This window comes from Camelus bactrianus, chromosome 25 (genome assembly GCF_048773025.1).
Source record: "Camelus bactrianus isolate YW-2024 breed Bactrian camel chromosome 25, ASM4877302v1, whole genome shotgun sequence".
Lineage (NCBI taxonomy): Eukaryota > Metazoa > Chordata > Mammalia > Artiodactyla > Camelidae > Camelus > Camelus bactrianus.
Window position 1 is genome coordinate 16,625,064 of NC_133563.1, and position 72,089 is coordinate 16,697,152.

Genomic DNA, 72,089 nt, shown 5'->3' on the forward strand with positions numbered 1-72,089 from the left:
TTGAGAACTCTGTTCAACAGACTTATTTCTTACATATTACTATTATTTTGAATATAAATTAAGAAAGTAAACTCATTTTAGACTGGAGATAAAATGTATTAAAATATCATAAATATCGAAGTACTAATTCAGCATCTTGTCCAGGAACTTGTGTGCTTTTGAGGCTCAGTTCATAATTTACCAAATGAAAGCTGTAGAATTCATGATTTGTAGTGCCTTTCTAAATCTCAGTTTTCTCAATTCTCTTCCTATTGAGTGAAAGTACTGTGAAAGAAAAGTGTTGCCTACTGTGTCAGTAGACAAAGGATGTTGGAGCCATTAACCACTACTCCCCCAGGTCCCCATGGTGAGCCCTGAGGGAACTCAGAATGGAGGCAAATGGACTGCCTGCTGCCAAGCCCTCAGCCACTGTAGCCAATCCCACCAGTGCACCCCGAGAGGGCAGAGAATGTGAAAGAACAGGATACTGGCCCTAGATAGCTAACATATCAAAGGGATGATTTCAATGAACTCAAATTCCTGCATCTTCCCAGACATAGAAAAGTGCTAAATTCATTAACTTGAGATGTCTGATTTTCTTTATTTGACAGCAATCTTTTGATGTTCTGACTACCTGGTCTTCATTGCAAAAACCCCTGTGTATCCCAGCTCCTCTCTTACCTCTTTGGAGCAATCCCTCATCTATTCTGAGAGGCTGCCCCTCAGGCTTGAAGTCCTCAGAAAGCTGCCAAATAAAGCATAATTCTAAACTTTTAGACTGTGCAATTCTTTTCAGTCAACAGTAATATTTAAATAACAGTCTAATTTTTTTGTATATATTAAATATCTTTATAATACATGCTAGATATACAGTTTTCTGAAGAGAAAGATTAACAGCCTGATCTGTGAACCTCTCATAAAATGTTAGCAAGAAGAACTAATTCTTTTTTTTTTTTTTTTTTGGAGGGGAGGTAATTAGATTTAGTTAATTTTTTGGAGGAGGTACTGGGGATTGAACACAGGACCTTGTGCATGCTAAGCATGCGCTCTACCTCTTGAGCTATGCCCTCCCCCTGAACTAATTCTTTAAGAGCCTATGCCAGAGATAAAACTTTCGGGGGAATATCTTTCCCTGTTTCATGGTCAATGACTGTTCCTTTATTCTGCGTAAGCATGTGCCAGCAGCTCTCAGGCAAGCCCCCAGCCTTCAGCTTTTCAGGCTTCATTGGAGGAGGAGGATGAGACTGTCTACTGCAACAGGAGCTGGGTGCATGTAGGCCAATTGCCCTGTGTTTGCACCCACTAACCATGAGTTGCCAAGAATGACTATTGGAGTTGACCTTGCTCTCTCTCTTCTCTCTGTGAGTAAAACATTGTCTATTCACTCAGTGCTTGACTATGTTGTATTTTCCTTGGCAACTTCGTTACCAAGACACAGTGGGCAGAAGTGCTTGAACTTCTTTTCCTGGTGGCTGGCAATATGGTGATCTTTGTCCTCCTCCAGGTAGTTGAAGTCCTCCCTTAGCATTGGTGACCAGTCTGTGGTGTTCTGTTCAACAACAGTAATACTCAGACACAGCAAAAAGAAAAGAAATAAATATAAATATAATGAGAGCAGAAAACAGTGTGCAACATTGCAATATTGTTTTGAGCACAAGCTCAGCAGGGGGGCCAAATTAGCCCTATTAAAAAGGCTAGTATATACTTGCTAAGATATTATCTTAAAACCAAACTTCAAAATAATCAAACATTTCCAAGTAACTTTACTGTATACTAACTAGAGCACAGTAATATTTGAAGTTATGCAAGAAAATCTAGCACCCCAACTATGAAATTCTCAATGTATGGCATTTGTTAAAAAATTATAAGACTTTTAAACAAGCAGAAAAATATGACCCATAACCAAGACTTTGTCAGGCAGTTAGATAGAAATGAGCACCTGGCAGGGTGAGAGGAAGGGGAAGGGAGCAACCCAGAAAATAACAGTACACCTGCACTAAAGGGGCTCCAAAAACTTTTACTTTCTCTAAATGAAGGCAAAGAAGCTGTCTAGGCTCCAACGCTGCAGCTGTGCAATAGAGAGAAGGACCCGGCTTAACTTGACCCAATGCTCATTATAATGTAATTAACATTGCACTTTGAGTCCTTTCCCACAGATCTCTCTGCATGCATCATGGGTAGGGTATACCTGAGCACAAGGAACTGAGCTGTAAATCAATCAATCACAAAAATGCCCCCTAAGCAGGATATAAGACAGGAGAAACAAGAAGCAGTGCCATTTTTCCTTTCTTGAATTGGCCCACTCCCAGTTTTGGGAGTGGGCCAATTCACTAATAAAATTCACTTTTTACTTCACTAATAAAATCTTGTTTATATCATGCTTTCTGTCTCTTGTTAAAAACTCTTTTTTTTTTTTTGGATGACTAAGAACCAAGGCGACTTTTATTCCCCTTTTCCTGGTAACAAATTCTGGTACTAGAAACAAGTAGAAGAATACATTAGTGTGAGTAAAAAAATGGAAGATGTATTTAAAATCTCACAAATGAAGTCAAATCTCTAGACATAAAAAATATAGCATCTAAGATGAAAAACACACTTGATAAGAGAAACAGCAGGCCAGATACTGTAAAAGAAAATAATACAGGAAAAATGGAACATGAGACAATGGCCATGTCCCAGGTCTCCGATGAGTTCCTGGGACTCACCCTGTCAACTAAAGGTCCTTGGCTTCGTGCAGGAAAGAATTCAAGAGCGAGCCATAGTTGAGTAAAAGTGATTTATTCAGAGATACATACTCCATAGACAGAGGGTGGGCCCTGTCAAAAGGCAAGAGAAAGGCCAGCCTAGGAGATACACATTCCATAGACAATATGTGGGTCTTCTCGAAAGGCAAGAGAAAGGCCATGGTGGTGTTAGTTTTTATGGGCTCAGTAACTACATATGCTAACAAGTAGGAGGAATATTCCAACTACTTTAGGGAGAGGGCTGGGATTCCCAGGAACTGGGCCATCACCCACTTTTTGACCTTTTATGTTCAGCCTTGAAAACTGTCATGGTGCCTGTAGGAGCAGCAGTTAGCATACTATTGTATTTCAATGAGCATATATTGAAGCTCAAATTCTACTGGAAGTTGAATCTTTCACCATCTTGGTAATAACTGCTATGTCATTCTTGTCATGGTTGTGCCCTGCCCCCTTCCCTCCTGTCGCAAAAAAAGACTATTGTACTTGAGAATATAGAAGTAGGAACTATCCAAATAAAACACAAAGAGGAAAAAAAAGTATAGAATAATACAAAGAGCAGCAATGAACTGTGGGGCAAATTTCACACAGCCTAAAATACATATAATTGAAGTTCAGAAAGAAGAGTGTAGACAGATATTGTTAAAAATCATGGTAAATAATTTGCAAATTTGATTAAAACCTTAATCCAAATATTCAAAAATCTCAACAAACCCAAGAAAAACAATATGAAGGAAACCACATCTAGGCACTAGATAATTCATTTGCTGAAATACAGTGAAAAAGAAACAGTATTAAAAAGTAACTAGAGAATTAAAGGCAAGTTATGCACAGAGGACCAAAGTTAACAGCAAACATCTCAACAGAAATAATGTAAGCCAAAAAAAAAAATTGGAGTAAAATATTTAAAATACTGACAGGAAGGGTAGCTATGGAGCAAAATTGTCAACCAAAAACTGTATAACTAAAAAAAAAAAAGAAAAATCTATCAAAAATTAAGGTGAAACAAATACTTTTGCAAATGTAAAAATGACGACAGACTTAATCACCAATAGATGAGTACTGCAGGAAATACTAAAGGAAGCTCTTCTGATAGGAGAAAAATAATACTAGATAATTTCTGTTTGAAAGCATGAAGGGTACCAAAAGTGGTAATTGGGTATATAAATATAAAATAAATCTTAATCCTCCTTAAAAGATGGCAAAACAAATTCAAGCAAATGTGCAATTTATAACGTTTATAAAAGTGATATACAACAAAAAATGCAACACAAAGAGTCGAAAGGGAAAAATAGAAACATACTGTTACAGTGTTTTTGTATGTGGAATACAATTACATTTGAAAGTGCACTAAAGTGACTTAAAGATGTACACAATGAATTAAAACATCAATATATAATATCCAGTAGAACATGAGTTAACAATGAAGTCTGCTTACAGTGAAATTAAAAACCAGCTTTGATTGTATAAAGGAGTTTACCATTTAAAATTCATCTCTGATTTCGAGAAAAAAAGGGAAAGAATCCTTAATATATAACTTTCAGTAAGTCCATAATAGGTTTATGCAGTCGATGCATTTTTCTACAATTTCATTTTTTATTAGATTTTACAGCAGTTTTAAGTTCACAGCAAAATTGAGGGGAAAGAACATAGTTTCCATATATACCCTCCGTCCCCACATACATGCACGCCCTCCTCACCTTTTGTTATAGTTGATGATCCACAAGGACATATCATTATCACCCAGAGTCCATAATGTACATTGAGATTCAGTCTTTGTTTTGTACATTCTATGAGTTTGAACAATTATATACTGGCATATACCCACCATTATAGTATCATACAGAGTAGTTTCACTACCCAAAAAATTCTCTGCACTTTGCCTATTCATCCCTCACCCCAACCCCTTTTGGGAAGGGCATATGGTTGGAATTCTATAATATGTACCCTTTACAGATTGGCTTATTTCACTTAATAGCACACATTTAAGTTTCCTCCATATCTTTTCATGACTTAATATCTCATTTCTTTTTAGTACTGAATAACATTCCATTGTCTGAATGCACCATATTTTACTTATTTTTCCCCTTCTGAAGGATATCTTGGTTGCTCCCAAGGCTTGACATTTACAAATAAAACTGTTATAAGCATCCATGTGCAGGTTTTTGTGTGGAAATAAATTTTTAACTCCTTTGCATAAATACCAAGGAGTGTAATTGCTCATATGCTCAGAGTATAGTCATTTTTGTAAGAAAGTGTCAAACTGTCTTCAAAAGCAGCTATGTTATTTTGTATTCTTTATGCAGGGAAACAGATGTAGGGTGTGAGGAAGGCCTTGTCCCAGGTCTCGGTTGAGCCCCTGGGATGTGCCCCGCCAGATGTGGGTCCTTGGCTTCATGCAGGAAAGAATTCAAGTGTGAGCCACAGTTGAGTAAAGGTAGATTTATTTAGGGAGATAGATCGAAAGGCAAGAGAAAGGCCATGAGGTGTGGGGATTGAGTGCTTGGATAAAGTAGGTACACACTCCATAGACTGAATGCAGGCCATCTCCAAATGGGGAGAGAGAGGCTGCCACAAGGCACCATGTTGCTAGTTTTTATGGGCTTGGTGGCTTTATATGCTAATAAGTGGAAGGTCCAGTCTAACTAGCCTGGGGAAGGGGCTGGGATTCCCAGGAAGTTGGCCATTTCCCACTCTTTGACCTTTCATGGCTAGCCTTGAAACTGCCATGGTGCCTGTGGGCATGTTATTCACCATGTTAATATATTGCAATGGGTGTATAATGAAGCTCAAGGTCTGCTAGAAGTCAAATCTCCCACCATCTTGAGCCTCAAGGCCTACAGGGGGTTGAATCTTCCACCATTTTGATGTTAATTGCTGTATTATTCCTTGAATGGCTGTGCCCTACCCTCTTCCTTTCTCATTCCTACCAGCAATGAGTGAAAATGCCTGTTGCTCCACACTCTTGCCATCACTTGAAGTTGTCCATGTTCTGGATGGATTCCAATAGGTGTGTAGTAATATCTCATTGGTGTTTTAATTTGTATTTCCCTGATGGCATATGATGTGGAGCATGTTTTCATATGCTTATTTGCCACCTGCATATCTTTGGTGAGATGTCTTTATCATTAAATAGTATCCTTCTTTATACCTAATAACTTCCCTTGCTCCAAAGTCTGCTCTGTCAGAAATTAGTATAGCTACTCCCACTTTCTTTTAATTAGTGTTAACATGATGTATCTTTCTCCACCCATAATACTTTTAATCTACATGTGCTTTTATAGACAGACATAGTGGGTTTCTTGCAGAGAACGTATAGTTGAGTATTATTTTTCCATTCTGAAAATATGTTTTAGTTAGTACATTCAGAATTATATCAGTTTAATATCTACAATATCTTTTACTGCCCTCTAATTGTTGCCCCTGTTCTTTGTTCCTATTTCTATTGTCCACTTTTCTTTTTCCCTTTAGTGGTTTTAATTGAGGATTTTGTATGATTCAATTTTCTCTCCTTTCTCAGCATACCAGTTACACTTCAGTTTTTACTTTTGGTTGTGGTTGCTCTAGTATTTGCAGTACGCATTTGCAACCAATCCAAATCCACTTTCAAACAACACAATCTAAGTCTACTTTTAAATAACATAAATGCCTTCTCAGGGAGTGCACGTACCTTATGATAACAAAATAATACTAATTCTTCCTCCTGCCCTTTGAGTTTTTGCTGTTCACTTATATATAAGTTCACCTCACTTATATATATATATATTCACCTCACTTATATATAAGTTGAATAAATAGTTGCTGTTATTATTTTGAACAAACTAATATCTATTAGCTCAACTAAAAATAAAAGACAAACAAATGTTTTTCTTCTACCTTGACTAATTCCTTCTTTGGTGCCCTTCCATTCTTTATGTAGATTTAATTTCCAGACCCATACATTTTCCTTCTCTCTAAATAACTTCTTTTAACACTTTTTGCAAGACAGGTCTACTGGCAACAAATTCCTCCAGTTTTTGTTGGTCTGAAAACTTTATTTCTTGTTCACTTTTGAAGGATAATTTTGCAGGTTGGGTTTTTGTTTTTTTTTTTTCTCTCAGCACTTTAGTTACTTCATTCCACTCTCTTCTTGTTTGGGTGGTTTCTGAGAAGTCAGATACAACTCTTATCTTTACTCCTCTATAGATAATTTGTTTTTTCCTCTGGCTTCTTTCAGGATTTTCTTAAATTTTACGTAGTTTGAAAATGATATGTCTAGGTGTATGGTTTTTTTTTTTTTTTTTTTTTAACTTTTATCCTGCTTTGTGTTCTCTGAACTCCTGGATCTGTGGATTGTTATCCAGCATTAATATGGGGAAATTCAACAATAGAAGAAATGATAATTATGTGATATGACAGAGGTGTTATCTAACCCTACAATGGCAATCATATTGCAATATAAATATATTAAATCAATATATTGTACCTCTTAAACTTACACAATGTTATATATCAATTATATCTCAAAAAAAAAAGTGAAAAACGTGGGGAAATTCTCATTTACTATTGTTTCAAAAATTTCTACTGTTCTTTTCTCTCTGCCATTATCCATATATTTCATCTTGTGTAGTTAGAGTTTTCCACAGTTCTTGGAAAGTCTGTTCTGTTTTTTCCAGTCTTTGTTCTCTTTGCTTTTCAGTGTTAGAAGTTCCTACTGAAATATCCTCAGGCTCAGAGCTTCTTTCCTTAGGCATGTCCAGTTTACTAATAGCCCATCAAAGGCATCCTGCATCTGCATCTCTATTAATTTTTAGTCTCTAGCATTTCTTTCTGGTTCTTTCTTATAATCCTCATCTAGTCTTGTACACTGTTTAGTTTGTATTAGAACTCTTCACATATTAATATTATCAAACCCAAGTTCATGTGCCTGTTATACAATGAGGCCAAACAAACCAAAACATGGGAGTTTGGAACAGAGAAAAGTTTAAAGGGCCATGCAAGGAGTACAGGAGGCTCATGCTCTAAAGACTCAAACTCCCTGATAGATTTCAAGAAAGAGTTTTTAAAGGCAAAATATGGGGCCGGGGCGGGCGGGAAGTGGGGAAGGCCTGCACGGTGTGTGACTTTCTTCTGATTGGCTGGTGGTGAGGTAACAGGGGGTGTCCAGGAATCTCATTCATCACATTCTGGTTCTAACCAGTCTGGGATCCTTGTGGTGCTTGTGGTGCTAGTGCTGGGATCCTCTCAGTCTGAAGTTACAATCCACCTGGATGGGGGCTTTAGTTCCTGTAGAAGTCAGAGATATATATGGTTTGTTATGTGTATACCTTGAGTAAGAAGGAAGACTCTGCTTTAGTGCTGCACTATTGTTCCTTGACTGATTTTCCTTTATTTCTCCATTTCTTCACTTAAATGTTCCCTTTGGGACGCAGAAGAGATCTAGGAGGCTGAAGCCTTTTTCCTATAAACAAGAAACTGGGGACAAGGAAGCTTTTGTACCCAGGAAGGTCCTGTAAGGTCCTGCTCAGTTTCATTAATTGTAACTATTTTAAATTTCTGATTTGATTAATCCAGCATCCTTGCCGTATCTGAGTCTGATTCTGATGCTTGCTCTGTTTCCTCAAACTGTGTTTTTTGCCTTTTAGTGTATCATGTAATTTTTTGGTGGGGGATAGCCAGACATGATGAACTAGGTAAAAGGAACTATATAAATAGGCTTTTTATAATATGGTGGTAAGATGTTGGGAGAGAGGAAGCACTCTAGTTCTATGATAAGATTTTAGTCTTTTGAGCCTGTGCTTCTGGACTGTGAACCTCTCTTGTGCTTCTCAATCTCCCTTCCCTTGTAGGGACAAGATAGCTAGAGTGACCTGGTGTTGGGTATTTCCCTTCCTCTGCATGGAAGGCTAAAAACAGCTGAAGTTGGGTATTTCCCTGACCCCAGGTCATTTAGGTTCTGGTAGAACCAAGCAGTTTAGGCTCTGTTTAAATAATTTTTCCTGAGGGCAGACCTTGTTAAGAAGAACAGAAAGCCATAGAATACTTTAAAGAGTTTCTTTTCCCCTCCCACTGCTGGATGCCTAAGATTTTTCTCAGGTATTCACTGTGAGGGCCTGGTAGACCTCCTGGAGGTAAAATTCACAAAAGCATCGGGATTCCCATATTACTGTTCCTTTTGGGTTTTTAATTGTCAGATTTGTCTGTACTGAGTACCCCAGCAATTCATTGACTATGTTTTGCGTTTTCCTACCCTACACTCGTTTCCGCATCGGTTCCAGCTCATGGTAAGTTGTGATTATTTGTACTCACCTGCCTGTGTCTCCACTTTCAGGGGTAGCAGTTTGCCCTGTGACCTCACTTCTCATATGGACCTAGGAAGAGTTAGTTTTGTTCAGCTTCTTACTTGTTAGATAGAGCAATGACTCTCAAGCTTCTTACATACCAGATCAGCAACCACAAAATTTCACTTTGTTAAATGAGTAACTATACATGCTAAGTCCACACCTTGTTCTAGAATTTATGATTGAAAGCTATCAGATTTCCAATTCCTATTTCTCACTTCTAGTCTTTCCAGTAATCAAGATATTTTTTTTTTAACTGTTTGGCATTGAGTAAATAAATCTAATGATTATGTTTAAAAATTAATTTCCTAACTTATAAACAATACTGAAAAAAATACTGACAGTCAATTTTGAAAGTTGAGACTCTGGTTCCTTTGCATGACTCCCCTAATGTACACCTCCTTTCATAGAGATGTTTTATTAAGATTTATTATAGTGAATGGCCATTGATCTCCCTGGTATCTATTCCATTTTATTTATCACCACCCTCATGCTAATAGAAATGGATTTAACATGATGAATATCAGAGATTTTGAGGGACTGTGTGAAAGCTAGCAAATATAATTTTATACTCAGTACTTGATACCTAAATGGCAGTTTGGTGAAATATTGAATTAAACACAACTGGGCTCCATTTTAATATGAAGTAGATGAAGGAAATGTAAAGTTCATGAAGAAGCAGTAGGGAAAGAATATTCCTGACCTAGGAAATTATTGAGTAGGGAAGGGTGAATTAAGGGGACATTGGATCTTGTGTAAAAACATATTTACTCGAGATTTCTATTCAGATTTTCCAACGCATTGCAGAAAACGGGAAAAAAAAAAAAAAGAATCTTTCTTAATTTGTAATTGAATAGGGTTTATTGTAAATACGTTGCTAAGCAACCAACAAATTCTGAGTGACAAACATTTCCAGGTTCTGACAAATGAAATGACAGGTGAAATAATGTAAACAGGTCTCCAAGTGACAAACAACAGACAAGTTATCTCAACTTTGACTATATATACAGTCAAATTACTCAGTTTAACTAAAAATGTGATAATGTATATAGTCCATTGTTCTTCTGAGACATCCATATCCATAACAAAACAACATGACCGATCACATTTTAATCTTGTAGGTATTAGAAGGGAAATGTTTCTGAATAAATAGCTCCACAGAATTCCTTAGGACTCCATAGATTCAAGTGTGAAACCAGGTTTGAGGTTTTTAATCTCATGATTCAATACATTATTATGATTCTGTTTTTGTTTTATCTTTGTTGTTGTTGTTGTTGTTGTTGTTCCTCATTTGGGTTTTTGATAAGATGAAGTGTGATATTGCTTCCCTGGGGTATGATCTCCTTCTGAAGAGACATTGTGATCAGTTTGTTAAAATACAAATTTTAGAGTTATGAAGTACTGGGTTTAGTCCATAACTTTTTTATTTATTGATTTTGTTATTTTGTAACCTTCCTGGAATAATATTTACTTCATGTGGTGTATGGGGGAATTAAACAATGCATGTGAAGGCAGAAAGTAATAGACTGCTTGAGTTATTTTAGCTACATATTACATAGTAGTTATTGAGATTTACTTTGTTATGTTGGTAGCGGAGGTTAAGATTGTAGGAATTGTGAGTATGTGAGAAGATATGACTTTGGTGACATTTTTGACAGGTGGTGTTTTTGTGGCTATATTGCTGAGTCCAAACTTATTCTGCTTGCCGCACGACAGGCAAATAAATCAGGAGACAACTTATTGGGGCAAGGAATAGCGACCTTATTCAGAAAGCCAGCAGACTGAGAGGGTGGCAGACTAACTTCTTGGAGAACCACCCTTCTCTAGTCAGAATACAGGCTCCTTTTATACAAAAAATAAGGGAGGGGGTGTGGTTAATTGTTGTAATCTTCTTGCTGCAGGCAGTCTTTTTTCTTGCAGGCATCCCCATGGGCCAGGTCATTGTGTCCCTGTAAACCTCCAACAAAACAAAGGTTATTCTCTACTGTAGCTATACATACCAAATTGAACTTAGAATAGGGTTCAAGAGAAAGGAAACATAATGTAAACCATTTGTTCTTAAAGTGAATTCTTGGCTCATGTAAGTCTTTGAGCTGTTCTCAGGGGTCTGCAAGGCCAAAATCATTTTATAATAGTTTTTAGGTAATAATACTAATACTTTTCCTTTTTTAGTGTGTTAATTTTTGCACTGCTAGTACAAAAGCAGTGGTGAGTAAAATTGGCAACTACTCAGCACAAATCAAAACACTTCCACTTTGGTGTAACAGTAATCATTGTATTTTAAGCCGTCACGCACTCGCAGGAAAACAAACAAATTTCTCTAAGAATGTTTTGATGAAGCAGTGAAATAATTAACTTTCTGTTATCTTAAACCTTAACTTAATATATTTTTTAATATTCTCTGTGACACATTGGAAAATTAAAAAAAGCCCTTCTCTGAGTAAAATAATTGTATTCAGGGAAAAATATGCGTGTGATTGATTTGCCAGCTGAACTTGCTTATTTCATGAAATACCATTTTCACTTATAAGAAAAACTGATAGAATAATTATGGTATTCAGATTCGGGCAGTTGGCAGGAATAGTCTCAAAAATGCTTGAAGTGAGCATATCACTACAACAGAAAAAGTTCTCTATTTGGTGTCAGTGATATAATTTGAACTTTCAAGCAAAATAAGAATTTTGGAAAACACATCCAAGATGAGGAGCTAAATAGCTTTTCACTACTTAAAAACTTCCTAGTGAGATGAGTGGTAATATTTATGTAATAAATGTAATTATTTTGATTTTGCATCATATAATGTCTCAATTTTTGGAAGCTCTGCAGTATCAGTAATTCAGTCTTTTCCAAATGACCAATTTATGATGTTACAAAATCAAGCTTGGGTAAAATGTACATTAAAAGCCCAAGATAGAACAGTGGATTTTAATTTAACTGAGTATGAAAAGTTTATGGATATGATTTCAGAATTGAACTTGCAACTATCCTTGAAGAAACTCCCATCTTTTTTGAGTTTTGATGTAGTATTAAAGTAGAATAACTATAATCATTTTAAATGAAAAAAAAATTCCTCCTTTTTCAAGCTTCGTTATCTGTGTTAAGCCATATTTTCTCCATATGTTTCAACAAAGCAAAGCATGAGATTATATTAAAAGCAGAAGCTGATGTGGGAATTTATCTGAATTTAATTGAACTGGAAATTAAAGAGATTTTAAAAAAATTAAGTGAATGCTATCCTCATGATTAATGTAGTGTTTTGGAAAATGTTATTTTCACATAATTTTAATTTTATTAACATGTAATCCATTTATTTATGTTGCTTTTAAGTTAATTAGCATGAATATTTTAATTTTCTCAGTTTTAATTTGTTATTTTGAATATTGATAGATACAATCCATAATAAAAAGTTACCTGCGTTCTTCCCAGATAAATGTTCTTACCCAAATAGAGTAAATGTTTCCTGAGACAACAAGTATTAATAATGCAGTTGAAGACAGATTTTTCTAGGCATGTAAATAAGGACATAGTCTCTACCAACTATCTACCCCACTGGAGGAAAAAAAAAAAAGACAGTATCTTTAGGTCTATTGTTAGATTCACTATTGTGCTAAGAGCACAACTGATTCTTAAAAGGGATGTTCTTGGAATCAGTTTACTATTATAGAAAAAATAGGGGTTGGATGTTGAAGCCACTGATAATATTAAAATACATATCTTTTGGAAGAGAAACAACTTTTTATGGGCAGTAATTAAAGTGGTAGCAGTGGTAAGAAAAGGATTAGTTATCAAAAATTCAGAGTATTGGATCCTCATAATTTCTTCTCATAAGATATAAGTACTGTTGTGACATGCAGATTTTTGCAAAAAAATGAAAATAACAGAAATTTAAAAATTTTTAAAATAACAATAATAACATTGATTATTTAATAAACCCTAGGAATAGGGGACAATATTATATTTTTTAACTTTCTGTATATTAGAATGTTTGACATTTTAAAAGCCTTTCTGGCTGGGGAGAGATTGTCCCTTCAGGGATTAGCCAATTCTGAGAAATAGCAAAGGGCTCAGCTAGCATCATGCCTGGGATATACGCAAACTAACCAGTCCAGAGCCATATCTCCTTTATCTGGCCTGTACACCCACACCAGGAGGTAATATTCCTTTCTTAATCACCAAGGGCCAGGTACCAGGCAACTAGAGATCACTCCTGTCACCTATAGGCTGCTGAAAGTATTCAAACTACCCAGTCCTAAACTGTTTACCCTGCCCTGCCTTGCCTTTTTTGTAGATACTTTAACAAAGGCCATGTCCTAGATTCTCCCTTCATCTCTGCCCTTTCTGTCTCCTGACCAGTGGTAATGCTTTTCCATATGGCCCTGCGTGATGTGCTGTGCCTCCTGTTTCTAATATACCTAGATACATTAAAAATGTTACTTTTTTATTCTAATAATGAAAAAATTTTAACATGATATATTGGATATTTTTTTCATTGTATTAGGTAAAAAATAAGAGCCCTATTATCATAGTGATAAAATATTGGACAAATTGCAACTTTGATCCTGACTTTTAGAAATGACATTTATTAAAAACTCTAACTGTGAAAAAGCAAAACAAAAAACAAACAAAAATCACCCTGACTTGATCTAATATAACAACTAATTCATGAACTTTGGCAAAATTAATTTGTAAACCAGAAATAATACACAGAGGATTTTTGATAATATCAAAAAGTATTGTTAATAATATTAAAAATTCAAGAAATTATGTAATTGTATAAATAGGAATAAAAAACAGTCAAATAATAGTTATCAATATTGAAAATAAAGAGGAATGGACCACATTTAGAATATGTAGTATACACTTTTGTTGAGCGAACTCAGTGAATATTGAGTAAAGCAGTTTGCCCTCCATAATGTGGATGGATCTCATTTAGTCAGTCAATGACTTTAACAGAACAAAGACTGACCTCCCCTGAGCAAGAAGAAATTCTTTCAGCAGACTGCCTTTAGGTTCTTTCGACTGCACCTCTTCTCTGGGTCTCCAGCCTGCCAGCCTACACTGTAGATGTGGACTTACACATTCACAATTGTGTGAATCAATTCCTTAAAATAAATATATTTGTTGGTAGAGGTCTATATATAAACATTTATATATATATATTTTTCCTATTCTATTTTTCTGATAATCCCTGACTAATACAGTTAACCTCTTCTCATTTACAACTCCAATAAAGATATCAAATGCATCTCAACAAATTAACAATCTCAACAAGGTAGCAATCAAGACATATATGACTACATTGAGGGCTATGATAGATATTTCAATATGTGGGACAATGTACAGTGTTTCAGGATGAATTGGAACTGTATTCAATATAGCTATAAATATTGTAAATGTTAATAAAAATGTCAACATTATTTCTGAAAATAAAATATTAAAATTTCCTGACATTTTATAATGAAGAGAAATGCTGAAGTCAATATCCCTAGTAAATACATAAATTATATTTTGAAAATACTGGAAGATTAAAATGTTAATTAAACTGTGGCTTTAAATTAGGAAGTAATAGATCAGCGAACAGAAGAAAGTACCCATATAGAGACTATTTTATGATTAAGAATTAAATAAACAGTAATTAATAATATATAATGCTTACTATGCTCCAATGTTCTAAGCCCTTGTGTGGTGTTATGAGGATTATCTGGGTACAACAAGCATAAAGGGAGGTGCAGTTATCATTTCCATTTTATAAATGAGCAAACTGAAGCAGAAATTATAATATTTATAAGTGATATATCCAAACTTGAACCAAAAAGTAAAAAGAAAGAAAAAAGCAAAATGAATTAATGAAGAACACAAACCAAAATTAAAAGGGAATTAAATACAAATTATATTTAAATATTGGTAGGCATATGACAAAGAAGTAACTATCTTAATAATTTAAGCTCATTAAAGCTTTAAAGGATAAAAATAACCAAACGCGACAGGAAACTGCAGTAAAACCTTAGTTTAAACAATTAAAAACAGAAGACAGAAAGGAGAAAGGAAGAGAAGGGAAAGTTTTCAAATATATTTGTCACCAAAATAATTTGCAAAAAAAAGATTTCAATTAGATAACTATTTGTTGATAGGATTTAATATTCTCTCTATAATTATATATATTATATATATAACATATAACCTAGAATCGCCATATTGCCACGTGAGTAAAGATATACACAGATTAATTTCTAATTATACTTTCTGTTTGAAGACAACCTTAGTTAAACACTCTGTTTGAAAGAGTGGTTGGTTGTTGTAATATATTTTAGTTATTAAAATATTAAAATTTTTTGTGAATTTAAATTATTTTGGAATACTTAAACGTATTTCAATATTTTGGTAAAACATTTTAAAGAATGAAAAAATATATTCACTTAGACAACTGTAGAAACATTAGCTATCAAACATTTTTAATTTAGTATCCTAGAAATATTTTCTAATGTAGGTCTTCAATGAAATGATTGAAGAATACATAAACATATCTCTATATTTGAAAATGTAACCTAATATGGGAAAAAATGTCTTTAAAACCAAGTCTTCTCCATATGCCCTTCACAGAGCTGCACTGCATTTTTATTTGGCCTTCATGTCAGTCTGCTCAACTTCAAGCTGTCACTACCACAGCTGCTTATGTATTTTAGTGGGTCTAGTATAAAGCAGCATGCAAAAAGCAGCATAAATTTAAAGAATGGGAATACTACAACCAAATGCTGCATTTTGTTTAAGCCATTCCTCTAGGGCAGTTATGTAGCACTTCTTCCACTGCCAAAGACGTTTATGATTTTTCTAAATAGTTAGTTCTTTTCCATGAGGCCAAAAGATTGAATGCTCTTCACTTTAAACTGCTCTCAAGGAAACTGAAGTATAGAATAGATAAAAGGATGATATAAGGTCATCTCATGAGTGTAGATGAGGCTTTAATAAGAGTGAAGAAAAACCTATTGACAGAAAAATGAAAAAGGCCTTGGTTATAGTATTCTACACAGGATGCCATAAATGGGGAATGCAGCATCATTGACAACCTAAAGAATTTTAAGTAGATAAATAAATTACTTATATATGTATTTTTTCCTTGTAGCTAATTATGTATGAAGGCCTAAGCAAAAAAAATGTCTCTATTGGAAAATGGATACCTTCCATTGAAGATGTCATGGGAACTTGGAAAAGCATCATTTGAACTAACTTAAGGTCCATCTCCACTGAGTTTTAAAGTGCATCTTTTTTCTCTGCTATGGAATATAACTATTAAATCTTTGATGTAGACCCCTGTCCACATTGTGGCACTGCCCCAGTTATTTCCCATAACTGACCATATTACCTCTGCCGATGTGAGTTATGACTTAATGATGTGGCATCTCTTTGGAAAGATGCCCCCTTTTAATTTTATCAAGGAATTAAAACCCATATCCATGTTTTATCTCTAATGCCAAACTGAATTCAAAAACAAAATCTTTAAGGACAAATTGACCCATTAGCAAAAAGAGCTAACCCAGAGATGGGAATAAAGATGCTTCCCTGGATTTCTTTCTCCAGGATGCCAGCGTCTTCACAGTCAGCCTTATAGACTCTTCAGTTGTGTGGAAGCCTGGCAAATGTGCCCTTAAACAACACAACTTTAATACCAATATCACATCTGTTCAGTTCTCATAACACCCACATCCTCAATCACCACTAGTACAATAAAAACAATTCGTTACACCAAATTGTGTCTTTTTGGCAGAAGAATTAATTTAGGCTGATTATTTTTAAGACCCAAAAGATTCAGGAAGAATCTTTGACCTTTGTAATTGCCTAAAAGAATGTAGTAGAGGACCTGCTCCAGGCAGAGAGCTAACTATATGTTATAGATAGATAACTACAGTATGAACTAGGTGTGTAGATCAGGAGGAAACTAGCAAAGTCTGTTTGTTAAAATTCCTCTCTGTGTCCCATGGTCTTTGGATGGCCTTTCTATCTCCATGTTAATTGCCTTCCACTCCTTTGAAGTCCCTTATCACTAGCCTCAGCATCCTCTTTGTCTTCAGTTGAAAACGATATGTAAGGTAAGGGCTTCAGTCATTTTGGGGAATTACTCAGTTTCTTCTGAATCTCTCCCATGTATACATGTTATTAAACTTCTGTTTGATTTTCTCCTCTCAATAATCCATGAATCCACAAATCATATTTTTCCATTTTTATTTATGAGAAAACAAGTCTCAGGAGGTTTACTTATCAAAAATTATGAAACTAGTAATAAAAAGATTAAAAAGTCAAGGATCAACTCAACTTTTTATTAACATCATAGCTTGTGCAAAGTATTTTAATAGAATTTTACATCCAAGCAGAAGGCAATTCCATTTTCACAAAGAGCCATTTTGGTCAGGGATGGGTCATTTTTTTCTCCACTGAAAGAAAAGCACATAAAGTAAGAGTTGTGGGTTTTAGTTTTATTTGAGGAACTTACTGAGGGCTATACCCCAGGAAACAGCCTCTCAGTAGCTCTGGGGACTGCTCCAAAGGGGAAGGGGAAGAAGCCAGTAAAAATATGATTTTGGCTAGGGAATATGTTCATTAAGCATACATCTTTGTGAAAGGTTACTGCTAAGTCAACAAGGAACAGATATCTCAATTAATGGTTTAATGCTTTTCTATGTAGGGGAGGATGCAAGAATCTGGGTTCATTAAGATTCTTTCTGAGATATACATCCTAACTATCTAAGGAGACTGTTTTTCCAACAGAGAGTGCCTCATCCTGGTTTTTGTCATGAATTCCTTTCAAGGTATACTGTTGGTCAACATGACTTAATCGTCATACAACCATATGGTGAGCAACGTTCTTCGTTTTACAGTAGTGAGGAGAACTATGTGGAGAAGAGCAAGTTTGATTCCCTTGGCTGTATAAAAATCTGAACCCTCTCCATTGCTTTTCAAGCTTGTCTTCTCGTTTGAAATCACCTACATGGTTAGAGGGTGGAAGAGAGAGAGGAAAAGGGATATATACATAACAGTAAATGTATTTTATATATTAACACACATATATATACACATATATGTATATACACATGTACATATATGAATGCACACACATATATTCATATACATATGCATACATACATGTATGTTATACATTTATGCTTTAGATAAATATTTATTCAGAAATGCTTTCTCTCTAAAGTAAAAAGCAAGACTGAAAGGTCATCAGTCATGTTTATATATCTAAGGAAAAGAGCAGAGCAGACATTGATAAATGGTGAGGTAAACTGAATAAATTGAATGTATATTTTGCCAAGGTTGAGATAAATGTTCTCTGTTATTTGCCAACTATGCTGATTATTCTGTTCCATTAACAGTTTGTTGTCAAGGACCTGATAAATGTCTAAATCACTAAGAATTACTCAGTTGCTTAGCAATACACTCACAGTAAATCCAACCACATTACAAATCCTTAATACATTCTTATTTTAATTCTTCTCTTCCCATTGACCTCTGGAATACTTTCTGAAATATTTTGAAAATTCTGGGAAGAGCCTCAGGTAGATGTATTACTATGCCAGTCTCAAGCTCGCTTTTATTACATCTCTTACTCACTAATGCCCCAGGCCAGGGATGTTTATTCCCACTTCTCCCGCAAGAGCTTTTTGTTCCTTCCACCTGCTTCTTAGTAAACTTATTCTTTTGATTTTAGTTCATTGATTCTTTCATCTGTAACTTATATGCCAGATACTAAGTCAAATCAATTGTTTTTAATTTGCTCACTTATTTTCCTCAGTCTCTCCTATGTATGATATAAAATATGGGGCCCACCACATCTCTTTTAGTGCAGAATTCTGAAGCATGGTAGTAAGGTTCAGATTTTGAACGGCTAAAAATATTGACAAATATTCATTACATGCCAATATTGTGAGCTTATATTCCACAGTGAACTTTCTTCTCTTAACTATGCTTGAAAAACAGTTCTTCATTTCATCATAATGCAAATACTTTGCATAAAAATATAAAAAACAAACAACAAGACACCAACTTCTCCCAAAAGGAATATAGCCCAGGTATTATTGGCTAGTGTAACTGACTCTGATAGAATATCTGTTTGATGCTTATTTAGCCTCTTGATTTCTCATGATCTTATCTAACTTTCTGCATTTTAAAGACTAAATTGTAAAGTTAGATCCACCTAAATAAGATGAGTCAAAGGGAAAGTAATGAAGAAAACATTAGTTTAATTATTTTAAAACATAAAAAGGAAGGAAATAAGATGAAGGCTATAGTCTTCATTTCTACAGTGTCAAAGGAATTTGTACATAACGTTTGTGACTATTCTTATTATTCAACTTAAGCACTCTTACCTTCTGCTTCCACCTCTGCTGCTTGAGCTTCTTTTTTCATAGTTAAACCAATTACCTTTGATAGGTCTGATCCTTTGATGTCCCTGAAAAGCCTTCCTTCCACTCTAACTAGTAGACTAGAGAAACTTAAAAATAGTTGCTCCGCAGTAGATTCTGTTGGAACCCTGGTTAGATCTTCTAAACTAGCCAGCGTATCTGTCTCACAAGGACTGTAAATATTACAGGAAATGGCTTGAGGTGTGATGTTCTTGGAGAATTGCCCTTTGTTGATGAGAGCCTCTTTACTAGAAATAACTTGGATGGTATCTTCCCTGACAAGACTGTCTGGCTATTGGCCATCTGTACGTCTTCTTTGGAGAAATGTCTATTACTCTATTTTTTTTTTACCATATACACTTTTCCCTTAATTCTTTATTCTGTAAAATTTTATATTTAGCAGAATTTCCATCTTTGTTCTAATACTTAACCTTTCAGCTAGTATGATTGTAATGCTTTTATTTTTCCCTTATGTTTACCTTAATCTTTTTCAGCTTTAAATTATCTTTGATCCCATGTAGTATATATGCAACAATCATTCATTAAATTTCTTCTATTTTTCCCTTTCTCTTCCCTCTAGCCATTAGTTAGTTGCATTATTGATACTTAGTCCAAAATATACAATTTATATATATTTTTATACCCGTTTCCACCTATGACTTATCTTTAGATCTACAATCAAATATATGTTATGTTCACTAATAGTCATTTTTAAAAACTTTTCCTAGTCCTCTCTTTTTTGGATGAATTTCATTCTCTAGTAGATTCCAAAGGAACAATTTATGAGTATAGTAATCTATGAACACTTTATTTATTACTATAACATTGACACATAAAGAGCAGGTAAACTGGATATAAAATCTTACACAGACACATTTTTCTCCTCAAGTTTGTTGAAAATGTTCTTTTGTTTTGCTATTTATGTAGTCTCCAGAATTCTGAAGCTACCTGCTTCTCTTTCCATTGCAAATTACCGTTATTTCTGTTTAAAAGCCCTGTTTTTATTTCTATATACTTTGGAGTGACTGTTCCGGTTTGGTCATTCTTTAGTTAAGAATATTTTCATTTTAAGGTCTTTTTTTCCCCAGCTTTATTGGGATATTATTGACATATAACGTATGTAAGTTTAAGGTGTACAACATGACAATTTGATACATACTATTGGGAAATAATTGCAATAAGGTTCATTAATATCTTTTTTCATTCACATAATTACTTTTGTGTGTGTGTGCATAGTAATATTTAATATCTAGTCTCTTAACAAATTTCAAGTATATAATACAGTACTGCTAATTATAGTCACCATGATGTGTATTAGGTTCCCAGAAATCATTCATCTTAGAGCTGGAAGTTTGTACCCTTTGATCAGTATCACTCCATTTCCTCTACTCTCCAGGCCCTGGCAACCATACTTCTGCTCTCTATTTCTATGAATGGCATTTTAGATTTCACATGTAAGTGAAAACATACAGTATTTGTCTTTCTCTTCTGATTTATTTTACTTAGAATATGCTTTCAAGATTGATCAATGTTGTTACGAAAGGAAGGGTTTCCTTCTTTTTATGGCTGAATAATATTTCATTGTGTGTGTACGTGCATGTGTGTGTGCACATGTGTGCGTGTGTTTGTATGTCACATTTTCTTTATCCATTCATCCATCAGTGAACACTGAGCTTGTTTCTTTGTCTTGGCTATTGTAAATAATGTTGCAGTGAACACGGGCGTTCAGATATCTGTGACAGTGATTTCATTTTCTTTGACTGTATACCCAGAAGTGGGGTTGCTGGAGGCTATGGAGGCAGAAGACAGGAGTAAAAGGAAGGGGAGGCTGCTTAGGCAAAGGCCTTTTTTGGAGGTTTCCCTGAAAAAGATAAGGAAGGGCAAGGTGAACTGTTTAGGATTCAGTAGTCTGAACAATTTCATTAGGCTTTGGATGATAGGGGTGATCTCTTACTGTCTGGTACCTGGCCCTGAGATGATTAAGGCAGAGAAATACTGCCTCCTGAAGTACACTGGCCAGGTAGAGGAGGTGTGACTCTTCATTGGTTAGTTAGCATCTCAAAAGTGTGCTTCGTGCTGGGCCGTTTGCTTTCGCTAAGGGTTGACTAGTCCAGAAAGAGACAACCTCTCTTTAGCCAGAAAAATGTCAAAACATCATTACAAAAAATTGTACACATATACACACACACACAATAAAAACAATGTAAGAATTTGAATTTCATTTTCAGTAAGGTGGGAAGTCATTTCATATTACTTAACAAAAAATTACATGATAGTCATATTTTTAAAGATCAGTTGACTGGCTGAGAATAGGAAGCTATGTGTAGAAGCATAGAAATTATTGAAAATGTTATTGCTATGATCAGTAAAATATGTTGATGGATTAGAGAAGGGTGATGGTAAAGACAATAATGGTAAGAACTGGCATAATTTGTTCATACTTTGAATGTGATATTGAGAGAGAAAGAGACCTAAAGGATATCTTTCAATTTTGGCCTGAATACTTGGCAGGGTAGATTTACCTTGTACTTAGATGAGGGGGAAAAGCAAAAATGAAAACAGTGAAAGATACCATTTAGGAGGGCATATCAGGATTTCAGTAATCCAAGAGCTATTATATAAGCTCAGCTTTCAAGTAAGAGGTCCAGACTGGGGATACATGTTCAGAAATATCCATGGTAGACATTAAAAACCACGAACTTGGATGAGATCACCAAAAAGACATTGTATCAAGTGACAAAGATAAAAGTTTGGGGACTAATCCCTGAGACACTCTAAAATTTTATTTTCTGCAGATAAGAAGAAAGGCAGAAAATAAAGCTAAGAAGTGGTCAGTGAGAGTAAAGTCAAATAAAGGAAATGTTCAAATAGAGGAAAAAGAGAAAAGGATAAGAGAAATGTGTGAGAGAGAGATTGTGCCAAATATTCCAAATAAGTCAAGTATGATAAGCCCTAGGACTAACCACTGGATTTCACAACACAAAGGTCATTGATGTTTTATACAAGAGTAATTTTCATGGAATATTACAAGTAAAACCTTCCTAGAATGGAATACTAGTGAACTGAAGGAAAGAGTTAGACTCAGCTAAAATACCTAAAGAACTTGTATTTCTTTTGAGGAAACTGGATTTTTCAAGATGAACAAATAAATAGAGAGTTGGCTAAAGAGAAGTGAGTCAGGAAATTTTTTGTTGTTATTTTAGTTATGTTTTGTTCAAGATTAATGAAATGCCATCAGGTTTGTCTACTGATGAAAATAAATGAGAGGAAAAAATTTTGAAGGAGATAGAGAGTAGAGAAATGCTGGAGTGCAAAAGGAGAAAGTTGGCCTAATATAGGAGAAAATAATAGGAGAAAGTGGAGTAAATGAACAAAGATGCACATAGCTGCATACATGGCAGATTTATAGTTTATGGATTTTTATTCTAATTGTTTCTATTTTCTCCATGTATGTAAAACAAAGGTATTAACTAAAGGTGGGGATGTTAGAAACACTACTGTAGATTTGAATAGAGAGGATATGATAATAAATAGCAGTCTAGGTTAACAGCCTTAGAGATAGAAAAACTAATAGCCAGTTGTGTTTTGTAGTAATGATTTTAAAAAAAGATCAATCAGCATGACTGTTTGGTTTTCTGTAGTCAGATACAGCTACTCTGGAATAGGCTCATTATTTGGAAAAGAGTGGGATTTAACCAGGTTTACAGTTCTTTCCAGTAAAACAAAATAAGTTGAGAATGGAAAAATGAAGGTGCAAGTTGATAGAAGGAATTAAATATATTGAGGGACCATGGGATTTATGCTGGATAAGGAGAAAAATGAGAACACAGGATAATGAAGGTCAGAGAGTAAGAATATCAATAGATTGTAGTATCTGTGGAGACCAAAAATTACTTGTGCTAGTATTAGCAAAAAATAAGCAGGAAATTGAGTAACAACTGACAGTAGAGATTATAGGTTTGACATTTTTGAAAATGGCAAAGTCAGTATACATGATCAAGGAAGTAAGGACCTAAGGTATGGTGGACATTGGAATCACAGAGGAGAAGAAGCCAAGTCTTGATGAGACCAGAATATTTGAAGAATTGTCTAGATACATTTTGAAATCTCTAGGAATGTGTAAACAGTAGTATTGGGAAGAATGATGGCAAGACAGGAGCTAAAATCTTTATGGGATGAGAAAGGTGATGGGAGAAAGTTTTATAACTGGCTGCAATATGAAGGGGTGATAATTCAAAAAGACTAAGTAAGAGTTAATACCAACAAGTTATTATAGAGAGCAGAGGGAGGATGGTCTAAAAAAAGGGTGGGATGGGGGAGTGGCAGTAAGGGTAAGACAGAGAATACATTATCAAAGGGAAGTTTTCAGGGAACCATTGTCCTAGAAGTGATTCAGATTTCAGTAAAAGGAAAAAAGTAATGACTGATTTTGAAATTCTTAGGGCACATTGGAAAATTATTAGATGGGTAGTAAGGAAAAGGTGGAAATTGGTGATGTTCTTATACATATGCACTATGTGACTTTTCAAAGCATTTGTGTGTATATATAGATGGTTGTTAAAAGATTCTGGAAAATTTATTGACTGAAAAGATCTAATGAAAATACTTTTAAATAAAACTTTAAGAAAAGAGTGAAACAGATACATATGAAAAATTGGAAAACGTATCCATGTACTTCATATTTGTGGTAGATTTAAAATTTACATAGTTAATAAGTGTAGGAATAATATAATTTATCTGCATTCCAGAATTGACCTCGTCATTCCCTAGAATTCCCATTAACAATAATGCTGCAAGATACTTGATTTTACCATTTAAAATACATGTATCAATGTTCTACTCCCAAGTGAGTTGGAGTAGCCAGCTTCAGGCCATTGCTCTTACTGAGGACAACTGAAGAATTTATGTACCTGAATTCAGTAAAAGGTTCCAAGGCAGGAGAACTGCGAGCTATACGCCAGAGAGAGAAGAAGTTGAAAGTGGTAATATTTGCAGTCACTTTTTCCTAGGAGGCATTTGCTCATCTTGGAACCAAACAGGAGACCAAAAATGTGAATCTTATACCTGTGAAAGGCTCCTGCTAGAGGAAACAGTTACTGGCAAAACTTGACACACTTCAAGAACACAGTTGATATTGCCTCAGGACGTGGGTGAATTAAAAAACTCTTCAGAGATGACTAAACACTAAGGGTGAGGGAAGTAACTTGAATAATACAAGCCATTCCAAAAAATATTAAAATCTGGAAAAGATACAGAAAACAATTATTCATAGACCTGAGAAATCAATTAAACAAGTTATGACGTAAAGGGCTATGGCTCCTGAGAGAAGGAATATACATTATGGAAAGTTCCACATTGTAACCAGGTTTTTCTCAGGGAGTATTTAACAGTTTACAGACTACAGTCCAAGCAAGCAGCAAACTCTATCTGGGACTAGAGTTCTAGCAGGAGACAGAGTTGGAATTTGAGTTTGTAACTTTACAGGAACTTGAGAGACAAAACCTTAGAAAGGAAGAACCACAAAGGAGCTGCCTTACACAACATGCCTGAAAATATGTGTCACTGCCCTCAAAGGGTTTAGCCATTTCCTAAGCTGCAAATGCACAGAAAGGGACTCCAAGAAAAGAAATAAAAACCCTGGGGAAGGGGAAGAATCTGATTTCTATAGTTACTATATTGTAATGTTCAATGTTATTTTATCTCTATTTTAAATAGACATTTAAAATATTTTTTATTTATTTAATGTTTATTTAATATCTATTTATTTATTTAAATAAATTATTTATTTAAGTAGATATTTATTTAATATCTATTTCTCTATTTTAAATAGATATTAAACAGGAATATTTAAAACTTAGCAGAGAATTCATCAACAATGTGATATTAGGATGACAGACATTGAAATTCAAGGTCTACTAAGGTGGAGGGGCCCGATAAACACCCTGGGCTTTCAATTAGATACCATAAGAGCCTAGAGTAGGGTAAATGGAAATACATCAGCAGAAATAGAATCCGAAACTGACTATTAATAAGTTAACTCTGTGATTTCAGGTAAAAAAAAACTTGCGTGAAAACAATATTTTCTGAAACTTTAAAAATTATAACTTAAATATAACATACTGCATCCAAGTAAAAATAAGGCAAAGATCTCAAGAAAATGGCAAAGTAGGCAGCTCCAAGCTCCCGTCCCTCCACAGAAACATTGAAAAACAAGCAGAATCTGTCAGAGCCAACCTTGTTGGAATTCTAGAAAAGGTCGAAGGTTGATAGCACCAAGAAAACACTGAATAAAGAAAAAGACAGTTTAAAAATGCTCCTGGCATTCAAGAGAATCTTTGTTAAAACACTATCTGAATAAAAGCTAAAGAGCAAAGACTTGAGTGACCACAAGGACAAGAAACATATCTTTGAAAAAATAATTTGGGGAAAGTAACTAAACAAACATGATTGCAGCCTTTGACAACCAAGAACAGCAAACTCTGGGGAAGGGGAAGAATCTGATATCTATAGTTACTATATTGTACTGTTCAAATACTCAGTTTTCAACAAAAACATCACAAAGAATACAAAGTTATATGAAAGTATAACTCATTCGTAGGAAAAAGATAAATGAACAAAAACTATCGTCTAAGAAAATCAAGCATTGGATTTACTAGACAAAGACGTTAAGTTAATTACTTTAATTACACTCAAAGAGCTAAAGGAAACCATGGACAAATGGCTATAGAAAAATTAGAAATAATGCAAGAAAAAAAGATGAATAAATAGATACAGATTATTTAAACAGAACTAAATAGAATTTCTGCAGTTAAAAAGTAAAATAAATGGAGAGAAAATTTCACTAGAGTGGTTCACCGCTCTTTATCAAACTTTTAAAAAACTGAAGAAGGGGGAACACTTTGACTCTTTCTATGAGGCCAGTGTTATCCTAATAGCAAAGCTAGATAAAGACATCAAAAGAAAATAAAATTACAGACCAATAATCATTATGAATTTAGATGCAAAAATTCTTGACAAAGTACTAATAATCAAATCCAACAGGACAGTAAGAATATTATTATATACCATGACCAACTGGGATTTATCCAAGGAATAAAGAGTTGTTTAACACAGTGCACATAATATATCACATTAATAGAATTAAGGAAAAAAAAAAAAGGACACATTCATCTCAGTTGACACATAAAAGGCATTTGAAAAAATCCAATACCCTTTTATGATAAAAATTCTCAGAATACTAAGAGTAGAAGGGAAATTTGTCAACATGATAAGGGACATTTATGAAAAACCAACAGCTAGCATTATAATCAATGGTGAAAGACTGAAACATTTCCCCCTAAGATTAGGAACACTATAATGATGCTTGCGTTCGCCACTTCTATTCAAGGTTGTATGGGGAATTCCAGCCAGAGCAATTGGACAATAAAAAGATATTAAATGCATCCAAATTAGAAATGAAGAGGTAAAACTATCTCTATTCATAAAAGACAAGGTTCTACATACATAGAAAATCCACAAGAATCTACAGGAAAGTTATTAGAACTAATAAATGAATTCATCAGAATTTTAGGGTATAATATAACTACACAAAAATCAGATGTTTCTGTATACCAAAATTAACTCATCAAAACTACAAGCCTGAAAACTATGCATTCTGTTATATATAAAATATACCTCGATGAAGTTTATTTTTTTTAAATAGCAGTTTAGATATAGCTGAAAGCATACTTAGTCAACTGGCAACAGATCAGGGGACTATATTCCTTGATATTTGCTCCCCCTGAAGCACAGAGAAGGGAAAAGTATGGAATGTATGGAAAACAATTTATTTGACAAATTAGATATAGCAAAAGTGTTTTAATCTAGGTAATTAGAGTGCTGGGAAAGGAAGGAAAAGAATAATAGCAAAACAATATTTGAACAAATGTCAGCCTAGGATCTTCCAGAACTGATAGAAGATAAAAATCACATATTCACAAAGTTCTAAAAATTGTAAATGTAAAACATACAAACATTGCCCCTAACATTAGAAATTATAATATGATCCTTATTATATTACATTGTATCTTATGTTGATATATTTGCCTCATCCTGAACAATGCAGAAATTTATACTGATTTTTAAGCCCTTAAGCTTTTTGAAATATTGTCACATATTTATTTCCACAAAACATTATTATTATTGTACTATTATTGTCACTTATTTAATTGTATGTGACAGTATTATTAGCACTTTAAAATTAATACAAATATTTCTTTATCTGAATGTTTACACTTTCCAGTGATATTCCTTTCCCCCTGCAATTATGTGCTTCCTTCAATGATCACATTTTGTCTAGATGAACTACTATGTTTTTAAAATTTCTTATTTTGGGTCAGCTCAAGAAAATTTCCCTCAACTCTTTTTTTGGCTAAAATATATTGGTCATAAAACACTGTATAACAGCAAGATAATGAATGAGCAAAAAAAAAAAAAAAAAAAAAGGAAGAAAAAAAAGACAGCATATGGTTAATCCAAAGAAGACAATAGCTGAGGCAAAGGAACAAAGACAAGATGGTATAAATAGGAAAACATAGCGATTCATCTTGCACATAAATATATTGGTAATTACACTAAATATTTATGAACTGAATACTGCAATCAAAAGTCAGACATTGTCAGATTAGAGTATGTGTGTATATGTTTGTAAATAAATATATTTATACTAGAATATATGTACACATGTATATAAATACATAGATACCTATATAAAATCTTACAAAATCTAATTATATATATTCTGTTTATAAGAAAAGAATTTTTAAGTGAGACAAAACAGATGTTAGAAAAATCATATTCCTTAGAAAAAATACTATATAAAAAACAATTGATAAAAACTGATTAAAAAAGCACCATAAATTTCATGTTGTGACACACTCAAAAATTATGAATAAATGAGAAAACTCTAAATTTGTTAAAGTTATCTTTAAAATTATATAAATAAATATACATTAGTAAAAATTCATACCTCTGACTTGGAGAAGTTATTTGCAATACATTATTTTGACAAAGAACTCAAAAGAGCTGAAAAATTGATTAGCTGTTTCATAAAGGAGACTGGCAAATGGTTGATAAGTATTTTTGAATACCTCAATTTTATTAGTTATCAGGAAAATGTTAATCAAAAGCACACTGAAATACACTATGCTTTCATTGGAATGGATATGACTGCAAGGACTGATCACAGCAAGAGAGTTGTGAAGAAACTCAAACACACACTGGTGAGACTTTAAATTAGTGCAGTCTCTTTAGAAAACTTTTGAAGTATGTACTAAAGTTAGAATGTATATATAACCTATGACTGAGCAATTTCACATCTGAGTACATTTTTAACAAAAGGGAATTCTGACATCCTCCAAAAACCAAACAAAATAGTGTCCATAGCAATTTTATTCATAATATCCAAAACCTGAAACAAAGATGTCTGATAACTACTGGATACATATATTAATAAACTGTGAGTTATCAACACAATGGAATATTACACCACAATGAAAATGTATGAAATACACAACAAAGGGGATGAATCCCATAGATACAATATTAAGAAAAGGAAGCTATGAACAATAGAGTTTTACATTCTTTAATTCTATTTTTATATAGGTCAAATTCAGGCAAAATTATTCTATGATGATGGAAGCTAGAATAGTAGTTAATATTTTGTGATTACTGATTGAGAGGTGATGCTTCAGGGTTGTTGATAATGTTCTATACCTTGATCTGGGTAGAGAGTACATGGGTAAGTGCATGCTTAAGTAATCTGTATTTTTATTGTATATAAATGATATAAAATTAAAATGGTTGGCATATATTTGTAATGGCTCATGAATCAATTCGTACATACCCATATTAGAACACATGTGGGTCTTTGGAAAAGAAAATATACTTCTAAAAGAACAACACAGCAGAAACATTCTATTTCTGCTGTTTATTTGAGATATAGCGGGTTCTATTGCTTTTTGCTAACAATAAAAATCTTCCTTAACAGCTCTATTTTTTATCTGCACATCTGTTTCAAAATAAAAATAAATGTATAAATAATCCACAGATGTATAAGTGCTCTCTGGGATTTAAAACAAACAAAGGTGTTAGGGTAATAGCAGATGTGATAGCTTAAGACTGAGCTATAGAGGTAAATGAATATAAACTGGAGGATTATCCTTTCTCCACATTTCTTTTTTTTAACTTGCTTTGTGACAAATAAGTCCCATCTGGCCCTTAAATCTAGGCTTTCAAATCCTAAAAAGGCAATAACTTTATATCATGAGCTAACAGATAATATAGTTCACCCAGTGATTGTAGAAACAATCCTGACAGTATTTTGGCTAAGAATGATAAATGTACTATCTCAGAATCCCAGAAGTAATTTTATAGGGTCTCTGAGTATTGTCATGAATATGTTGGGGATACCAACCCAAGCCTGTGACCAGGTTTACATTAAAATGTTACAATACCAAACTTTGTATCCAGTTTCTTTCCTCTAATTGCTGAAGTTTCCTCCCCTATCCATACAGCTAGAAGACTGTTTTGGATTTGACAGTTTTCATTTAAATAACCATACTTCACTCCATGAACATCATCACAGAAAAATCTACAGTTCGCAAGCCACATGATTTAAAAATAACTTTTCTGTATTCATATCCTTGCCCATCTTTACTTTAATAACACAAACATATTTACCAGCTAGCTCATTGATTAATTCAGCCATTCATGCAATATACATTTATCAATACTTTACTATGTTTTTTCTATATCCCTTACTATGTGGTCATAAATAAGCTTTATTAAATGAAACACATAAAACTGTAAATGAGATAGAAAAGGTTTTATGTCCTAGTGGGTGCCTGTACCTTAAAGCCAGGTCTCTATTCATGCCCTTTTATCACCTTCTAAGAAGACTTCTCACTTTTTAATATATCTCTAAAATTTCGGAAAGATTTAGGTAGAAGTACAAATTTTACAAGAACAAGAACACTCACACTACATACTAACATTTTAAAATATACCAATTTCCCATTCAGTTGTCTAGTTCTTCACCTTCCAAATCTCTTGATAACACACATCTCTCTCCATTTCCCCTCTTCCATATCCTTCATCTGTTAATTGAAGAAATTTCTCTCACCTTGTTAATGCCCTCACAAAAAAGTCTGTGGTAATACAACAGAGACCTACCAGTGCTCCTTAAGCATGACCTTTATGAATTTCACCCTCCAAACCCAAAGATTACCAAAATACTAACCTAACAAAAATTGTCTATTATTTTGCATTTCTTTGTTAATAGCAAAATGGAGAATTAGGAAGGTTTCCTTTTCCTAATTAAACCGAACATATTTTATATTAGTTCCCTTGTAACATAACTCAGCAAAACTTGTTTCTATATCACCCACAAGGTTTTCTTTTCATTCTTGTTATTGTATTCCTATTACAGTTACTCATCTGAATCACCAAAGTCTGATCTATCAACAGATGATAGATAATAAATAGCCTGCAGTTTTGGTTGCACTCCACAGAAAATTAGGTAAAACATACATACATTCATATGTACTTAATAAAAACATTAGTGTGTATATGTATATTGAGTATATATGTATGTATGTTTGTATATGTTCACTAATTTCCCATGCATTGTAACCAAGCTTCTAGCTAATAATATTCTGCATTAGCATCTATCATTCTAAGTGACTGCATGCAGACACACACACGTAATCTTTTTAAAATGCATACTCATTTTTACATAAGTTTATTGCATAAGTATATTGAAAGACCAAAGGAAGAAAAAGTAGCAGTTCTCTCTTTGTCACCTTTGTCTCTGATCCATTTCATTTCATGGGGCTCCTATTAAAGGATATTGCTAAAACCAACATTTATATCAGTCTTTATCTTCCTTCATGTAACAGCATTATTATCCTCTGATAGAAAATCTCCATCTAATAAGGTTTTTTTTTTCTTGAATATGTTTAAAATGAGTGATTCCCATAAAAATATTAAGCAGGCTAACCTTTTCAAAGTTGATTAGCTAGAGGGGGAGGATATAGCACAAGAGGTAGAGATGCACAAAGTCCTAGGTTTAATCCCCAGTACCTCCTCCAAATATAAAAAATAAACCCAATTACCTCCCCCTCATAAAAAAAAAGAGAGAGAAAAAACCATTTTAAAAAAATAGGAGTTAAAAAGAACAAAGTTGATTAGCTAACTCTTCTTAAATTTAATGTGTATAAATAAATATGGAACATAAAAACAGATTGTATGGAAAATCCAAAAAAAAAAAAGCAACATAAGGAGATCTTGCCCTACAGATAGTACTATATTACAAAATCCTTAAATATATTAAGATTATTAAATATGTTACAAACCAATTAAACTAAATGATATTAATCCCAACAGGCTAGCCATCTGGTGAAAAGAAAAAAGCTAAGCCTTTATGGAATGTTTTATACAATTTTTATCCTTTTTGGAGTACTCTGAGTATTTAAAAATATATGCTTATCTAGATATACAATTTAATATTTATACATTATACCTATTTATTATGTGCACATATTATTTATTTAAATATTGTTTTGTAGTTCTGATATTCTAGCTAAGGTAAGGATTAAACCCATAGCAATAAATTTGACATATATACAAGGAAAAATCATATGATAAATAAAGCCAAAAGTAGAAACCATATTGAGAAAAATATTGACAATGCATATGAGAACACTTTATCTTTTTAATATAATAAAGATTCTTACTTAGCATAAGAAAATTTATAAAAATGGATTGGGAAAAATTAAATGTTCAATGTACGTGGGCCAATACTTTACTAACATTTCTAAAATGCTTTAAAAACCACAAAAATATCTTCAAATTTACTTATGATACAGGGAATTCAAGTTAAAGAACAATTCTTGATACTGAAATCATTTACCAGATTGACAAGGCTACACAATTTGATGACACACAGTCTGGGTTATGATGTAGGGAATTCAGCACTGGCCTATATTGCCAGTGTTTGTATAATTTGATGATATACAGTATGGAAGGATATCAAATATTTATCAATATTTTATCATACATTAATTCTTGACCCACTGATTCTAGTTCTAGGAAATTAACCTAGAACACTGAGGGTTTATACATAAAATATGCAAAGCAGAACACTGAGAGTTTATACATAAAATATGCAAAGCAGTATTTTTTCATGATCTGTAATTTGAAAGAAGATAAACTATAATTAGGAGGGGACAGAGTAAATACATAGTCATATAATAAAAAGTCTACAGCTGTTATAAACAAAGGTGAAGATCTGTATGTGCTAATACGGAAAACTTACACCTTATTTTTAACGAAATACAGCAACATATGAAACTCTGTATAAGCAGTCCCAGCTGATGATGCATAGATGTGTAAAGAGTATTAACACTGAATTTCATCAGTAGACACCAAGATACTAAAAAATGTAAAAGTCCAAAGCCAGATCACTGTTTGCAGAATGGAAATGTCTGAGAACTCACTCTCTGGACTCATTTTTTTTTAACATTTTTTATTGACTTATAATCATTTTACAATGCTATGTCAAATTCCAGTGTAGAGCATAATTTTTCAGTCATACATGAACATATATATATTCATTGTCACATTTTCTTCTCCGGGAGCTACCATAATATCTTGTGTTTATTTTCCTGTGCTATACAGTATAATCCCGTCCATCTATTCTACATTTTGAAATCCCAGTCTCTTGATTCCATTCATCACCTTGAGAAAAAGAAGCCTCTAGTGGAGGAAAGGGAAGGGAATATTGGAAGTAGCTATTGCCTTGCCTTGTTATGTTTATAGTGCCACATGGAGGGAGGAGTGGGTGTGCTAATTCCTCATCTCTATTCTGGTAAGAAAGACTTTCAAAGTGCTTTGAAATACATTCCCATGGTTGAGAAACAGAGTATTTGTGCTGAACTCAAACCTGAGAAAGTTCAGCTATGGAAATAAGATAGAAAGAAGTGCTCTGGGCTTTCCTGAGTTTTCCAAAGCAGGGATACAGGCATACCTTGTTTTATTGTACTTGGCTTTATTGTGCTTTGCAGATTTTTTTAAAAACAAATTGAAGGTTTGTGGCATCCCTGCGTGGAACAAGTCTATCAGCACTGTTTTTCCAACAGCATTTGTTCACTTCATGTCTCTGTGTCACATGATAATTTTTACAAAATTTCACACTTTTTCATGATTATTATATTCATTACGGTGATATGATCAGTGGTCTTTGATGTTACTATTGGAAAAAGATTACAACTTGCTGAAGGTTCGGATGATGGTTAGTATTTTTAGCAACAAAATATTTTTAAATTAAGGTATGTACATTATTTTTTTAGATATAATACTATTGCATTTACTTAACAAACTCCAGAATAGTGTAAACATAACTTTTATATGCCCTGAGAAACCAAAACAAAATTTGAGTGACTTGCTTTCTTGCAATATTCCCTTTATTGTGGTGGTCTGGAATTGAACCTACAATATCTCTGAGGTATGCCTATGATTGTTTTTAATCTTTCTGCTCCCTGAACTCCACTGCCCTGCTCCATGGACAAGATGTGTACTGCACAGGAGAAAGGACTGAGATCAGAACATGTTGAATCCTGTCAGATGTATTCACCAAAAGTATAAGGAGCAATTCCAGCAGCAAAAAGCTGAGAGAATGGTGGATGTGAGGAATGAGCTGTAAGCAACTACCAGCAATAGAGTTAACTGGGGTAAAGTAATCTCAGTTGGAGAGTCATCGCATCAGGAATCTCTAATGGTTGCTAAAAAACTTAAGTCCCAGGGAATACAAGGTCAGACTATGAAGGGAGGAACTGATGCAATTAAAATCTTAGCACTCCTCTGTTCCTCCCATCCCAGATGTGGAGGTATAAAAAACTCTCTGGCAAGTAGACATACTGTGGGAATGAAGGAGAAATAACAAGTTCTACTTTCTCTGTGGTGTCTTCTAACCTGAAGCAGGCTAACACTGGAGGAGATAATAGAATATTAAATCAACCTCAGATCTTGATGGATATCTTGTACATTTTAATTATTGATTGAGTTTCTCTTTGTGATTCAACTTTTATAACAGAAATTGAAAATAGAACTGTTACTTATAAGTGCACATAAAATTTATGAATCTTGCCTAAGATTTCAACCAAGGGTATATAGTTGCACCCATTTAATAAAGAGCAATACAAATGGCTTATACAGTGTATCTAATATGTATCCATGTGTTCTTGTATATATGCTATTTATCATGGAATGATAATATGTGATTGAATATATTTATCAGTGAAAATTAGAATTTGAGAGAGAAGACAGATTTAATTGCTTTTCAAAATAGTTTTTGATTTTAAAATAATTATTATGTCTATCAATTATCCTTTCTACAAATATTAGGAAACATTTATTCCAAATAGTACATGCTAGCTCAACAATACTTAATAAAAAGAATATTATCACTTATTGATAACCGAAAATATTACAGTCTTTTAGCTATTATACATTACAGTGTAATCACATTTGACCATAATTCCTGTCAAATATGTATGTGTGTATATATATATATATATATATATATATATATATATATATATAGTCACTGAAGATGGCGAAAAATAACTAAAATAAATACAGCACTAACAAATCAAACATTAAATTAAAAAGTAAGAAATGAATATATTTTAAATTTAATCCAAAGCTCATACCCTTTTTCACTAACACCTGACTTTCTAAAAAATAAAATAACATTAAATATAAAAGTAAGAATAATGCTGTACTTCTCTGTAATAAAAAGATTATTTAAATAAAAGTTATTTCCTGGTAAACGAACCAAAAAGCCATATTTTATAGAAATGAAAATTTATATAAATAAAACAATGTGAGACCATTCTAATTACATAATTCCACATAAATTTAAAAACTTAGAAATAAAAGACAGCATAATTGTAACATTTGGGCAAGAAAACCACTATCCAGTCTATTAATTTTCTTCTTTTTCAAACACTTAATTTTGTCAATATAATGTCATAATTTTACAGTTGTCCTGGATGTCTAATTTTCTTTAAACATTTAGATAATTAATTGTGTCCATATGTCTTCCTAGTTTCTGCATATTGTTACATTAAGAAGATGACAACTTAGTAGATTTGATCTTTAGGCATAATGAGATTTTCTTTAAATGCCTATTTAGGCACCAAAAAGAAAAGTAACAATCTACTACTTTCTGTCACTTAGTACTGTTTGAAAAACAATGAGGGACTGCTGAAACATTATTTGTGTTTGTGTGTATAAATCTTCAACGCTTTGTAACAATTGACAAGGTTTAAGAATATGACTTAAAATTTTTTTCTACATTTTTTTTGGTATGATGTATCCCCAGGCAAGAGTATGAAGATTGATAAGAGATTCTAGGACATCTTACTTTAAAATTATAACAGCCTATAAAATACTGTTTTAAACAAACAAGTTGACTGAATAATCTTTAAATATTGGGTCTTAAGAATAATTACAATTTACTGAGTGGTTACATACAGGTAAAAAATCAATCACTAGGTATACTTTGGATCAAATCTGTATCCAAATACAACCTATTATGAATTCAAAGGTATATTCACTAAAGAGTTATAAATGAAAGAGTTTTCCTAGTGTATCTTTATAGTGTGACGTTTAAAAATGGCTATCATAGGTTTGAAGTTTGAATAACAGAACACCAGAGGAATAAGTACCAACTGATAAGAATTTAAATGCCCACTGGCATGAAAATTTTACCTGCCTTAATAGAGGCAGATTATAATTCCACTTAATGAATTGCTTGGTAAGGGAGTAAGTGAATTTCTGCATACTGTGTAAATTAACATGCATACAGCCACTGGGTATTCTTTCAGTAGTAATGTCCTATCTCAACTAAAGAGAAAATTATGCTTTAAATTTTTTTTAGTATATGGAGAAAAAGTCTTAAAGAGGAGCTAGAATTGAGATATAATATATTGCTAAAATTAACACATTCAACTGTACAGAACCAAATTTAATTATTTTTACATTTTTTATGTGGTAAGAACACATGAGTTCTACTGTCTTAATAAATTTTTAGGTTGACATATTGTAAAAAATACACTATTGTTAACTATGTGTATAGCAGATGTCCAGAATTTTTTCATCTTGTGTAACTATAACTTCTGAACAGCAACTCCCCATATCATACTCTTCCCAGCCCTTGGCTGCCACTATTTTATTCTCTGTTTCTTTGAATGTAACAATTTTAGATACTTTTTATAAGTGGTTATGATCAACTGATCTTCTATAATAGTGCTAAGAATACATAATGGGGAAAAAATAGTCTCTTCAACAAATAGTGTTGGGAAAACTGATATTTACATGCAAAAGAATCAAAGTGGACCCTTATCTTACACCAAACACAAAATAGATTAAAGATTTAATCATAAGACCTGAAACTAAAACTCCTAGAAAAAAATGTAGGAAAAAGCTTCATACCTTAGACTTTGCAATTATTGCTTGGATATTACAAAAAGCACAAACAACAAAAGCAAAACTAAACAATCATGACTATATCAAACTAAATATATCAAACTAAACAGCTTCTGCATAGCAAAGAAAACAATTACAGAGTGAAAAGGCCATCTACAGAATGGTAGAAAATATTTGCAAACCATATATCTTATAAGGGATTCATATCTAAAAACATATAAGGAACTCCTGTAACTCAAGAGCAAAAAAACCCCTAAAATCCTATCAAAAATATACAAAAGTCTTGAATATACATTTCTCCAAAGAAGTCATACAAATGACCAACATGTGAAGATGGTACATGAAAAGATTCTCAACATCACTAATCATCAGGGAAATGCAAATCAAAACCACAATGAAATATCACTTCACACCTGTTTGGATGGCTAATATAAAAAAATAATAAGCCCAAACTGGAACCTTTGGACATTGGTGGTGATGAATCTAAAATTGTGGCAGCCAATATGGAAAACAGCCTGGCAGTTCCTCAAAAATTAAAAATAAAACTACCATATGATACAGAAATCCCATCTCTGGGTAGATATCTAAAATAAATGAAATCAGAATCTGAAAAGATATCCCTCCCATATTCATTACAGCATAATTCACAATAGGCAAGATATGAAAACATTGTAAATATCCATCAGATGACTGCATAAAGAAAATGTATGTGCATTCAATGGAATATTATTCACCCTTGAAAAAGAAGAAAGCCCTGCCGTACGCAACAGTATGATTGAACCTGGAGGATATTATGCTAAGTGAAATAAGCATTTCATAGAAGAATCAAAGTTATTTAAAAGAATTGTACCTGTTGGTAGAGATAAGGATAATGTTTGATGCTTAGACATAGGAAGTAAATCAACAAATGGTTTATTAAATATTGAAAAAATATTTTATCAGAGTCATATATCACAAGTATTTATTCTCCCTAGGGCACTTAAAGTCAGAAGGATATTACGTATTAGGAGTACACAGAGATAAAACATTCAGTTAATTTCCATAGGAAAATGCGGTCAAAATTGCATTGCATAGAATGGGAGAAAAACAAACTGGAATCTTTTAAGAACATTTACTATCTTGTTTTGTTTTTGTTTGTCTTAATGGAAAATTGGGAAAATACTTTTTTAAAAAAGGGGGTGATAAAATGGTTAAAAATTTGTTCTGAAATTCTAGGGATGAGACGCGTGAAAAAAAATAAGACGGTTAAACCTGTCAGGTATTTTTGTAGTCATGTTTATGTTTATGAAAGACTTCCTGATGAATAACCAAATGCTTTTTGCTAGGAAGATAGTCTCTATGTGTAGATAGGCTTTCAAAAGAATAGACCTGGTTGTCTGAAATTACTTAATGTAAAAAACCTAAAATCTAAGAACTTACGGGACATGAATCTCTGGAAAATATCGTAGAAATCATAGAAATATCTGAGTTTAAAATGTTGATGTTCATTGATCTAAATGGCTTCTGTGGAAATAAGATGACTACATATCTTGTTCAGAAACTCCATCTGCTAACCCAGGCCAGAGTTGCTCAATGAGAGTAGGAAGAAGCAAAACTGTGGTCTATGTGGGGAGGAGGGGTATCCTGGACTTGCCTATTTCATTTGTGCCACACAATTTTTGTATCCTTGAAAATTATTAGTAAAGCTTGACATTTAATACACTGATGTATGGGTGGAGTCTGATTTAGAAATCTGATGCATTGTGACTTCTCCATTTGCTACTGTGAGCAGCAGCATTGTCTTTTATGCCCGTGAGCATAATTGCTAACACACTTTTCAGCAAGCAATAGAGAGAAAACTTTAAAACACTCTAAGGACTTAATGACAGGATGGCTGTTTAGAATACCTAGACTCTTAATGTTAATAAGTGGAAAATTTCGGAAAGATTCTGAATACAGGATGTGAGGAGTGAGGGCTAAAGTTTTCCAATGATATTTGGGAGGTAGGGAGAATAGGCTTAATTCAAGGAAACTGGCTAAATTGATACATAAGAAGTACAAAGCTGAAAGAGATACGTGTGAGTATTTCTATTTCTTTACTCTTGCTAGCTACTGTCGTGAACACCAGACCCATGAAAGAGTAGGACCAGAGTCCATATAAAATTCATTTCTGTATTCCCTGACAGGCTTCATCAGAACCTCTCACATAAGAGCTACTTATAACATTTTCTGGTTAATTTACAAGTTTGTAGAGATCACATTTTAGATAATATCTGTACCTGTTTTTGCTCCTTTGAAATCTATAAACAAGAATGTGAGGAGTAGGTTTACCTCAAGCTATTCTTTACTCACCTCCACTAAATTGAGGATGTTGCAATAATCCCTGAATGTTATACTTTAATCATGTTTAGTATTTGGGGGAAGGACAAGCCATAGTTCCAAACAGATTAATAGCCCATATTAAGTAACAGAGACAAGAATCTTCTCCACTGATGTGGATGTTGAAAATTAACATTAATGTTCTTTCTTTGAGGTTTAATATTAAATAGTTTGGTTCAAAATGTTTCTTGAGATTACAATGAAAAATTCAAAAGGTTTAGTTGATATACCTAAAATTATTTTATCTTCTATTTTCAGAATTTGCTTTCTATATTGGAGTTAATGGAGCAAAACTGACTGCCTGAGATGGTAACTCAGAAAGATATTACTGCTGAACCGTGTGCTTAATAAGGCCACAGCTAAAAAACCAGGTACAGTGCCTTCATATTAGAGTAGAATAAGTATGAAATGCTAATTACAATTTTTAAAACTGCTTTGGTAATTATCTTTTATGATATGTGATACTCAAAAATTTAAAAATAGATGACAAATTAAACGTTTAAAAACAGATGTCAGTTGAACAGTCTTCTTGTTAAGGGTTTTAAATGAAACAACCCAAGCTAGCATTGGATTTGAATGATTGCAAATAATTACATGATTATATTAGAAAGGGCTTATTGTTGAAGGTAAAGTAGAATCTGGTTTTTTTCTTTTTTTTCTTTTGAGATTTTAGTTAAGGCAAATTCTGAAAAAGAGTAATATGCAGTTTTATCAGATCAAATACCATCAAAGCAATAAAAGCACATAACATTGTTAAATAATATACATTATATATAATTTTAAGCAATGTATTTTTATTTTTAAAATTTATTTTCATTTATTTATTGTACTTTTGGTTTTTTGGGTGGGGAGAGAGGAAATTATGTTTATTTATTCTTGGAGGAGGTACTGGGGATTGAACCCAGGACCTCATGCATGCTAAGCATGCATTCTACCCCTTGAGCTACACCCTCCCCCAAGCAATACATCTTTAAATTGCTGAGTTTATATAAATATCTGAGTTTAAATGGTGATATCCCATGATCTAAACTGCTCCTGTGTAAATAAGGCAAATAAACATCTCACTTAGATGTAATTCAAAATTTCCTAATTATTTCACAATTAGGAATTATGTTTTTTTAAAAAAACTATAACATTTAAATTGTTTAGGGTCCATTCATTAAAGTACTGCTACTGATTATCTAGACTTGGTAATTGATGTGAAAACGATCAACGAGGTGGTGCCCTGGTTTTACTTGCTGAACTTTATCAGTTATAAAGAATTTGCTTACTGAACATACTAGAGTTTGATTCTGGTTGTATGTGAATGCCCTACTTCCATAACTGCCAAAGTTCCAAGATGTCCATGCCCAAATTGCTAAAACCTGCAACTATGTTACTTTACTTGCTAAAAATACCTTTAAGATGTAATTAAATTATAGAGCTTAAAATAGGAAGACTATACTAGATTATCTGGGTGAGTCCAATCCAGTCTGATCTGATAAATTCCAGGGTCCCAATCTTTATACAAGATCATACATTTGAACTTGTAATCTCTATACAGATTCCATAAAGCTTGCACACTGTGGGTGCTGGAGTACTTGTGGAAAATCAGGAGAATGACATCTTGTACACTTGTTTAAATATAGCATATGAGAAACTGATCAACATTTAAATTATTATAATTCTCTGACTCCTCTGTCCAATAAAGAACATTCTAGTGGGAGAGTTTAAAAGAATGGAAACCAACATGATAGATTCAAATTGGTAAAGACAAAGGAATTTTTGCTGAAGGAAAGGACTAGAATTTGAACAAGCAAAAAATACAGCAAACAGTGAGGAGTAGGTTTGAAAGACAGTTGAGGGAATGTGCGGGTTGGAAGAAAGAAGAGTTCTTGTGTTGGGACCATGAGATATTTAGTGATAGAAAGTTTGACTAATCTAAGAAGTTTATCTTTTGCTTATGATACATATTTTAAAGGCATTTTTGATGAGAACATTTAACTTTTAGTTATGCTCAGGTATAAAGGTACATATCTTAAATTTGATCAGTGCTAAAGTAAGTCATGAAACAGCTTAGTCTTATCCCAGCTTCATACCAGTATAGAATATGTAGCCTTCACCTCTCCAGGAATTGGATTCTAAGAGATGCGAAATAAATATTTATACTGTCTGACTGGACTCTACATAATGCCTATATGTATTTAATATTCTTTTTTTAATTTTGATTTTTCTCCTTCCTAAGAAAAAGCTATGTAACAAGGCTCAAAGCAATTCAATTTGAAAAGGATTAGGCAATGAAAGACAGATCAAAGGTAAAAGGAATTTTTTAAATGCTATGTTTATGAATCAAAATTAAGATTCAATTTTTCAGAATTCCCCATTTCTCCTTAAAAGGAATATAATGTAATTTGGCTAGGGCAATCCAAGGTTTTGGTAACATAATCTATAATGGACAGGTTCTTGGGTAAAATTAATGCAAAGACCGTGTCTAATTTCTGTTTCTACATCATTGACATCACACATCCAAACACTTCTAATCTCCACTAATGTCTTTCATATAATCACTGAAAAAGAATTTTCTATTGAATTTAACTGAATTGACTTGAAGGCATTCACCTTGACATCTTTCTGCAGGAAAATGGAAGTTTGCCTTATCTGAAACACTTGGTTTAGTACGTAAAATCCCCCACATGCTTCTCAGCCTTTAACCAAGATATATGAGCAGGCAGCAGAAAAGACACATTACCCTGTAAATCTGGCTTGCATAGAATATTTACCAAAAAATGATGATGATCATTCATTTTGAGGAGTAAACAAAGGAGGACTTTTGTTAACTTTCTTGCTTGTTATACATTAACGGGATTCGGCATAAGGATTGTGGTAAAGATATAGGATCACTCTTCCTATGCCTGGCATAGAGTTAGCCCAGTTGTCCCTATTACTGCTGTTGATACTGTTATTATTATTAATTACTATGTGTACAACATTTTTTTTTTGGCAAAAAGATCATATCTAGGATACTCCTGTCCTAAAGCAATCATCTCTTTGGATTAGATAATTATGTAACCTATATATTTGTCCTCACTATGTACAAAATGAGACTTTCTTATTAAATAGACTAGAATGTCCGTATCTAGACTTAATCAGCTATGATGTTTCTCTAAGGGGTATATCAATTTCAGACAATTATAGGAACATAACCTCATGTAAATTAGTCCAGATATAAGTCATCATGCTGGATAGAAGAAAAAAATAGTAAATGATTATGCCATCCTCAAAATGTCATGGTATACAGTTCAGCCAGTTGTATGGAACAGAAAATGGTACAATGGAACCTTATGTATAGACTACGAGTACATATACTTCACATATGACAACTCATTTAATCTTTATAGCAATACTCTGTACATTTTATTCATTTTTATATGTAAGATTGTGGAGCTTAAGTATATTAGGCAACATGTCCAACTGTCTAGTAAGTTGAGGCTGCTATAACAAAGTACCATAGACTGAATGACTTATAAGCAACAGAAAAGTATTTCTCACTGCACTTCAGACTGGAAGTCTGAGATCAGGATGCTAGCATGGTTGAATTTGGGTGAGTGCCCTCTTCCAGACTGCCGACTGACAACTTCTTCGATCCTCATATGGTGGAAGGAGTGGAGGAAATCTTCAGCGTCTCATTTAAAAGGGTACTAATCTCATTGATGAGGGTGCGGGCCTTATGACCTAATCACCTACTGAAGGCCCCACCTCCTAATACCACCATATTGAGGATTAAGGTTTTAACATATAAATTTTGAGGGACAAAACCATTTGGTCTATAGCACCATCATGAGCTTAATTCAATCTGTTTCTGATTTTAAATCTCTGGAGAGAAGGGTAAGGGCTTACTGGTGGTTATTAATGGAAATATAAAGGGAAGTGTAGACTTACAGTTCACATAGCAAATTAGACTTATATTAGTGACCAAGGAGAAATAATGGCTAAGAGAGAGAAGACGTCATACCTAAGATTTTGAACCTTAGCATTTGGGAGTGTGATGATTCTCTTATTTAAATAACTCTTTGAGGACTTTCTATTTGAACACATTGAATTAAGGAAATTCAACTTAAATGGTTTTAGAGAGTAGTATGTTATCTTTGTTATAATTATTAACCAATATTGGTAAATTATCATTAACTAAAATCTGTATTTCATTTCAGATTTCCTTAGTTTTTACCTATTTATATTTTCTGTTCTAGGATCACACCTAGAAAGCCATATTTTATTTAGATATCAGGTCCCTAGAGGCTCCTCTTGGCAGTGATAGTTTTCAGACTTCCCTTGTTTTTGATAACCTTGACAGTTTTGAAGAATGATGTCTGTATGTGTGTACATTATTCTTCTATTGGGATTCGTCTGACATTTTATGCATGGTTTTATTAAGGTTATGTGTTCTTGGAAGCAATACTGCAGAGGTGAAGTATCATTTTAACACATCATACAAAGAAAACACACTAGTAGTGTGACATCACAATTGATACTAATTTTTATTACCTGGCTGAAGTAGTGTTTCAAAAAAGTTGCTCTTTTTTTCTCCCCTTTACTTTCCATACTGTCTATTTAGAAGAAAAGCTGTGCATAGCTCACTCTAACTTTAAGGTGTGGAAAGTTATCCTTAATCTCCTTGAGAATAAAGTATCTACAATAATTATTTGGAATTCTATTGCAGGGGAATTTTGTATCTTCTCCCTTATTTATTTGTTTATTCAATCATTTATTTGTATCAATACAGACTCATGAATATTTAATTTATACTTTATACTTATAATTGAATACTATTCAATCTGCCTATTTATATATCTACCATCTATCTCAAATTGCTCTAGTTTTACACATTGGGAGAGATCTTTTCAGTTGGTTCTTGTGTCCCTTTAAAATATCCCCATCACTGTGTGTTTTTGCGTGTGTGTTTATTAGTATTTCTTAACTCTTAGGCACTCCAAAATGTTGCAGGCTTATCTTGTTTCTTTTCTGCTCCAGACTTAGAAACAACCATTTATCCAAAGAGTCTTGATTCCTTTATTGGAGAATGGGATTAATACCAAAATCTGAGTGCTAGATGTGCTCTTTGCTCTTGCAGTGTCATTATTTCTAGGTCCTCCCTGCTGACAAAGCAAAGAGATGTGTGTGTGTATACTAACTCAGGTATATACAGTTATCTGTAATTATTTGTATATGGGATCATCTGCATCTATATTAAGATAAATCTGAGTTCTTAATGATGCCTCCAACTCTAACCCATTACCCTAGAGGATCATTCTAGCCTCTACACCTGGCTTATCTGTACCCTCCGAGTCTAAAAGCAAAATGCCTTGTTTACACCATCCATTTATATAATTCTTCAATTCCAGTATACACTTACAGAGGTAACAGAATTGAATTCATACTCCCTTGGAAAATGACTTTATCAACTGAAGGACAATACTTGTATGCAGTTCCATTTGGATTTAGTCTTACAGACTACTACTTTCCATAGTTTCTTAGGTCAGCAATTTTTTTTTTCTCCCATCTCGTTCAGTGAGGTTGTTCGTAAGATTGTAATATGATGAAATATCCTTTTCACTTTTTATGTCTACTGGGCTTTTCGGTCCTTTTAAATTATGTATTTAATTGCATACATGAGGGTTATTTTTGTGTTGTAAAATTACATAGGTTTTCACAAATGCTTAGTTTCATGTATCCATGATTATAGTAACAGAACAGTTCTGCTATCCTAAAAAAAAATCCCCTTTGCTTCACCAATTCATTTTCTATTCTTCCAGAATGCCTTTATTTCTGCCTTTTATAAGTGTCATATAATTGAAATCATACAGTTTGTGTAGTATGGAGTGTTTAAATTTGCTCTCTATACTTAGTAATATGCATTTAAAAATCATACTGTATATTTTGGAGATTTGTTGGGTCATTATTTTTACTGCTGAAGAGTAATTCAATGTATAGATGTACCATAGCTTGTTTATCCTTCCAGCTATATAAGGATATTTTGGTTACTTTCACTTTTTACCAATTGTGAATAAAGCCACTAAAAACATATGCATGCAGGCTTTTGCATGGCTATAAATTTCCAAATCTAAGAGCATGATTATTGGGTAATATAGTAAAACTCTATTTAATTTTGTATCAAATTGTTGAGCTGTCTTCCAAAGTGGCTATACCATTTTTCATTCACACCAGCATATATGAGAGTTCCTTTACTCTGTATACTTGCCAGCAATTTGTTTTGCATTTTTTTCTTTTTTTCTTTGTCATAGGTATGTAGTGGTTTTTCACTGTTGTCCTAATTTGAGATTCCCTAATGGTAATAGACACTGAGTATTTTTCCATATACTTATTTGCCATCTGTATACCTTTTTGGCAAAATTGTCCATTCATGTATTTTGCCTATTTTTAAGTTGGGTTAGTTTATTTTCTTATTGCTTAGTTTTAAGGTTTATTTGTATATTTTAGATTTAAGTCCTATATCAAATATTTGTTTTACCAATATCTTCTCCCAGTCTATTGGCTTATTTTTTTGTTCTCTTAACAATGACTTTCACAGAGCAGAAGATTTAATTTTAATAAAGTCCAATATCAATTTTTAAAAATTTAGTTGATATGTATTTATGGCTAAGAATATGATCTGCCTTGGTGAATATTTCATATAAATTACATTTATAATTAAGTATATCATTTTGGCCATTATTATGTAATTTTTTTTTTTTTTAGATTTCAATTATTTGTTGCTGATGTATTGGAAAACAATTGATCTGTAAAATGAGCTTGTGCCTGCCCTCTTTTCTTATTATATCTGCTAATTTGTTTCTAGTTGTTTTATTTTTGTTGTTTCTTTGGGTTTTTCTAAATAATCATATACTCTGTAAATAGATAGTTTTATTTTTCCCTATCAAACCTATATACTTTTTGTTTCTTGTTTTATTGTACTATCCAAGATGTCCAGTACAATATTTAATAGACGTCAGGAGAGAGATAGCATCCTTGTCTTGTTCTCAGTTTTAGGGGGAATACCTTGAGTTTTTCAACATTAATTATGCTACAAACTTTTCCCTTTTTTTGATAAATGTTCTTTATCAAGTTGAAGAAGCTCAACTCTTTTGGTTTGGTAAGAATTTCACCCCATGGTTAAATATTAGATTTTTACAAGGCATTTTTCTGCATCAAAAATATGATTATATAACTTCTCGTCTTACCTTGTGATTTTCAAACCTGGAAGTAAAATCCCACTCAATCGTGGTATACAATAATTCTTTTCCTACACTGTTGTGTTTGTTTTGCTAATCTTTCTTCAGTGTATATGCAGCCATGTTCATGAAAGATATCAGTTTGTAATTTTCCTTTCTTGTAATGCCTTTATCTATTTTTGTTTTATCTCATACAATGAGTTAGGAAGTGTCTTCTATTTTCTGGAAGAAATTGTGGAGAATTGGTATTTTTTTTCTTAAGAGTTTGGTGACATCTATCATTGAAAACATCTGAGCCTAGTGCTTTCTTTTCTGGAAGGTTATTAATTATTTAATCAATGCCATAAGAAAGACTAGCTTATTCAGATCACCTTTTTCTCCTTGTATGAGTTTTGATATTTTTGTATCTTGCAAAAGAATTCACATACACCTAATGTCACATTTATGGGCACAGAGTCATATTCTTCTAGTGTCCTTGGGATCAGTAGGGATGATCCCTCTTTCATTTATGATATGATATTGATAATTTATGTCTTCTCTCATTTTTCTTGTTAGCTTGACTAGAGATTTATTAATTTTATTGAAGCTTTCAAAGAATCAGTTTTTGGTTTTGTTGATATTGTCTATCCTTTTACTGTTTTAAATTTCATTGATTTCTGCACTAATTTTTATTATTTATTTTCTTTTGCTTGGTTTAGCATTATCACTCTACTTTTACGAGTTCCCTAAGATCAAGGATTAGACTATTAAGTTTAGATCTTTATTCTTTTGTTAATATATGCATTTAATCCTATAAATTTCTATGTAAGCACTGATTTTGTGGTATCTAATATTTTTAAAATATTCTTAAGACTTCTTTGACCTATTGTTATTTAGAAACATGCCAATTAATTTGCAAAATCTCCTAAATTTATTTTCATTGGTGTTTATATTTCTTGGTATTCCCTGAGTTTCCTAGATCTGTGGTTTGGTGAATAATTTTGGAAAACTCATAGCCATTATTAATTCAAATATTTCTATTTTATGGTTTCTCCTTCTCCATTTGGTATTCCAATCATGTGACTGTTACACCTTTTGACAGTGTAAGAGAAGGTGCGATTATACTGAATTATGTAGGGCAACTCAGTCTAACCACTTGAGTCATTGAAAGCTGAGATGCTTTCTTGGCTGTGAGGATAAAAGAAAGGTCAGAGTGATGTAATACTGCTGGCTTTGAAGAGGGCCACAAAAGGAAAGAAGGTGACCTCATTAAATCAAGGAAAGTTGGTGGCCTCTAGAAGCTGGAAAAGGCAAGGAAATTGGTTCTTCTTTAGAGTCTGCAGAAAGGAATGCAGTCTGATTGACACCTTGATTGTAGCCCAGTTAGAACATGTTGGACTTTTGGCCTATAGAACTGTATGATAGCAAATGTGTATTGTTTGTAGTCATGAAGTGTGTGGTAATGTGTTACAGTAGCAACAAGAAATGAGTACATTTATTATGTTGTGTCATAAACATGTTAACTTTGTAATATGTTAAATGAGAATAATATTTATTAGGCCATAGGATTACTAAGGACTTAGCCTATAATGCATTATTAGTACTTAGGACTAAGGACTTGTTACATAATTTATAAATTAGTATCACTTATTTTTAATGGAATAAAATTTCAGTTAAATTTTGAGAAAGAGGATAGACGTGGACTTGTCTGTGACAGTCTCTTTTCAAGGGACAAAGTAAAACATACCAATTCAGTGCTATAATCCAGTTAAAGAACATCAGATTAATTTATTCAGAATTAATAACCCAACATATTTCCTATGATATTTATACTTTTAGAAGGGGAAGACTATTAAATCAATATTTATTGAAATCCAACTACATAAATATGCCAAGACATTCAACAGATTTTGATACCTTTGAATGAATAATTGATTATATTTGTTAGAGAGAATCTCTTCTATTTTCTTAAGATTGAAATATGCATAAATATTTTAAAATGCAAAAATAGTAGAGTAATACTGAAAAATAATAAGGATTCAATACATTGTAGTTCACTTTATCAAAGCAGAAAAAATGAGTTTTATTCAATCTATATTTACATTTTCTCATCATTACTACCCAACATGCTATGTGCTCTGTTTTTTTTAATATTCCTATATTACATGCATTTCCTGCTTTCTTATTTGAATTTAATATAATTTTAATAATTTATTTTATTTTGTATTATCTAAATTTGTCATTTTAATATGAGAACTTAATTCAAAAGGTAATAAAATATGGAAATGCTTATAATATTACATTTTTATATAAAGCATAGTAAATTCTCCAAAAGCATAAGTGAACGTAAAGTTTTTATTTGTCTTTCAACAGGAAGAATCTGACTATTGAGCATGCTTAATTGCTTGGAACCTTAATCAGTATTTTGAAATGGGCCATAATTGTAGCAAATGCAAATTTTAGTTAGATGTCATATACATTAATTGAGCTACCTGCATTTTAATTATTTCTATAACAGTAATTAAATATGTCTTACTATTCTGCCAATGTATTGTTCTCAGATGGGGTTTCTTTCCAAATAAGCCCTCTGAGAGATTCATTCACATATACTTCTCAGTGGGAAATATTCAAATTCATACTGGCATTATGAATACATATTTTTTAATTTGGATGTTTTATTCAGTTAATTATTTTTAAAGTATTTCTTTTTTTTAAAGTATCACTGAAAGCAGAAGATGTGCATATTTTCTCTCTTGATATTTAGTAAAAAATATAAAGTACTGAAACACATCCATAGGTAGGCAGTACACATGTAACACTATAAATTAAAATTCCAAGTCTGTTTGTGGAAATTCTGCCAAGTCAGTTCAGTATATAATGTTAACAGCTTATATTTGTACTGCATAGAAGGCAGACTATATATTTATTCACACTAAAGAATGTGTTCATTTATATATTTCTGCATTTAAAATTTAATAATTTATTTGTCTTACTGCAGCTATTATTTTGTATTTGTTGTAGGCATATCAAAAATACATAAAAATGTAACCATCTTTTTATTAATATATTGGGTTTTCTGTGTATGTGTGTGTGTGTCTGTGTTTAGAGGAGAGGGGAGGGAGGTACATGGGAGAGAACTTTGTGTTTAGGAGCTTGGTATTATGAGACAGAGTACCAAATGTGCTTTGTAAGTTTACATTGCTTAAGAAATCAGTTTTTCATATTCTAATGTCTTGATCTGATTTTGTGTGTATATATATATATATTTTTTAATTGAAGTATAGTCAGTTTACAATGTTGTTTCAATTTTTGGTGTACAGCATAGTGCTTCAGTCATATATGAGCATACATATATTCATTTTCATATTCTTTTTCACCATAGGTTACTACAAGATATTGAATATACTCCCCTGTGCTATACAGTATAAATTTGTTGTTTATCCATTTATATATATTAGTATCTGCAAATCTTGAACTCCCAATTTATCCCTTCCCACCTCCTTCCCCCACTGGTAACCATAAATTTGTTGTCTATATCTGTGAATATGTTTCTGTTTTGTAAATAAGTTTGTTTGTTTGTTTTAGATTCCACATGTAAGTGATATTGTATGTATTTTTCTTTCTCTTTATGGCTTACTTCACTTAGAATGACATTTTCAAGATCCATCCATGTTGCTGCAAATGGCATTATTTTATTATTTTTTATGGCTGACTAGTATTCCATTGTATACTAAAGCTTCTTTATCCAGTCATCTGTTGATGGGCATTTAGGTTGTTTCCATGTCTTGGCTATTGTAAATAGTGCTGCTATGACACTGGGGTGCAGGTTTATTTTTGAATTAAGGTACTCTCTGGATATATGCCCAGGAATAGAATTGCTGGAGCATATAGTAAGTCTATTTTTAGTCTTTTGAGGAATCTCGATACTGTTTTCTGTAACGGCTGCACCAAGCTACATTCCCACCAACAGTGTAAGAGGGTCCCCTTTTCTTGATCTGCTTTTATAACTTGAAATAAAATGGCCATAGATTCCTTGTAAAAATGTGTGAAAATATTTATTATTCATTTACCTACTAATCTGGTATTCCTGGATTCAAAAGTATAAAAAATCTAATAATATGACATAAAAATTACATTTAAAAATGTGTTATGTTACATCACATATGTGTATATATTTGTATTTATTTATATTTATCTTACTAGTTCTCATGTATATTATTTTCTAATTTAATTTTACTACAAATGAAATTGTACAAAGAAAAACAAACAGAAACAAATAAAAAGTAGTTGAAAACATCTGTAAAACATAGCAGAAAACATATATAAAATACTTGTCAAACAGATCAAAATGTTGATTATTTGAAATTTAAAATATTATTGTCACTAAAAAATTATTCAGTGAATACCAAGCATAGAATATTCTGTTTCTACTGTTTACTGGAATTACAAGAGATATAGTAGAAGATTTTAAAAATGACCATATATGTTTGCATCTACGTTAAATATATTTAAATGTTAAAGTGAATTATTCATAGTGTAGAAAAAGTTAAGTGACCAACACATACCAAGGAGAATGGAAAAATATAAGAAACCTTTATAACAATTGAAAAACAATGTGAATGAATCTCAGCCAACACAAGTTACTATGCAGAAGTTAAGAAAAGCACTTTTCTTAATCCATCAAGGAAAAAATAATTTTAAGCAAATTTTTCTTGGATTCAAAAAAACTTGGAAACATCCACATTCATTTTCTCAATCACAGAAAAACTTGATTTTAAAGAGTAGAATAAATATAAATGCTATGTGTATCTCTATGTATAAGATGTTGATAAAGAATAATACATCTACTTTAGAACCATATTCATTTATTCACTAAAAAGAATAATTATTTGGCATTTGTCATTGCATTAAGTGCTCAAAATATAATGGTGTGACTTTCACATCAAATTGTCTAGTAGGTATAGTTTCAGTGCTTAAAACCCTCTTAAAAGAAGCCAAAGGTTCACCAGACATGGAAGATGGTTGGAACAATCTATCAAAAGAAGCATAACAACACTATAAAGCAGCAACATTGACAAAAACCTGCCAGTAGAAAATTATCTCAATATTTCAACACGTTCTTTTAAGTTCTGTTCCTTTGTCTGACAATAGAAGTCATGCATGGGTGGCTGAAATTAAGGTTTGCAAGTGTGCAGGTTAAAAGTTATTAGAAATATGAGGGTAATCTGAAAGAATTTGAAAACAAGAAACAAAGGATGGAATAATATTTATTAAATCCACAAAGTGGCAATAAAACTGTACTGATAAATTATGAAATCATTGCAGGTGGGCTTATAAAATAATCACTTTATTTATTAATTTATTGAAGAAAGAATAACATAAAGATGGGCAGGAAAAAGGGTTGGCACAAAGTGAAGACTAAATCAGTGAACTGGCAAATAAATTTGATGCAATTGCCCCAACTGTGAAAGAGTGGGATACAGACTAGGAAAAAATAAGAGGTCATAAATGGTGGACAAAGCATCATATGCATCTAAGAGAATTTTAGAATGAGAGATGGAACAGTGTTGAGTAAACTATACTTAAACAAACCCTGGCTTAGAACTATCGAGTTGTAAACCTTAAACAGAAAATATTAAGAAGAAAGACCAGAGTCTTCCAAAATGTCACCAAGTAAGCTAACATGGAAAGGAAATACATGCAAACACAGATACACACATACACATGTGTACACATACACACAATATTTATGTGAATAAAACAGTAATGCTAAAAATAAAATAAATATCCTAATTTTAAAAACAATAGTAAAATAATTACTATACAAACCACATCCATAGAGCTTAATCTTTTTCCCCTACTTTATTTTTTTCTTGCATGATATCATTCTACTATATATTTATATATTCTACTACATGTTTATTGCTCATCTATCATTCTACTTTATATTTATTTATTTTCTACTGTCCTCAGTAGAACATATATTATGAGACTAGGGGCTTTGTGTGATTCAGTGCTTTATCCTATCAGTGAGACAAGTGAGACTCTAGACATTTTTTGAAATAAATAATCACAATTAAATATTTTCAATTATAAAGAAATTAATTTGTAGGATTGGAAAACAGGTTAGCTAGGTATATATTCAATACAAATTGATCAATAGTATTCTTATTCACTGAAGCAACTAATAAATAATATGACACAAATCTAATAAAAAAACTACAGAAGACAATGAATATGGGTCAAGTTTTCCCCTAACATATAAATATATACTTAGACATCAATAATTTACAAATGTAGTACACTTGCATAAAGTAAATACACTGAGCAATGATATAGAAGGCAAAGTATGAAAAAGATTTTCAGAATAAAATGTATAAAATATGGTATCTTAAAATAGTGAAGAAGAAAAAGTATTTGGAAAATTTATTCTTATGTCCTTTCCTTATACAATGTAATAAAATAAACTCAGCTTCAGCACTGTTGACATTTTGGCACAGACAAGCAACATTTGAAAAAATGATGATAATTATTCAAGCATAAGATAAACTGTTTTACACATTTGACACGGGAAGTTCTCTACTACAAAAAGGTGCACATATATGTGTGTATATACATACACACAGTGTGTATATACTGTGTATCATATACTCTAAAGTTCAGAGGTTAAGAGTTCAGCTTTTGGAACAGCACTGACTGAATTTTACTGTCAGCTTGACCATATAATATCGTATGGCTTGTCCTAACAACCTAACTTCCTTGGGCCTCAATATTCTTACGTATAAAATAAAAATAATTAGATTACCTACATTATAGGGTTCTGTAAAAATTAAACTCATTTATATTCAGCAGTTAAAGTATCTATAATACAATAAGGTCCATGTAAATATTAATGATTTTTGTGATATTAGTCAGATAGGAAAAGAAATATGACATTTGTTCCACTGCTAACAGATTTGTGTATGTTTTCCATTTTTTGGAAACATATATTACAATTAAAAAATAGTAGTTTAAATTACCTGAATTCCAAAGGGGAGGTATTATACTGTTTTTGGCCAACTGAACTGGCAAAGATTGAAAAATAAATAAACAACAAACAAACAAATACAAATAAAACATTACCAACTAGAAATATTTCTTTGAGATTCGTTGTTTCCTTTGGAGCTTGAATAGCTGTTTTTACATTTGGGGTAGATAAGTAAAAAATTAAACATATGAACAGATACTGTGAAAAATTTTGAAACTGAAGAGAACATAAGGACGTCTTTCTTGTCTTACCAGATAGTAAAATACATTACAAAATGTTTAAAGTTTTTCAAATTAATTAAACTCAGTGTTATTAATTCTGACTGGCTAACCATCTGGAGGCCAATAACTTGTGTTATTATGCCATTATTTAACATTTTGCACAAAAACTATTCATCATCTTTGAGTACTTTCAAAGTTTATATTTTCACACACATGCATATATTCGTACAATTTTATATTTACATATGTTATTAGTCATTTAAATATTTTGAAGTGGAGAGTGGCTTTCTGCTATAGAGATTAAATTATGTATCATAAATTTCACTGTACACACTAAAACACAAAAGAAGAAAGAAAAGAGAGAGTAAATATGTCAAAAGCACATGCCCTATTAGGAAAAATGTAATCAATGCATAAAAAACAAATAATCTCATAAATACAACAAAAATTCTTGCCAATAAGAAGGTGATTTTAAAGGCATTGTAAAATCAATAAAATGGAAATACTATATAGGCATTTAGATAATAGAAAAATTATAGAATTAGACACTTACAAGAATATATGCAAACTTATTCATAAATAGGAAAATTAAAATGAACAATGTCTGTACATGAATCATTTATTAGCTTGGAGAGGCTCCTACAGTTGAGAATACACAATGTAAGTGATGGTTTAGGGAAGTTCAGCACTTATATATTGCTGATGATTTAATGATAAGTGATGTGGAAGGATATGTAAAAATAAGTATAAACATTTTAATTGCACATTCATTTGTGACCCACTGATTCTACTTCTAGGATACTATTTTACAGGTTAGTGGAACTCTGTGATTTTACACAGAAAATGCTCAAATTAATTTATGTGTATGGTTTGTTTTTTGTAAAAGCTAAAACTCAAACAAGCTAACTTATTGGTAGAAGGGCTCAAAACATGAAATATTACCATGGCTAAAGAGTAATACTATATTATTATAAAAAGCTCAATTCCCCAAAGATGTAAAATTAGAAGTTTATAGTAAACTAACAGATGTGTTTTAAAATACATTATAAACTTGATAGGAGAAATTAGAAATATCCATAATTACAGTTGGCAATTTCAACACTTATCTTCTAGTAACAAACATAATAAGAGAGAGAATATGTATGGATAAAGAAAACTTCTACAACATTATCAAAATAAATTTTAGCTAATTGACAATTGCAAAATGTTTCACCCAGTAACAACAAAATAAACCATCTTTTCAGGTGCACATAAAACATTTACCAGGATCAAATTCTGAGAAATAAAACAAATCTCAATATATTTTCAGAATCCAAAAGCTTACGAAGTACCATCTCAGACCACAATCAAAATACGCATAAATTCACCAACAGACAGATATGTAGAAAATCCTCAAATATTTTAAACTTAAATGAGAAAATTCTAAATATTCCATGTGTCAAAAAGAAGGTCATAGCTTAAATTATAAAGTACTTCTGAAGAGAATGAAAATAAAACACAACATAGCAAAATTGTGGGGCACAGCTAGAGTGGTAGTTACAGGGAAAAATGTTGCATTAAGTACTAATACTGAAAAAGAAGAATCCCCAACCATTTACTTAAGCCTTTACATTAAGAAACAGCAAACATCTTCCCCCCACCCCATGCACACACAAATAGATATAAGAAGATACCATGCTTAAGAACAGAAATCAGTAAACTTGAAAGAAGAAAACAGCCATAAAGAAAATCAAGAAGATTAAAAGCTGGTTCTTTAAAAAGATCAATAAAATTAATAAACATCTAACAAGAGTGACTAAGGAAATAAGGCAGAGAGAGGGAGGAAAAGAGAGAGCAAGGGAAAGAAACACAAGTTATTCTGAAATATTGAAAACGGAAGAGGAGACATCACTACTACCACTGAACGCCGCAAGCATTAAAAGTGTAATGCAGGAATAGTAGCTTTACTCACAATTCCCCAAACAAGGAAGCATCCAAGATGTTCTCAGCAGGTAAATAGACAAATAAACTGAAGTACATCCAAGCAATGAACTATTATTCAGTGCTAAATTAAGCCATGAAAGACATGGAGGCACCTTGAAAGTATGTTCCTAAATGAAGGAAACCACTTTGAAAAGGCTGCACACTGTGTAATTCCAATTATGTGACATTTTGGAAAAGGAACACAGGAAAATGATTAGTGGTCTCCAAGGATGGAGGGAGAGAGGAAAGGTGAATAGGCAGAGCACAGAGGACTTTTGGGGCAGTAAAAATATTCTGTATGATATTATAATAACAGTTACATGCTGTCCTTCAGTTGTCCAAACCTGTATTATGAACAGCAACAAGAGTGAACTCTAAGATTAAACTATGGACTTTGGGTGATTATGATCAGCTAACATAGATTCATCAATTGTGACAAATTTCCATTCTGGAGGGGGATGTTAATAATGAGGAAGGCTATATGCATATGTGGCGGTAAAGGGTGTATTGAAATTCTTAGTACCTCTCTCTCATTTTTGTTGTAAACCTAAACATTGTCTTAAAAATATAAAAATTGTCTTAATGTGAAATTGAACATAAATTTATAAGTGAAAAAAACTCTTAAAACTTTTAGAAAATAACAAAATTTTTGGAACCTAGAACTTGGTAAAGAGTTCTTAAGCACGACAATGAAGACATGACACAAAGAAAAAGATATATATTGGATTTCATCAAAACTGAAGCTTTAATCTGTGAATAATTTCGTTAAGAAGGGAGAAATAGTAGCTATGAACTTGCAGAAAATATTGGCAAACTACGTATCTTAAAGGACTTGTATATAGTGTATGTTCTCAAAACTCAATGCTGAAAAAAATTAGAAAATGAGCAAAAGTATGAAGATAAAGTGGTATTCGCTGAAAAGGATATTTGGATGTAAATAAGCACATGAAAAGATGTTTAACATCACTAGCCAGTGAGCAAATTCAAATTAAAACCACAATAAAATATCAGCATGTACTTACTAAAGCAGTTAAAATTTTTAAAATAATGATACTACAAATGCTGACAAAAATAAGAAGAAACTATCATACATTGCTGGTCAGAATGTGAAATGGTGCCACCACTAGGAATTATAGTTAGGCAATTTCTTTAAAAACTAAACATATACTTACCACACAATTTACCAGTTGCACTCCTGATACTTATCCTTGGGAAACAAAATTTTATGTCTACACAAAAACCTGTATAGTATTGTTTACAGTAGCTTTATTTGTAATAGCCTAAATTTGGAAATTACCAAAATGCCCCTAATAGGTGAATAGCTAAGCTAAATGTGGCACATTCATGCAATATAAAAGAAGGAACTACTGATACATATAAAATCCCTGATGGGTGTTGAGGGCATTGTGTTGAGTGAAGATGTCAATTTCAAAAGGTCGTATACTCTATGTTCCATTTATGTAGCACTCTCAAAAATGACAAAAGTATAGAAACAGAAAACAAAATCATTTAGAGGTTAGAGATAGTAGTATGGGGAAAGAAAAGGGGCTTAAATATAAAGGGATAGTACGAGGGTGATCTTGGTGGTGATAGTACAGCATCCTGATTGCAATGTTGGTTTCACAAATATATAATAAAATTATGTAAAATTAATACACAAGCATTTATCCATATTAATTTCCTAGTTTTAATGTTGTACTCTAATTCTCTAAGATGCAGCCATTGCAGGAAACTGCTTCCAAGTGAGAGAATATTAGATCTTTTTTGATGAACCAGGGTACCCAAATCATTATTTTAGTCAAGATAGGAGTATTTCCTGCCAAACTGATATATTAATTAATTAATTAGTTCTGAAACAGTATTGTATGAGAAATAAAAAAGAAATCTTTCTCTCATCTTGCCACTTAAGTGTTGATTTTTTTCAGAAATTCTTGTAATTTACAAGTTTGCCTGTATCTCAAGTTACTCTGGATTCAATTATACATTTTCATTTTTAAGATTTTTGCCTCATTCTTATTACCATTAGTATCAGATGAACTTCAAAATCACACAGGTATTACAAGTCAAATGAGGAAAATATCAAGCAAGAAATCTGAAGACATAAGGGACCTTCACATAGTTTAATCCTTAAACATAATGAGGAAGTAATTTTCATTAGAACAGCTTTGATTTCAGCTCTACAAATTAGGCAGAGTTATCAAATGTGCAACCTCATTCCCTATTGAGATAGAATCTACATCCAAACATTGTTTTAACAGAAAGAGAAAAATAATAATGTAATAAGGTGAATACTTTCTGCTTGATGCCAAAAGATGAGCTGCTGTATTAATACAGCTTCATGTAGGTTTTTATAAAAAGAACAACTTATTTTTGTTTTTTTGTGCTTCCCTGGACTCTGCTGATCAAAAATTCCATCATGATGGAACAATAGATATAATCATTTTATAATAAGATATCGATAATGATAAAATCAATGTCTAACATTCATCAGCACATTTACTGTTATGTTTTTGTTCCACTTGATACTAGACAGTATTGAACTCCTTTCAAGCAATTAGATCAAAATTTATAGTGTTTTATAAATATTATTTTATCATTCTGTTTTCATCAATTCCCCAACTTTATTTTTTAAGTGAAAATATGATGTGCTATTATTTTTGTTTTTGCTTAGTAATTATACTGCATTATTATGTTATGTTTTAGAGAAAGTTCTGTACTCCAACTATATTTGTACATTCCTTCAGAACGGGATTGAATGTTTATCACATCAGGAAGATACTCATTCCTAGTGATTAAAGAACTTCTGAATTGTTTTATGGTATATAGACTACCAGACGGTACTCTCTGTTGATCATTCTAGCTAGCCTTGCTTTCTAACTACTTTCATTCACTGAAAGGTAAAAACCAGATCAGTTGGAATTTTAAAATGGAAATGTGAGCAGGAGATGCATTGAGATGGAGAGAAGATTTCACTGCTTACATGTTTGTTTCTCTTTATTCTGCTTCCTGTCTGACCCTCACATCTTCATAGTGTTCTAATTAAGTGTAACCTTTCTTGTTGTTATCATGAATGACTAAAGGGAAAGAAAAAATTGTTCACTGGTATTGGATTAGAATCACAGAGATTTGCTTGCTTTGGCTGTTACTGTTTTCCTGGCAAATAAGTGAAAATAAAATCAACTTTGATGTATGGCATAGATTCACATATTTAACACCTCATAATCACAGTACTGAGTCATATTATAGCTCCAGCTATCTATTTTTTTTGCCAGTTGGGATGACAAAGCAGTCTCTCAAGGCTCTTTTTTTATCTGCTATGTGTAATACATATTTCACTTTACTTACTGAAGACATAAAGTGCTCCCTGTGGTACTTGTTCTTTTGAAAAAGAGTTCAATATCTACTATGAAACTACACAAAATACTAGTTTATTAAAATATATAAAAGAATGCAGGGCTTCCATTTGAATCTACTGGGGAAAGCAATTTCTATGCTGCAAACAGACAAAATAATCTGTCTTACTTATCCAGATTGCATCTTAATATATTTTTGTTTCCTTTTGTAGTACTTAATTTTTATGCTGCTCCCCTCTTAATATTAAAGCAAATATCATATGTATATGACAAATAAGGTATATAATGATATGGAAAATATGAAATCACATTCATTTCCTTAATTTTTTTTGCAGTACTTCATCTCTCCAAGCAACACTTGGATTCATTATTTGAAAAGCATAATGTTCCATTTTTACATATTAAATAGAATCCAGATAATGTTTTAGACACTTTTTCAAAGTTGAAGTGTAGTTTATTCACAGTGTTGTGTTAGTTTCTAGTATACAGCATAGTGATTCAGTTATACATATATACATGTATAGATATATTCTTTTTTATTACAGGTTATTACAAGCTCTTGGACATAGTTCCCTGTGCTATACAGTAGGACCTTGTTATTTATCTATTCTGTATTTAGTAGTTTTTATCTGCTAATTCCAAACTAAGATGGTTTCTTAAACATGAAAATTGATAATTAGTCTAGCATAAAACCCAGTACTGTTGAAAACTAACAAGATGGAAAAGTAAAAACAAAGACAACCTTAGCCTTACATCTGTGGGGGTATCTTGGGCAAGTAGGGGCTTCCTGCTCTTCCTTCAGAATATCAGACCTCTGCTTTGTATCACTTCATGATTCTGAGAATGACTGTGTTTCCAGCCCTCTCACTGGGGCAGAAATATTTTGTTTCTACTTCTCCCACTAAGGCAGTTGATACAAACTGAATTGTGTCCTCCTAAAATTCACATGTTGAGGGTGTAACCCCTAAAGAGATGGTATTTGTAAATGGGCCTTTGCAAGGTACTTAGGTTTACATGAGGTCATAAGGATGGAGTCTTCAAAATGGAATTAAGGCCTTTGTGAGAAGAAGAGGTACCAGACAGCTCTTTCTGTCTCTTTCTCTTTCTCTCTTCCTGACACCCACACTCATGGAAAGGCCATGTGAGCCCACTGTGAAAGGCAGCTGTCCTCAGACCGGGAAGAAAGGCCTCACCAGAACTCAACCATGCTAGCACTCTTGATGTTAGATGTCCAGCTTGCAGAACTGTGAGAAAGTAAATTTCCCTTACCTAAGCCACCCAGTTTGTGATATTTTTGTTATGGCAGCCTGAGCAGACTTAGACAGCATTGCATGTTTGCCTGGGACCAGGACCAGGATGATTTCTGAAGGTAGAATTTTCTGTTTTTCCTTTTACCACTTTCTTAAAAGCAGTGTAACATACACTGCCCATGAGCTAGGGCGGGAGTGTTTCTTGGCACTCCCCACAGGTTTTGTAGGTTCCAGGAAGCATATAGGATTTGTGCTTGAGTGCTAAGGAAAAGGACTTCCATAGAATTGACTTCCTTCAAGTTTTCTCTGAGCATCCAGTGGAGCTCCACTGTAGAGCTGCTTTAGTGTGAACATCTCTTATGTCTAAGGGTCCCAAGGATTATAAACTGCTACACTAGACCACAGACGTTCATAGCATGTCAAAGCAATGTGAGCAATTATACACACACTCACCTTTACTGAGATACAACTCACATATTATAACATTTACCACTTTAAAATGTAAAATTTAATTTTTTTTGGTATATTAACGTGTTTGCACAACCACTGCCACTATCTAATTCTAGAACCTTGTCATCACTCCATGTTATGGACTAAATTATGCCCCCTGCCCAAGTTTATATGTTGAAGCCCTGCCATTATGACTGTAATTGAAGATGGGACCTTTGGGAGGTAATTAAGGTTAAATGAAGTCAAAAGTTTAGGGCTGTAATCTGATAGGAATGTTATCATGACAAGAAGAGTAGGCACCAGAGACCTCTTCACGCATGCACAGAGAAGAGGCCACATGACACAGTGAGAAGACAACTGTCATCAAGTCAGAGGAAGCCACTGCATTAGAGACCAACCCTGCGGGCACCTTGATCTTGGACTTCTGTCCTGAAGAACTGTGAGAAAATAAATTTCTGTGGTTTAAGCCACCCAGTCTGTGATATTTTGTTAGGCAAGCAGAGCTAATACATTCCATAAACAAACCCCATACCTGATGGCAATCACTCCTTGTTCACCCTCCTCCCAGCCCCTAGAAACCACTAATCTACTTTCAGTCTCTTTGGAGTGATCTATACTGGAAATTTCATATACGTGGAATCATACAATGTATGTGGTTTTGTCTGGCTTCTTTCATTTAGAGTAATGTTTTTAGGTTTTTCCAGGTTGTAGCATGTATGGTAACACCATTACTTTCTATGGCTGAAGAATATGTCATTTTGTTTTCTAGTCATCACTTTATGGACATATGAGTGATTTATAAATGTTAGCTGTTATGAGTAACACTGCTATGAATATTCATGTATGAATTTTTGCATAAACACATGTTTTCAGTTCTATCAGGACATTTAGATTTGGAATTGCTGGTATCTCTATGTTTAACTTTTCAGGGAACTGCCAAACTATCTTCCACAGCAGCTGTACCATTTTCCATTCCCACCAGCAATGAATGAGGATTCCAAATTCTGCACATTCTTGCCAACACTTGCTATTGTCCATCTTTTTTATTATTGCCACCTTAGTGTGTACAAAGTAATATCTCATTGTGATTTTGACTTGCATTTCCCTAATGATTAATGACATCAAGCATCTTTTAATGTACTTAGTAGACATTTATATATCTTCTTTGGAGAAATGTTTATTTAGAAATTTTGCCCTTTTTTATTTAGGTCCTTTGACTTTTTATGGTTGAGTTATATTATTTCTTTGTATACTATGAATGACAGATCTTTATCAGATATTCAATTTATAAATAATTTATCTCATTCTATCTTTGGTATTACTTTTATATAAGTGTTACATCTATATATATCACAACTCCTCTCAATATAGTGTTTTAATTTTTGCTTTATCAAATAATATGTTTTAATAAACTAAAAGAATAAAACATAGTTTCTTATATTTACTCATAGATTTATCTTTTCCCTTGATCTCTTTGTTTATCTCAGTTATCATTTAGTGTCATTTTCCTTAAAACTGACTAACTTCTTTAGTTTTTCTTATAGTGAAAATTTGCTGTGGACTTTTATGTTTTGGTTTTATCTCAATAAATCTTTATCTTGCCTTGACTTTTGCTAGATAGATTTATTGGATGTTAAATACTGCTTGATAGTAGTTTTTTCTTTAATTAAAGTACAGTCAATTACAATGTGTCAATCTCTGGTGTATAACACAATGTCCCAGTCATGCATATGTATACATATATTCATTTTCATATTTAACAGTACTTTTTTTAAACTATAGCACATGGAATATTTTCTTCTAATGTCTTTTGCCTTCTATTATATCTTATCAATTTGTTCCTTTTTTATACTATGTTTTTCTGTTGTTGTTTTTAAGATTTTTCTCTCTAGTTTTCACATTCTACACTATCCTCTGATATGTCTGTAATTATGTGTCTTTGTTTATCTTACTGGGGTGTGTCAGTTCTTGGATCTATAAATTAATCTTTCTATCAATTATGTGAAGTTTTCAGCCATTATTTCTTCAAATATATCTCTATACATCTATAGGGTCACCTGTATTTGTTATTTAGCATAATGATCTGTCAGATAACTTTGCCAGCCATTTTCCATGGATAAGTCTTTGATATTCTACATATTTAAATTCAACCTAAATGATTCTGGTCAAGGTATCCATGAGCAGAGTTCAAAAGACAGATAGTAGGCTAGAGGCCATGATTATATTCAGCCGTTACAATGATAGTCTCAGTGTAGTATGTGGGGCTTAGGCCAAAAGATCAAGACAAAGAATTTACATGTAAAGCAGGGAAGAAAGCACAAAATATTATAAATTTCATCTTGGACCACAAGATATTCTAATATCAGCCAGAGCACTTCTAATTTCACTTGAGAACAGACGTCTCTCTAACAGAGATATTCCTAGAGAATGGCCAAAGGAACAGCCAACCTCATTAGGGATGTAAACCTGCCTTAGATTAGCTTGTAATCATTCTGTGCTAACAGTGTTGTCACCATTACTCTAATTTGCAATTCTCATAAAGCAGCATTGCCATTTGTTCATTTTCTAAGTTCTGTTTCCATGAATTCACATCCCTTAAAGTTTTCCAGCCTGACCCAATATTGTGCAATCCTATTTGTGATACGACAAATCCATATAATTCCTGTCTACATTTTATGTTTAAGTCAAATAACGATAGTCACACACAATCTTTCTTAGCCCATTTCACATGGATTTTCTCCTTTTAACCTTCATATGAAGTATTTATAGTTTATGGTACTTACTTGATATATTTAATATATAAAAACTTTCCTTGTTATCTTTTAAAATATGTTACCTGTATAAAATCTTTTTTATACTAAAGTAGATTATAGTATCTTTGAAAGCGGAGATTATTTTATCTCCAAATTACCTTGCAAAGCTTCCTAAATAGAAACACCCAGTAATTATTTTATATTCTGTTTGAAAAGCACAGCACACAGAAGGCCTATTTATCAGACACTACCCAAGCACACTAAAATCCTCTCAGAACCACTTCTTAATCCAGCCAAAAGCTGTGACAACTATTTATTTACAGTTTTTGACCAGCTGTTGGGTGATGTTAACTTTCCTGCTATATGGCATAAAGTAGTCAGCAAGGAAGGCCCTCGTTGTCTTGATGTTGCCCAAAACTTAATGCTGATGTACTGTATTTGTGGTATCAAGCAATTAGACCTAGTGAGAAAGTAGCAAGTTTTCTAAATACTCTAGTAACATACATACATGTCAGATGACGAAGGTAAACCTCACAAAGATTCAGAGGACAGTTACGCTGGTGCAGTTTGAAGGAATTGTATGGTCTGGGCATTCTGAGACATACTCAGTAAAGAAGGTGTTCCATTTTGAATTTCCTGCCACTAACAAAGAGCTAGAGTACTTAGTGTTATCTTGGGGAGAATTTTGTGGATTAAGCGAACTTTCACCACACTTAAAAATACTGCTTTTACCTATTTACTGGTTATTTGGGAGACTGTCAAAATTTGATTGCAACTCAGAGTAAAATTTACTCTGTAATCCAGGCTATCATTTAAGAAGTCTTGCCATTTAGGGCATTTAATACAGAAGATCTTGGGATGATAGAGGCATTCATGTGGGTAAAGATGATGTAATGTGTCTCTTTAAGCAAGAAGACCCTTAAAGACACATGCTGTGTTCTTGGTTGAGGGTTATTTACTATTTGAAAATAACTTCTAGAATGTGTCACCGGATGTTACTAGAAATTGAGCAATTTAACAGGGGAAATTAGGAAATACGATGAGAGGTGTCCAATTAAAGATGAATATTTTCAGACAGATTGACTCCTTAGTCGAGGGAAGCATAGCAGCTGACCACTGAATGATGGATTGGTTCACCTAGGATCAGGCCCGAGCACGTTTAGGAGACACAGGCGAATCTGTTGCATTGATGCCTCCCCTTCAGCTCACTTTCACTTTCTCCTGGAATGTTCTTTCTAAAGAACTGTTGAAAAAAAGCCTCAAGTCCTGTTCGTACATAGTTCCGCACAATTTGTTCATGCTACCTGTATATTGACCAAGTAGGCCTTAACTTTCCTTTCAGTTTAAATAAACTTTAGACAGGTACCTTCCTTACTCTGTTCCCTTGACCTCTCTTCTTATTTATTTTAGAAAATTTGTCATTACAAATTCCATCTTTCCCCCTTTGAGATGTAAATCTCTTCCAGTCTCTTGCCAGTTTTACAACCTAAGGATGTTGTAAAATGTTTATTTTATTTTATTTTTTGAAATTTTGAAATTTTTTTCGAAATGTAATCATCTAAGAAGATAGCGTCCATTTTCTATGGGAAGGTATGAGCTTAACTTCCCAAAGGGACAGTTAGCAAACACAGTTGGCCTAATCACAGTGACCAACATCACCCTTAATGCCCTCTATTACTTTTCTAATAGCTCACCCCAAGGTTTAATGATTTTGTTCAGCATAGTTGAGTTCAATCTCTCCCCTATCATAAGTCTTGAATAAAAATCTTACTTGTCTGTTTAACAAGCCTAGTGTAATTTTTCTTTAACCATTTAGATGGCTATAGTAGTAAAGCCCAACACAGGAGTGGCAAAAGAGGACCCTGGTGATGGGGAAGAGATGCAGATCATTTTAGTTGTTCCCTTTATATGAAGAGAAAAGTGGCCTGAGGTATAGCTATGTATTTACATCTGTGGCAAATGAGACATTGGCCAATGACTTGGCTGCTTGATCAGGGTCCTGGTAAAGATAATATTGGAATATTGAAGCGTAGAGATTTGGGAAAGAGGAATGTAAATGAGCAAACTGAAGTGAGCAAAATGTATATGCATTTGGTGAATCACATTAATGGATACTAGAAAGCATCCATCACAGTGCTGACACTCAAAAACCAAATAAGGTTAACTTGGCTTGTGTATGCCAATTGTCTTTTCCTTTGTTCATCCCAATATTAGTAAAATGAGTGAATAAGCCATATTGGCAGGAAAGGAGGCTGTGTATGACCCCAAGAGAATGGATTTCCTCTCACCAAGTCGAATCAAGCTATTGTCCCAGACAAATGCCACACTTGCAAGCAACAAAGACTGACCCTGAGCCTTTTAGACTAATCATTCTGAATCACTGAGAAAGGCCCACTGGACACATAATGGCACGGGGTCTGCCCAAGCTGGGGCTGAACCAGGACAGCAGAGTAATCCAGCTTCTCTCCACATGGTAGCAGAGCTCTAACAGTCTGAGTTCAGGATAGTTTTCTGCCCACCCCTGAGAAGTAGGCAGTTCTATTTATTTTTCCTTCTCCTAGACATAGTGGGTCTTCATCTGTGTACTGAGGCTAAGAAAATTTGTTGCCCATCCTTTTTGGGCTTAGGTCTTTTGTTTTTCAAGGTGGAATGGAGCATGCAGAATTGTATGCCTTTCCTATAGCACTGTCACTCCCTTTCTCATTCCTGCACCAGCCAAAACAGCTTTATCTAGACTCTCTCCCTGCCCCCAAACTTTCTCATGAAAACTTAGTGAGCTCTGTACAGAACAGCCTGCAACTGCATTCAAATTCCCCTGTGTCTGTGGCTCCCATGGGTTCTATACTCTCATGCTGGATCACAATTGGCCTCTAGCAATTCAGTAAACATTTTAGCAATTTCTTCTCACCTGCCTTGTCTTCCTCCTGCTGCCAGAGATTTTGCAGTGCTCATTTGAGGCGCTGTCTTCCCTTAGCACTCAGGCTGGTTGATTGTCATATAAACTCAGCTCTCTGCTAGGTTCAGAAAAAGTTATTTTGTAGATCACCCAGCTGTTTTTGCTTGTCAGAGTGGGAGTGATGTTCTTTCCAGCTTCTATATGCTAGGCAGAAAATGGAAGTGTTTGCCTTCAGCAGTTCTTGTAATGAAGATCTACTGGGAACATAAGCTCTCTGCTTTTGCTTGTCTATTAATGTCTTTATTTTACTTTCCTTTTAGAAGCAAATATTATCTAATAGATTTAAAATCTTGGTTGACAATTCTTTCTTTTCTTTTAGCATTTTAAAGATATTTCTCCACTGTTCTTTGAATTGTGTATTTTCTGATGAGAAGCCTGAGGTCATTATTTTTAATTATTCCTTTTATGCATTGTCTTTTTTATATTTGTGCTTTAAATGTTTTAATTTATCACTGTCTTTAATTAATTTGATTTTAATTTGGCTTTGTATGGTTTTCTTTGGGTTCATTTTACTTAGAGTTTGTTGAGCTACTTATTTCCAGAAACATTTTTCTGAAACTTGGAAACTTTTCAGCTATTATTTCTTCATACATATTTTTTATATCCTCCTCCCTTCTGGAACTACAGTGGCATTTGTTAGTTGGCTTGATCCCTAGTATCAATGAGGGTTTGTTCAGATTATTGGTTGTTTTTTTTTTTTTCCTTTCTTTCTCTGTGATTCAGTTTAGCTAGGTTCTATTGCTGTCTTCAAGTTTAGTGATATTTCCTCCTGCCCCTCATGAGATCTTAATCTCATTCAGTAAAATCAATCTCTTCATTTTCCGTTTCCAGTAGTTACACCTGTTTCCTTTTCTCTTCCTTTTATAGTCATGAATTCTGTCAAATTTTTGAGCGTATTTATAATAACTCCTTTAGGCCATTGTATACTGATTTCATCTTCTGTCATTTTATAATCCATTTTTATTAACTCATAAAGTTCTCCTGATTATGAGTCAAATTTGCTGCTTCTTTAAGAAATAGTAATACATGATTAGATGACAGATATTGCGATTGTTAAGTTGTGGAGGCTTGGATTTGTTTTTCTTTCCTTAAAATAACTGTCAAGTAATTTTCAAATCAAATTGATCCTTTGGAAGCTTATTTATAAGTTTTGTTAGGGGTCCATGAATAATTTAGCCTTGTTACTAAAGCATGATTCTACCTAGTTCTCTGCTAATAGCATCATCTGTTCAGTAAACTCTCTTGATTCTGACTGTATGAACTCAAAGTTCTCCTACCCTCTGTGTGCTCTGGGAATCAATAATTATTAGCAGCTATTTTTTGTTTCTTTTTGATTGCTTGTTTGTTTTTCCTGGAACAGTAGCATGTACTTTGTGCATGATCAGAATATTATTATGTCAAAGAATTCAGAAAATATTCTGCAGTTTTATAACTCTTATGCTATGTATCTCCTGCATGTCAGGGATTATGCCCACAATTTCTAGCACCTTCCAAATTTTCAAATTCCAGTTTCTGTCCCCTTAGCTCTGAGACAAGCATTCTCTGCTTAGGCTTTCCTTCTTGAACATCGAACTAGAAAATGTCCCCAAGCAAAAAGGTAGGGTGATATTAATATTTACCTCACTTATTTCCCTTGTTTCAGGGATCACAACCATGTGCTGCCTGTTGCACAATAGCTGAAAGAACCTGCTTAATATATTTTGTCCAGTTTTCTAGCTTTTTATTATGTTTGGTAACCTGGTCAGTTACTACATCATGGCCTAAAATGGACATCCTCGTAAGTTTTTGATTTAACAACTATCTAAAGCTTTTAAAATATGAATATTTTTAATTCAATCGCCTTTTTTTTTATATTGGATTCAGCTGTTGTGTTGGTCTATTCTAAGCTACTTTAGCATTTCAAAGAGAGGTTGCAAAACTTATTCTTAGCAAAAATCCCTACTTGATTAGTTTCCTTTTTAACATTCAACTATATGAGGCTATGGTGTTAAAAAATAAAGTCAAGAATCTGAGATAGGAAATTTTTTTAAGGAATATCAGATTGCATAAATGTGCGCAAAGTATAATAAATACAATAAAAATGAGTTCTTAATAAGACTATACTAGTGTAATGGGTTGAAAAGGCAAAATTCATGTCTACCCAGAACCTCAGATGTGATCTTATTTGGAAACAGATGTAATTAAGTTAAGATGACATCACACTGTATCAAAGTGAACCTTAAATCCAACAACTGGAGTCCTTAAAAGAAGAGGAGGAGACACACAAAGACACATAGAAAAGAAAGTCATGTAAGAACGAAGGCAGAGATTAGATTTATGCTGCCACAAGCCAAGGTACTCCAAAGAGTGCCAGGAGTTGCCAGAAGCTAGAAGCTAGGAAGAAAGAAAGGATTCCTCTCTAGACCCTTCAGAGAGAGCATAAACTTGCTGACACAGTGATTTCATTCTTCTAGTTTTGAGAACTATAAGAGAATAAATTTCTCTTGTAAATCATCAAGTTGTAGAAATGTGTTATGGCAGCCCAAGGAAACTGATCAAACAGAAAACATACATTTAAAATATAGGAATTATTAGTTAATTATTATACTAACATTTTAATAAAGAAACTGAATGAGAGAAAGTTGCAGTAGTTTTCCCAAGATCAGTGGACCAAAGAATTTTTAAAATGCTACCTATTTTTTTTGTTTGTTTTTTCACTCTTTTCCACAACACAGTGTTCAAGAATTAAAACTACCCTTATCCATTAGAGTGAAGATTTCCTACTTCAAACTATAAAATTATTTCTAACACAATCTGCTTGAACCAACAAGTCTCTTTTACCATTATCATAATCAATTTTACTGAATTTTTATTTGTAAGTCAGGGATAGAATTATAATCAGCCTGTTAATAGTCATAAATAGGAATAGGGGAGGGAAGAGAGAGAGAGTGAGAGACAGATGAATTTTGATTGATGATAAATACTCAGCCAGCTTTTGAACATTATATGGTATCCCTTGCCCTTTAATACTTTCTTCTTTCTTGAATGTTTGTCTTGCAAAAAGTGTTCAGTTTTGATGTTGCTTTTGTTATCCAGTCAAACAAGTAGAACTGCTATCAAAGATAAGGGTAGGAGTTAATCAACCTTGAATTTGATGAAGACCTAAAGATTTTTAACTAATAGATAGTTTCCATTCAAATTTATTTTGATTTTTTAAAATAATATTTGCTGCAGTGATTGCTCATATTTGATATTTCAAAACAAAATGTCTACCAAAAGGACAGGGATATTATGTAATTAGTTGTGTTGGCATAGTCCATTCTTCAGTTTCTTTTCTAAAATTATGAAATTTATTTATTTTTCATTTATTTCTCACAGTCTGATTTAGAGAAGTATTAATATTTTTTAAAAATGTTTAATCTTACAGAGATCAGTTACATATTGACCATTTAACTTATTATTTATTTTTCCTCAGATTAAACAAAGCTTATTGAACCTTACCAGGGAGACCAATATGAAGGAAAACGTGAAATTTATATTTTATCTGAATGTATACAGTTTATAGCTATTTTGTGGCAACATTTATGGGACAGGCTGGCTATTTTTTCTGTTTTTCAAGTGAGCTCATGTAAAAATTTTTGATTAATTTGGATACTTAAGTTAGAATCTTATTCATATTCCAGCAGGGTCAGAGGATTTTGGAGATGCACTAGCTGACTTCCCATTAAAGAGAGCTTTGCATAATTCCCACTGACTTTTCCAAGAAACAACTTTTTTTTTTGTCATCTTTCTGCTGTCTGCAAAAACCTTAACTGAAGTGTCAGCTTGAAGAATATGCTCTACTGAAGGTACCTGATGGATTCATGTAGCAAAAAAGTTAGAGAATTACTAAAACCAACATTTTTTCCATAATAAGATGGATTTTTATTATTCTAACTGGCAGTTTTATGACACTAATGACTTATTTCAGGATACAATAACTTTTTTTCATGTTGAATAAGACAAAAAAGCTATTTTTAGCAAATTGCACTTAAAATTCTTCCAACAGGAAAAAAAGCTATCTATATTTTGAGATTGCATGGAAATATCTTAAAATTACTAATCACATGATTTAATAGCCTAGTAAAAATGCCTGTAGTTATAGTAATCCTTAGGTCAGGTATCTTAGTGTTATATTAATTTTAATAGATAAGTATCAACTTACTTGTAGAAAATTATTTTCATATTATAGCCCTATGTTCATCTCTCTTAAGAATACTCTTCTCTTGACTAAAATATGATGTAAAGACTAATTTCACTATATATTTTCCATACATTTGACAGTTTTTTCTATAATATAATTAAGATATAGAATTCATATATGAAAATTCTGTCATCCTAATAATGCATTTCCTCATTGGAAATCATTTTTTTCTCAGTTGTTATATTTTTTCCAGTTGTTATAACTATTTATTTGTTAATATGCTCTAACCAAGAAATCCAAAATATATGTGGCTAAACAAAATCATAAAGATTTCTTTCTCAAGTCATGTGAGATTATTGGTCAAAATTGTTGATATGATTCTTCTTCACATGGTTATTCAAGGATCTTAGTTTCTTCCAGTGTTATTGCACCTCTTGTTGGAGTTTTGTCCACATTTACTTTTTCAAAGATGGTTTCTGGCATGTTGAATATCCAGATCTCAGGAAAATGAGAGCCAGAATCCAGGGAAGAAATTTTCTCTTGATAAGTGAGGTGGGATTGGTACACAACTCGTATGTGTAGTTTCTATCTGTGTGAATTTAGGAATGTGGTCAGAAATAACAATAAAATACAAAGATGGAAAATATATCAGTAACTAGATGACTATAGGCATAGTTTGAACTCTGTTACTATGGAAGAAAGGAAGAACCAAATTTAATCAATATCTCTGCAATTAATTATTACATTTTCTAAGATTTAATTTATGCATATTTAGTTTTATACTGAATAGTATAAACTACTTTTATAAAGATTATTTTGGGTATAATTAATTTCAATTAATTTATTGATGCAAATTTAACTTTACTAAGAATTTGAATGGACGGTGCACCTTTAAAAACTCTCTGACCATGAAGAGATGTACAAAACATTATCATATTTTATTTGTATATCAGTGAGCATAGAACTGTACAGTTGCAAGTCAGGTAGATTTTGTAAATTTTGGTATATTAAGTTTAAATATCTCTGCCTTCTATTTGGGAAGGAGACATTTTCTTCTGATACTTCCCCAATAGTAGCTGAGTTTAATTTTTTTTTTTTTTTCTTTAACATCAGCATAGGATCCTGGGCACTAGATGATTTCCTTTAATTTCCTATTTTTGCTTCTGTCCCTCCTTTAGCAGGGACATTCAAGAAATACTTACATTCAGGGAATAATACTTTCATGTTCTGGATAAAGTATTTTGCTGGGTTCCAGTTTCAATACCTTTCTCTTAAACATTAATATTCCCCAAGGCCCCTCTCAATGCCATGTAAACTACTCCATATCATGAAGGGAAACACAATTCTACCTCACAAAAGTTAGGTATAGTGACTGTGATGATAGTGGGATTAAAATATAATACTGCTACCTTTTAAGTTATTATGGCATCATATTTCAGAAAAA